The 72,089-nt window shown below is 42.3% G+C and overlaps 2 protein-coding genes, 1 long non-coding RNA gene and 1 pseudogene across 3 annotated transcripts; 2 read left to right on the forward strand and 2 right to left on the reverse strand.

The window, feature by feature from the left end:
• Nucleotides 1-23,763: 23,763 nt before the first annotated feature.
• Nucleotides 23,764-26,279, forward strand: trh (thyrotropin-releasing hormone). The gene is made up of 3 exons (XM_029663879.2): nt 23,764-23,852; nt 24,167-24,361; nt 24,961-26,279. Exons 2-3 carry the CDS (start codon nt 24,172-24,174, stop codon nt 25,503-25,505), a joined length of 735 nt encoding a protein of 244 aa, XP_029519739.1. The 5' UTR covers nt 23,764-23,852; nt 24,167-24,171; the 3' UTR covers nt 25,506-26,279.
• On the reverse strand, nt 23,789-46,636 carry LOC135572510 (uncharacterized). The gene is made up of 3 exons (XR_010464356.1): nt 46,489-46,636; nt 42,434-42,627; nt 23,789-24,327 (listed from the first exon to the last, which is right to left on the reverse strand). It is a non-coding gene; the product is annotated as an uncharacterized LOC135572510 (long non-coding RNA).
• LOC115132594 (WD repeat-containing protein 46-like) lies at nt 25,604-32,974 on the forward strand (annotated as a pseudogene).
• LOC115131850 (UDP-GalNAc:beta-1,3-N-acetylgalactosaminyltransferase 1-like) lies at nt 40,655-42,425 on the reverse strand. The gene has a single exon (XM_029663881.2). The coding sequence runs from the start codon at nt 42,391-42,393 to the stop codon at nt 41,734-41,736; it is 660 nt and encodes a 219-aa protein (XP_029519741.2). The 5' UTR covers nt 42,394-42,425; the 3' UTR covers nt 40,655-41,733.
• Nucleotides 46,637-72,089: the final 25,453 nt, after the last annotated feature.

Here is a 72,089-nt window from a genome sequence, read left to right on the forward strand (position 1 = left end):
ATTATTCTAATGACCTCTGCCCCCAAACAAGACCACATTTGGTTGGTCCGGACCAGACCAAATCTGAACCAATCATAGATGTCTACTGTTTTTTGACAAGTTTGGACATCACAGTACAGCACAGCACATCACAGTATAGTTCAGTACAGTACAGTAGAGTTCAGTACAGTACATTATACTGTCCTTTACTCTTGTGTGCTCTACTATACGGTACTGAACTCTACTCAACGTTTCTTTACTGTAATCTACTGTACATCTGTGGACGGTGAAATCAAGGCCAGGGTGGACTGACCAAATTTAAACTACTTTTCAATGTCCATGGACGTCACCTGTTGGTCGGGGATCAGTGATTGCGGATGCTGGTAAGAGTAAATGGAAGAGAGAAGGAAGAGAGAGGGAGAGATGCTGAGAGAGATAGGGAGAGGTTGTCCAGACTGTTTTCACAATATCTCTTTGACCACCAGACAACAGAAAAAGAAAGAAAACAGTTATTAGCTGAACATAACAGTATGCCAGTGGAACAGAGAGCAGTAGCAGGTGACCCAATTGTGGTTTGTGACTACTATGATTTCCCATTGTAGCCAATTCAATTGCAGTAATTCTGCTACAGATATTTTGTTAATTCTGTACCATTTGACAACTAATTTGATATTATCCTATGGACTTAATATGTTGGTGCTCATTATACATGGAAATTACCTGAAGTTAATTAAGCTTCTTTCTTTCTTTTGATGTGTTGATCAAATTAATTTAGCTTGTTTCTTTTCAATATAATGTCTACTGGCTACATTCATCAAAGTTCCACTTCTTTTCTGATTAATCCTTTTGGCTTTATCCCTTTACCCCTTATATTTTTACATATTCTTACTATTTCCAGCACTACATGATGAGGTCATTCACATTCTGACCCTTATAAACAACTGAGATAAATTCAAAATTAAATCCACCATCGACCCCAGAGTCAGAAGAACAAACCTTTTCTATTATACAGTATTATGTGATGTTACCTCAGCCATTTAGTAAGAACCAGTAGACCTAAATGTCTGAACGCTGACCGCCATCATCCATCCAAGTAGCCTTTTAAAAAATGAGTTACTGAACTTCTCACTTCAGCGGGCCCTCAACAAGGGGCGCTGTCTGGGTTTGACAGGGGCCCCCAAGAGTCCTTCTCTCTGGGGCTGTGGGGGGCGTCTCTCTGGTGATTGAGCATGGAGTACCATCTATCTGACTGGAGGTCTGCTCTTGGGCACTGGACCTGATCACAAAGACCATTATTTCTCCACTCTGAGTGAATCTCTGAGCATTGTGTGTGTGTACTCAGTCTCTACCTCTACCTACTATACCATCACAGATGCAATTTACAGTCCAACATGACTCAGACAGAGATGTCTCAGTTTAAATCTCAAAAATAATTCAATCACTAACTAGAGAAAGAGAAAGACAGAGTAATATAAGTAGAAGTAAATAAGGTAAAATTATTCTGTAAATGGAGTGAGAATTAAATATAAATGTAAAGAGAGAGAGAGAGAGTTTCAGCCCTCAATTGTACTGTCAGAGACAATCCTGAACCTTACCTCACTCCATCAGACCCGTAGGGTTCCCTTTGAGTAGAGACATCGCCAATGGGGGAGGAGAGAGATGGTAGAAAACGTATCCATCAAGCAGAGAGGGCTCTAATGTGATATTTGAACTTTTGGCATGTGGGAATAAACTGTATGATGCCAAGACAGGAGGAATATGTCACTCACAGGTAAATAAGTGTGTGTGTGTGTGTGTGTCTGTGTGTGTGTGTGTGTGTGTGTGTGTGTGTGTGTGTGTGTGTGTGTGTGTGTGTGTGTGTGTGAATTTGTGGACATTTCTACTGAGTGTACTTTATGAACAATGAGAAAGATATAGATGGGGCACCTCAACCCCTGCAATCTATATCTTATTGTCCATCCTCTGGTTGCCATTATACTGAAATCAGCTTACATTCTCTTTGGCTTGACACAGTCTGGCCAGCAACAAAAGGCCTGGGACTGCAGTAATGCTGTGATTCAGTTAGACACACAACCAGATGTGGAACCATCTGTCCTACTCTTTGACTCCCTGTTCTTTTCCCCTCACACCCCAGCCTCAGTTAGCCCCCCCAAAGGGCTCCATTTCAGGCAAGAGCACACACACAAAGACCCTGGATCAATCAGTGCCTCCACCAAAACAGGCTGTCTTCAAGAGAGAATCATTTAGGCTGAATGTAAATCATTGGGGTTCAAGCCTTAAGTAGATCGTCGCCTCAGGATTGAGAACATTACTTCCACAATGAGAACACTGATGATGACTGACAGCTCATTACTTTAAGGAAGCGCTGTATTTAGTGTGCACGTGTGCAGGTGGTAGAACTATTATAGTGTGCTTTCCTGAAATCTGAGAGATCTTTATTTTCCAGTAGTATTCACAGTAAAAGTTTAGCGGATGTTTTAATGAACAGACCCCCACACCTCTCCTCCTGACTCCACAGGCCAGACACTGAAGACCAAACCCAATACAAAATCCCACCAGAACAGTATTAACTTCTCTGTCTGACCGTTTAAACATTTCCAGGCAGTATATCTTCATTCAAAGACTGCGGTCTAAGGCAAGCTAAACTGACCACATTTTGACAGCCACGATAGCTTCAAGACATTACACCAAGCCATGATTGAATGCAACCGTATTAGGAACAATAGTGGCAACACAATGTGACATGGCTTTGTTTCATCCTTACTTAATGATAAGTTCATTAGTAGTGATACAGTACAGACATGTCTCTGGAGAGTAAGAGACACCATAGACAGACATGAGACATTCATCACAGACTGGACAGTTACTTTACATTAGTGGCAAGGCTCTAGGCAATTGTTTTCCACTGCCAATTAAGACTATTGAGATGTTAGCCTATGATTCAAAAAGCCAGCTATTTCATCTAACATATCCAGGAAATGCATGATTGATATTCAAAATATTGACAGGCTGATACCTTTTTAACAGGAATCAACATAATGCATTGGCTATTAGTGTTGACCAAATAATGTTTTTAGAACAATCTACAGGAACATTGTGAAGCAAAATCACCTAAAATTACAGATGGTAGAAAAATGCTTTCGTTAAAAGGAAGGCAATGTCGGTGTCTGTCATTTTTGGTTCATCATCCCAGCTCTAAGTCAGAGACAGTGGTACTGTACATTAGGTGTTCAAATGTGCTAAAAACTAGTGGGTACATCAGGTGCACAAAAATGTCAGGGTGGCTACACCTCCTCAGTACCGTCTTCCTTTCCCTAGAGCCAGTAATGAATGAGAGCTGGGAGTCTGGTTGGCATCTCATTTTACAACTTTGCCTTTTCCTGACAAAACACTTCATATGAAAACCGATCATATGATTTACTTGTGGAACCTTTTCCATGCCTCTAAGAGAAGTCCTAAAACTGACCAAGCACCCCTCAATTCAGCAATTGGTAAAGGCTTTTCCCATTCAGGCATAAAATTGAGTCACTTGAAACACTGCTGGTTTTAAGACATTACCTGTTGAGATTCATTTTCAACCATCATGATTTGAATCACATATGCTTCTCTGTCACCAGGAGCCCATATCTTTTTATTTCAGGCTGTTTCCTGTTCTGAAGCACACACACACACACACACACACACACACACACACACACACACACACACACACACACACACACACACACACACACACACACACACACACACACACACACACAGCTCCTGATAACTGATTGTTTCTCTCAGTCCGCAGCTCAATGAGCTGGTGTGTGATTTCTTCCTCCACAAGTGTGTGACGTAAAGCATGACCACATCTCCTTTTTCCCTGGTGGGAGCTCAGATCTCAGGCTCAGATCTGTGTCCCGCTTATCAGGCCCCCCAGGGGCTCTGTATCTCCCATCGATCACTGGGGCAGGCATAACTAGCCACTTGCGCTCTGGCCCACAAAGACACAATCAAGGAGCATAACTCCCCTCGGTCCAGCTTCTGATTGAGTAAACAACAAAAAGGCTGCAGATAGAGAGGTGTAGGTGTGTGTGTGTGTTTATTTAGTTTTACTATACTTGACAAGGTCTTCACAAGGATAGTAAAACAAGGAAAATTCTGAGATTATTTTAGGTTTAGGGGTTTTGGGCTATGCTTCCAACTAGGTTTAGAATGAGCAGTTAGGGTAGGGAGTTTGTCTTTAGGGTTAGGGTTAGGGTTAGGTTAAGGGCCGGGTCAGTTTTAGGGTTACTGGTTAGGGTTAGGGGTTAGGGTTAGTGTTAGTGGTTAGGGTTAGTGGTTAGGGTAAGGGCCAGGGTCAGTTTTAGGGTTAGTGGTTAGGGTTAGGGGTTAGGGTTAGTGTTAGTGGTTAGGGTTAGTGGTTAGGGTAAGGGCCAGGGTCAGTTTTAGGGTTAGTGGTTAGGGTTAGGGTTAGGGTAAGGGCCACTTAAGCCATGAATGATTACAAACATCAGGATCATTTTAATTAGAAAAATTAACCTTTAAAATTGATTGGGGAGATCTTTTAGAGGATTATACTATTGTGAATGGGATGTGAGCAGCTGGTAAAAATGCCCTTTGACACAAAAGTAAAAATTTAAAAATCCTTAAGTCCACAGGCATAAGAAGAATTGGTGACAATAGGTGACGTCAACCAAGGTCCAGTCATTTTTTTTTTACCCCCCAATTTCATGGTATCCAATTGGTAGTTACAGTCTTGTCTCATCACTGCAACTCCCGTACGGACTCGGGAGAGGCGTATGTTGAGAGCAGTGCATCCTCAGAAACACAACTCAACCAAGCCGCACTGCTTCTTGACACAGTGCCAACTTAACTGAGCGACTTGATTAGTGTAGTGTTAGCTAGCTACATAGTTGTCTTTGCTGTCTTCGTATCCAAGATAATTGTGTAGTTTAGAGTGTGTTTCAGAGCGATTATCTTAATTTACCGAGGTTAGCTAGCCAGCTATTCGTCGTCCTTAACGTAACAGAACTTCCGCACTCAACAATCCGGTCGCATTTCGCTTCGCTCCACAGGTAGTATCACATTTTTCATTTCATTACAGTACAACGGCTTGATTTGTTTGATCGTAGCTAGCTACATAGCTAGCTACATAGCCGTCTTTGTATCAAAGATAATTGTGTAGTCTTGAGCGATTTCCTAGGTTAGCTAGCCAGCTATTGTCGTTCTTTTAACGCAACGTAACGTAAATCAACACTGCTAGCTAGCCAGCTAGCCCCGAATAGCAGCACAGTAGCACAGTAGAAACCATTACACTCAACGGAACGACTTGATTAGTGTAGTGTCAACAACGCAGACACTGCCAGCTAGCCTACATAGTCAACAACGCAGCCTCTGCCAGCTAGCCTACTTCAGCAGTACTGTATCATTTTAATCATTTTAGTCAATAAGATTCTTGCTACGTAAGCTTAACTTTCTGAACACTCGAGACGTGTAGTCCACTTGTTATTCCAATCTCCTTTGCATTAGCGTAGCCTCTTGTGTAGCCTGTCAACTATGTGTCTGTCTATCCCTGTTCTCTCCTCTCTGCACAGACCATACAAACGCTCCACACCGCGTGGCCGCGGCCACCTAATCTGGTGGTCCCAGCGCGCACGACCCACGTGGAGTTCCAGGTCTCCGGTAGCCTCTGGAACTGCCGATCTGCGGCCAACAAGGCAGAGTTCATCTCAGCCTATGCCTCCCTCCAGTCCCTCGACTTCTTGGCACTGACGGAAACATGGATCACCACAGACAACACTGCTACTCCTACTGCTCTCTCTTCGTCTGCCCACGTGTTCTCGCACACCCCGAGAGCTTCTGGTCAGCGGGGTGGTGGCACCGGGATCCTCATCTCTCCCAAGTGGTCATTCTCTCTTTCTCCCCTTACCCATCTGTCTATCGCCTCCTTTGAATTCCATGCTGTCACAGTTACCAGCCCTTTCAAGCTTAACATCCTTATCATTTATCGCCCTCCAGGTTCCCTCGGAGAGTTCATCAATGAGCTTGATGCCTTGATAAGCTCCTTTCCTGAGGACGGCTCACCTCTCTCAGTTCTGGGCGACTTTAACCTCCCCACGTCTACCTTTGACTCATTCCTCTCTGCCTCCTTCTTTCCACTCCTCTCCTCTTTTGACCTCACCCTCTCACCTTCCCCCTACTCACAAGGCAGGAAATACGCTCGACCTCATCTTTACTAGATGCTGTTCTTCCACTAACCTCATTGCAACTCCCCTCCAAGTCTCCGACCACTACCTTGTATCCTTCTCCCTCTCGCTCTCATCCAACACTTCCCACACTGCCCCTACTCGGATGGTATCGCGCCGTCCCAACCTTCGCTCTCTCTCCCCCGCTACTCTCTCCTCTTCCATCCTATCATCTCTTCCCTCTGCTCAAACCTTCTCCAACCTATCTCCTGATTCTGCCTCCTCAACCCTCCTCTCCTCCCTTTCTGCATCCTTTGACTCTCTATGTCCCCTATCCTCCAGGCCGGCTCGGTCCTCCCTCCCGCTCCGTGGCTCAACGACTCATTGCGAGCTCACAGAACAGGGCTCCGGGCAGCCGAAATGGAAATGGAGGAAAACTCGCCTCCCTGCGGACCTGACATCCTTTCACTCCCTCCTCTCTACATTTTCCTCTTCTCTCTCTGCTGCTAAAGCCACTTTCTACCACTCTAAATTCCAAGCATCTGCCTCTAACCCTAGGAAGCTCTTTGCAACCTTCTCCTCCCTCCTGAATCCTCCTCCCCCTCCCCCTCCTCCCTCTCTGCAGATGACTTCGTCAACCATTTTGAAAAGAAGGTCGACGACATCCGATCCTCGTTTGCTAAGTCAAACGACACCGCTGGTTCTGCTCACACTGCCCTACCCTATGCTCTGACCTCTTTCTCCCCCCTCTCTCCAGATGAAATCTCGCGTCTTGTGACGGCCGGCCGCCCAACAACCTGCCCGCTTGACCCTATCCCCTCCTCTCTTCTCCAGACCATTTCCGGAGACCTTCTCCCTTACCTCACCTCGCTCATCAACTCATCCCTGACCGCTGGCTACGTCCCTTCCGTCTTCAAGAGAGCGAGAGTTGCACCCCTTCTGAAAAAACCTACACTCGATCCCTCCGATGTCAACAACTACAGACCAGTATCCCTTCTTTCTTTTCTCTCCAAAACTCTTGAACGTGCCGTCCTTGGCCAGCTCTCCCGCTATCTCTCTCAGAATGACCTTCTTGATCCAAATCAGTCAGGTTTCAAGACTAGTCATTCAACTGAGACTGCTCTGCTCTGTATCACGGAGGCGCTCCGCACTGCTAAAGCTAACTCTCTCTCCTCTGCTCTCATCCTTCTAGACCTATCGGCTGCCTTCGATACTGTGAACCATCAGATCCTCCTCTCCACCCTCTCCGAGTTGGGCATCTCCGGCGCGGCCCACGCTTGATTGCGTCCTACCTGACAGGTCGCTCCTACCAGGTGGCGTGGCGAGAATCCGTCTCCACACCACGTGCTCTCACCACTGGTGTCCCCAGGGCTCTGTTCTAGGCCCTCTCCTATTCTCGCTATACACCAAGTCACTTGGCTCTGTCATAACCTCACATGGTCTCTCCTATCATTGCTATGCAGACGACACACAATTAATCTTCTCCTTTCCCCCTTCTGATGATCAGGTGGCGAATCGCATCTCTGCATGTCTGGCAGACATATCAGTGTGGATGACGGATCACCACCTCAAGCTGAACCTCGGCAAGACGGAGCTGCTCTTCCTCCCGGGGAAGGACTGCCCGTTCCATGATCTCGCCATCACGGTTGACAACTCCATTGTGTCCTCCTCCCAGAGCGCTAAGAACCTTGGCGTGATCCTGGACAACACCCTGTCGTTCTCAACTAACATCAAGGCGGTGGCCCGTTCCTGTAGGTTCATGCTCTACAACATCCGCAGAGTACGACCCTGCCTCACACAGGAAGCGGCGCAGGTCCTAATCCAGGCACTCGTCATCTCCCGTCTGGATTACTGCAACTCGCTGTTGGCTGGGCTCCCTGCCTGTGCCATTAAACCCCTACAACTCATCCAGAACCCCGCAGCCCGTCTGGTGTTCAACCTTCCCAAGTTCTCTCACGTCACCCCGCTCCTCCGCTCTCTCCACTGGCTTCCAGTTGAAGCTCGCATCCGCTACAAGACCATGGTGCTTGCCTACGGAGCTGTGAGGGGAACGGCACCTCAGTACCTCCAGACTCTGATCAGGCCCTACACCCAAACAAGGGCACTGCGTTCATCCACCTCTGGCCTGCTCGCCTCCCTACCACTGAGGAAGTACAGTTCCCGCTCAGCCCAGTCAAAACTGTTCGCTGCTCTGGCCCCCCAATGGTGGAACAAACTCCCTCACGACGCCAGGACAGCGGAGTCAATCACCACCTTCCGGAGACACCTGAAACCCCACCTCTTTAAGGAATACCTAGGATAGGATAAAGTAATCCCTCTCACCCCCTTAAAAGATTTAGATGCACTACTGTTCCACTGGATGTCATAAGGTGAATGCACCAATTTGTAAGTCGCTCTGGATAAGAGCGTCTGCTAAATGACTTAAATGTAAATGTTAACCTGGAAGCCAGCCGCACCAATGTGTCGGAGGAAACACCATGCACCTGGCAACCATGTCAGCGTGCACTGCGCCCGGCCCGCCACAGGAGTCACGCGATGGGACAAGGACATCCCTGCCGGACAAACCCTCCCCTAACCCAGACACCACTGGGCCAATTGTGCACCACCCCATGAGTCTCCTGGTCGCAGCCAGCTGCGCCAGAACCTAGACTCGAACCAAGAATCTCTAGTGGCACAGCTAGCACCACGATGCAGTGCCTTAGACCACTGCGCCACTCAACCAAGGTCAAGTTAGACAGCTGACCATGACACTGTGAAGGCTCTAACAGACCTCTCTGACAGTCTGGGAACAAGGGAGGACATCTCCCTGACAACTGACAGATCAAAGGGTCACAGGGTCATGGCTATGGCTGACTGACCATTCCCTAAAGCCAAAATGATTCAGTACGCTGCATTTGGAAGTTGACCTTCGTCCCAGATCTAGGGTCAGCCTAATCATATTCTGACGCTTTGCAGTGGTTATGCGGAGAGACTTATGCCATATGCAGTGATGTCATGGCTTTGGGCATACCTGTGTGTGGCTGCTAGACTTACTTTGTGCCCAATCAACTCTCATTCATTCCTAGAATTTCTGCTCAAAAGAACCCTGTTACCCTGTACATATTGCATGCATACATCTGCATTTGATTCAGGCGTTGAGAGGGAAAGATCTGCTCAATCTTCTATTACACATGGTGTCAGACATTACCTGACTATGACAGAGGGAGGGAGAGACGGCGGGGGACAGAGATGGAGAGGAGGAGAGAGATAGTTTAGAGAGTGATGATCACTGAGCTGTAGCATGTGGTGGAGGATAGCTAATCATGGTCTCCATCTGGAGAAACATACAGCCGCCTCTCAGGTTATTGAGAGATAATGGGATTCTCAGAGTCCCGCCACACAGCTTAAGACAGCGATGAAATCTAAAGATAAATAATGCAAATTTAGGTTTGTCTCTCTCTGTGTGTTAGGATTCCAGTGCACCCTTGGGTGTGATGAAAGATTGAGAGAGACCCCCCCCATCCCTCACCCGTCACCTCGCAGGAGAGACACACCAGCAAACAAGTCCGATGAGGTCCTTTTAGAGCTCTGTCGATCTCCACATGACAGTCTGGGCAACCTTGTGTCCAGCCCCAATGGGGTTTCCTAATGGATGGGTGTGCTGTAACTCCCTACGGCTACACCAGGCATAACATACACCTGAGAGAGTACTGCTTTAATACACTACCCTCCTACCCGTTGGTGTGTGTGGACCCTGTTATTTCCTTGGTGATGTGGACACCGAGGAACTTCAAGCTCTCGGCCCTGTCAATGTGGTTGGGGGCGTGCTCGGCCATCCGTTTCCTGTAGTCCATGATCAGCTCCTTTCTGTTGTCTTGGCACCACACATCCAGGTCACTGACCTCCTCTCTATAGGTGGTCTCATTGTCGTCAGTGATCAGGCCTACCACTGTTGTGTCAGTCAGCAAAAGTAATGATGGTGTTGGAGTCATAACTACATAATAATCAAACACAAGCAGTAGTTTGAGTAGGCTACATCTGTTCATCCCCACCACAATCAATGGAAAATGCAAAACCTGTAATTAAAATATAACCTTTAAGGGCCTCCCGGGTGGCGCAGTGGTCTAGGGCACTGCATCGCAGTGCTAGCTATGCCACCATAGACTCTGGGTTCGTGCCCAGGCTCTGTCGCAGCCGGCCGTGACCAGGAGGTCCGTGGGGTGACGTACAATTGGCCTAGCGTCGTCTGGGTTAGGGAGGGTTTGGCCAGTAGGGATATCCTTGTCTCATCGCGCACAGCGACTCCTGTGGCGGGCCAGGATAACCAGGTCGCCAGGTGCACAGTGTTTCCTCCGACACATTGGTGCGGCTGGCTTCCGGGATGGATGCGCACTGTATTAAGAAGCAGTGCGGCTTGGTTGGTTGTGTTTCGGAGGATGCATTGCTTTCGACTTTCGTCTCTCCCAAGCCCGTACGGGAGTTGTAGCGATGAGACAAGATAGTAACTACTAACAATTGGATACCACGAAATTGGAGAGAAAAGGGGAGAAAAAGAAAAAAAACATAACCTTTAGCACATTTGATCATATCACCTCCACCTTACCGGCCACCCTAGACCCACTTCAGTTTGCATACCGCCCTAAACAGGTCCACAGACAATGCAATCACTGCACACTGCCCTATCCCATCTGGACAAGAGGAATAACTATGTAAGAATGCTGTTCATTGACTACAGCTCAGCATTCAACACCATAGCACCCTCCAAGCTCATCATCAAGTTGGAGGCCCTGGGCCTCAACCCTGTCCAATTGGGTTCTGGACTTTATGACGGGCCGCCCCCGGGTGGTGAAGGTAGAAAACAACATCTCCACCTCGCTGATCATCAACACTGGGGCCCCACAAGGGTGCATGCTCAGCCCCCTCCTGTACTGCCTTTTCACCCATGACTGAGTGACCATGCACACCTCCAACTCAATCAACAAGTTTGCAGACAACACAACAGTAGTGGGCTTGATTACCAACAACGACGAGTCAGCCTACAGGGAAGAGGTGAGGGCACTCAGAGTGTGGTGTCAGGAAAACAACCTCTCACTCAACGTCAACAAAACAAAGGAGTTGATTGTGGACTTCAGGAAACAGCAGAGGGAGCACCCCCCTATCCACATCGAGGAGGCTGAAGAAATTTGGCTTGTCACCAAAAACCCTGACTAACTTCTACAGATCCACAATCGAGAGCATCCTGTCGGGCTGTATCATAACCTGGTACGGCAATTGCCTCGCCCGCAAGGATCTACAGAGGGTAGTGAGGTCTGCACAACGCATCACCGGGGGCAAACTACCTGCCCTCCATGACACCTATAGCACCCAATGTCACAGGAAGGCAAAAAAGATAATCAAAGACAACAACCACCTGAAGGCGAGGTCAGTGCAGGTGCTACCATCCAGAAGGCGAGGTCAGTGCAGGTGCATCAAAGCTAGGACCGAGAGACTGAAGAATAGCTTCAATCTCAAGGCCATCAGACTGCTAAACAGGAAGCACTAACTCAGAGAGGCTGCTGCCTACATGGAGACCCAATCACTGGCCACTTTAACAAATGGATCACTAGTCACTTTAAACAATAACACTTTAAATAAAGCCACTTTAATAATGTTTACATATCTTACATTACTCATATCATATGTATATACTGTATTTTATACCATCTAGTGCACCTTGCCTATGCCGCCTGGCCATCGCTCATCCATACACTACCATTCAAAAGTTTGGGGTCACTTAGAAATGTCCATGTTTTTGAAAGAAAAACACATCTTTTGTCCATTAAAATAACATCAAATTTATCAGAAATACAGTGTAAACATGGTTAATGTTGTCAATGACTATTGTAGCTGGAAACGCCTGATTTTTAATGAATATCTACATAGGCGTACAAAGGCCCATTATCAGCAACCATCACTCATGTGTTCCAATGGCACGTTGTGTTAGCTAATTCAAGTTTATAATTTTAAAAGGCTAATTGATCATTAGAAAACCCTATTGCAATTATGTTAGCACAGCTGAAAACTGTTGTTGCTGATTAAAGAAGCAATAAAACTGGCCTTCTTTAGACTAGTTGAGTATCTGGAGCAGCAGCATTTGTGGGTTTGATTACAGGCTCAAAATGGCCAGAAACAAATAACTTTCTTCTGAAACTCATTAGGCTATTCCTGTTCTGAGAAAGGAAGGCTATTTCATGCAAGAAATTGCCAAGAAACTTGAGATCTCGTACAACGCTGTGTACTACTCCCTTGGCAGAACAGAACTGGCTCTAACCAGAATAGAATAGAAGGAGTGGGAGGCTCTAACCAGAATAGAAAGAGGAGTGGGAGGCCCCGATGCACAACTGAGCTAGACACATTAGAGTGTCTAGTTTGAGAAACAGATGCCTCACAAGTCCTCAACTGGCAGCTTCATTAAATAGTACCCGCAAAACACCAGTCTCAATGTCAACAGTGAAGAGGCGACTTGGGATGCTGGCCTTCTAGGCAGAGTTCCTCTGTCCAGTGTCTGTGTTCTTTAGCCCATCTTAATCTTTTCTTTTTAACGGCTAGATGTGGCTTTTTCATTGCAACTCTGCCTAGAAGGCAAGCATCCCAGAGTTGCCTCTCACTGTTGATGTTGAGACTGGTGTTTTACGGGTAAAATGTATTGAATTTCTAAGTGACCCCAAACTTTTGAACGGTAGTGTATATTTATATGTTCCATATTCTCATTCACCCCTTTTAGCTTTGTATGTATTAGGTATTTGTTGGGGAACTGTTAGATTACATGTTAGATATTACTGCACTGTCGGAACCAGAAGCACAAGTATTTCGCTACACTCGCATAAACATCTGCTAACTATGTGTATGTGACCAATAACACTTTATTTGATTGTAATAACAATACAGAGATAGCAATAAAGTCTTTCTCACAACCTTTGGTCTTAACAATTAATGGTCATGCATTTTAGTCATTTAGAAGAGCAACTTACAGGAGCAATTAAGTGTCTTGCTCAGGGGCACATCGACAGATTTTACACCTAGTCGGCTTGGGGATTCAAACCGGTGACCTTTAGTTTACTGGCCAAACACTCTTAACCACTAGCCTACTTGCTCCATTACCCTCTATCAGCCCAACAGTCCATATTTAGTTAACACTGGATGTCTTGGGTTTGACTCGAAGTCTGTAGTGTATTAGAAAACTACAAAGGCTACAGCGAACAACCAGCTTTCCAGACCCCCCCCCTGACCTCAGTGTCCAGAGACTGCCCAATCACCAGTCCCCTACTCCCAGTCACCGCCATGACCAGGGCATGTACCCATCACTCACACCCAGCCACAGGGACCCCTGTCAGGGCAGTGTCAGTGCCAGGGGAGAGGTGGGTGTCACATCAACACTCTATCCATAGCCGGCTCTTCTGTATGTTTGTTGACTTTCACTACCTTTGAATCTGTCTTCTTCCAGCCTGTCTATCTCTCTGCAGCTGGTAGAAACCACACAGTTAGCCTTCTGTCCTTGGCAGCTGTATGGTAATGTGTCTTTTTAGTCTTTCTTACCTCTGACTGCTTCATGTAGACTACTGTGTTCATTTTCCATCTCGCTCCCTCCCTCTTGGTTGGGTTCCACCTGTCTGCATCCCTGTTACACCCACAACTTAGGCTTCAGGAACTTTAGGGAAATTTGCCACCTCTCTTTCTGACTCACCTATCTTTGATGTGTGTTTCCCATACTCTGTTCGGTTCGCTTTCACATAACTTCTCCTTCTCCTCCTAAGTGTTGAGAGTACATTCACTTGTGCCATTCTCTCTTGTTTCTGGTTCTCCGTTGGAGGGAGAAATCTCTTGAAAACGATCAGATAATCCACCCATTATTGAAGCTGTGAGCAGTCTGGGGCTGTAGGATGTTCATTAAGTTTGGAAGAGGTGTGACGTTGTCTAGAACATTATCTGTCTACAAGATGATAGCCTACAGCCCCAGTTAGTTCAGAACAAATTCATATTTTACAATGACAGCCTGCCCCGGCCAAACCCTCCCCTAATCTGGGCCAAATGTGCGCCGCCCAATGGGACTCCAGATCATGGCCGGTTGTGATACAGGCTAGGAATGAACCAGGGTCTGTAGTGACACCTTTAGCACTGAGATGCAGTGCCTCAGACTGCTGCAAAACTTGAGAGCCCCGATATTGCTTGATTGTGTTCAACTTCCAATTTTAGCTAGATCAGTGGTCACCAAACTTTTGAAAATTATTATTATTATTATTATAAAAATTAATATATATTTCAAAACTCGAGCTTTGATAACAAAATAGATCAGTTGGTGTGGCACAGCTGAGCATGAACTGAAATTATTAGCTTTTTTATTTTACTTGACTGATGGTACCTGCATCTGATGGTAATGGTGCTTTCAAGACAACTGTGAACTCAGAAAAAACAAGTTCAAATCATGACGCCAGTGATCTTCTGTTCGGAAAGTCTGAGCTCTAAAAATATACCAAAGTTTCCGACTTGGAATTCTGAGTACAAAACTATTTTTTCCAGTCAAATCAAAAAAATGTTGTATTCCCAGTTGTCTTGAACACAATGAAGTCGGAGATTTCCGAGTTCCCAGTTGTTTTGAACACAGCATTAGTCTCACGAGCTGCTAATAATAATACAAACACAATTCTATCGATACACCTGGCTACTCATTCATTGCAGCGCCAGTGGAAGTATGTTTTGTAGGGCGATTAGTGTTGAATAAAAATAGTGTTGACAGTGCTGAATAAAGACATAGACATGAACTCACTCATAAAAACAGCAGCTATTTTCTGTATTTTTTGACAGTCTGTCAAAGAATACAGATTCATAAAAGTTATGAATCTCACATAGGCTAGTATCAAATTTAGCTGCGGCCGGGGTAGTGGAAACTGTAGGGACGGTGATTTGAGCTATCTGATTGGGCAGTGCAGTAAGCGCACTCAATTTAGACGGAGTTCGTTTTTTCAGTCAAATGAAATGGTTCAAATGGGAACACTTTGACTACCCTGTGAGCAGGGCTGCTGCATCAAGTGTACCTACCGCAAACAGCGCAACACAACAAAAAAAGGAGCGTAAGCCTTTATCGTTGATGACTACTTACTGTCCCCAGTCCACCTGGTCGCGCTGCTGCTCCAGTTTCAGCTGTTCTGCCTGCAGCTATGGAACCCTGACCTGTTCACCGGACGTGCTACCTGTCCCAGACCTGCTGTTTTCATCTCTCTAGAGACAGCAGGAGCGGTAGAGATACTCTGAATGATCGACGATGAAAAGCCAACTGTCATTTACTCCTGAGGTACTGACCTGTTGCACCCTCTTTAACCACTGTGACACTGTGACCCCTATTTGACCCTGCTGGTGATCTATGAACATTTGAACATCTTGGCCATGTTCTGTTATAAATCACCACCTGGCACAGCCAGAAGAGGACTGCCCACCCCTCATAGCCTGGTTCCTCTAGGTTTCTTCCTAGGTTCTTGCCTTTCTAGGGAGTTTTCCTAGCCACTGTGCTTTTACACCTGCATTGCTTGCTGTTTGGGGTTTTAGGCTGGGTTGATAAATAGACAAGTGTTATACATGGAATTAGAGATATACTTCTCCTTAATGCAACCGCTGTGCCAAATTTCAAAAAAACTTTACAGAAAAATCTAACCATGCTATAATCCGAGTACAGCGATCAGACAACAAAGCAGCCAAAAACATATCCTCCATATTGTGTAGTCAACATTAGTCAGAAATAGCATAATAAATATTCACTTTCCTTTGATGATCTTAATCAGAATGCACTCCCAGGAATTCCAGTTCCACAATAAATGTTAGATTTGTTCACTAAAGTTCTTCATTTATGTCCAAATAGCTTCTTTTTTTAGGGCGTTTGGTAAACAAATCCAAACGCGCGTTCAGGTCCAGCCGAACGTCGGACCAACAGTTCATAAAGTTCCGTTTACAGCCCGTAGAAACTTGTCAAAATAAGTATAGAATCAATCTTTAGGATGTTTTTATCATAATTATTCAATAATGTTCCAACCGGAGAATTCCTATGTCTGTAGAAAAGCAATGGAATGAGAGCTAACTCTCTCGTGACCGCGCGTCACGAGCCTGTGGCACTCTGCCAGACACCTGGCTCAATCCCCTCTCATTCGCCCCCACTTCACAGTAGAAGCCTCAAACAAAGTTCTAAAGATTGTTGACATCTAGTGGAAACCCTAGGAAGTGCAATATGACCCCATTTACACTGTATATTGGAATGGCAAAGAGTTGAAAAACTACAAACCTCAGATTTCCCACTTCCTGGTTGGATTTTTCTCAGGTTTTCGCCTGCCATATGAGTTATGTTATACTCACAGACATCATTCAAACAGTTTTAGAAACTTCAGAGTTTTTTCTAACCAATATTACTAATAACACTAATAACATGCATATATTAGCATCTATAGTAGCAGGCAGTTTACTCTGGGCGCCTTATTCATCCAAGCTACTCAATACTGCCCCCTGTCACCAAGAAGTTTTAAGATAATTAAGACAGGGGAAAAGTAAACAGTGGACATTGAGTAAGACGAGCATCATTACAGAGGGTATATTCATGATGTCCTCTTTGTCAGCACATACCGTAGAACCTGCTCTCTAATTGTTATGAATCCCCACTTTTAACAACCCTGCTGCCTCCTGGGTCTTATTGAGAGTTCAAAAGGCAGCGCTTGCCTTAATTATAGTCCAGTGCAGGGGTGTCAAATTCATTCCATGGAGGGCCTAGTGTCTGCTGGATTTATTTTTTTCCTTTCAATTAAGACCTAGAAAACCAGGTGCGGGGTTCCTCAATCAAGTACAAGGGAGGAGGGAAAATCTGCAGACACACGTGGTCTAGTGCCTATAAGCATAGCACAAGGGAACTCCACCAGGGACAGAGCGCAACTGCCAAAACGTATGACTGTCCAAAACAGCAACTCCCAACAAGTGCACGTAACATGTGGGGGAGATTAGTCTGGGCCTACAGTAACATAAGGGTACATTTGTCCCCTATAAGTGAGTTCTTGAGTATTTTTCTCAATGCATATATTTTAATATCTAAATCATAGAATTGTTATACAGAAAGAGTGTTAGAACTACATTACATATTGTTATTGAATTCCGCAGGTGGGTTAGATGAGACACCAAGTATTCTAGATTAGAATAATCCTGTTGTGTTACTAAACGCCTGCATATACAGTGCCTTCAGAACTTCTTCATACCCTTTGACTTATTCCACATTTTGTTGTTACACCCTGAATTCAAGCCTCTGCTTTTCCACATGCTTCAAATGATCACAGAATGAATCAAACTACCACTCCGCTTTCATCGTTTTACAGGGTTAGCGAGTGTTGGCCTTCCGCAGGCTAGAAACAACAACAAACACACAGTTTTTCTTCTGCTTGGGTGCCTAATTAATTGGTCCCTGTGCAGCTTGTAAGTCTTTACACACTGTAATTACCATATTTTTTAAAGCAGAGACCACTACAGCAGCGGAGGCCTTTCAGGTCAAACATGCTTTGGTGTTACAGTGCCTTCAGAAAGTGTTCATACCCATTGACTTGATCCACATTTAGCTGTTTTTCTCACACATCTACACACAAAACGAATTGAAAACATGTTTTAGACATTTTGCCAATCATTCATTTAAATAAGTATTCATGCCCTTTTGCTATGACACTTCAAATTGAACTCAGTTCCATCCACTTTCCTTGGACATTACAACTCGATTGGAGTCCGCCTGTGGCAAATTTCATTGTGTGGACATGATTTAGAAAGAAACACACCTGTCTATATACAGTAAGGTTCCACAGTTGACCGTGCATGTCAGAGCAGAAACTATACCATGTAGTCCAAGGAATTGTCCGTAGATCTCCCAGATAGAATTGTGATGAAGCATACATCTGGGGAAGGGTATAGAACAATTTCTAGAATGTTGAGCAAAAAATATGGAACTACCCAGACTCTGCTGGCCGTCTGACCAAACTGAGAACCGGGCAAGAAGGACCTTGGTCAGGGAGGTGACCAAGAACCCAACTGACATAACTACAGAGTTCCTTGGCTGAGATGGGAGAACATTCCAGAAGGACAACAGTCTCTATGGCACTTCACCAATCTGGGCTTTATGGGAGAGTGGCCAGACGGAAGCTACTTCTGAGAAAAAGACACATGAAATCACGCCTGGTTTGCAAGAAGGCATGTGATAGACTGAGCGCATAAGGCAAAACATTCTGTAGTCTCATATTTATGCAAAGTGCTATGTCTGGTGAACCAGGCACAGCTCATCACCTGTCTAACACCATCCCTACTGTGAAGCATGGTGGTGGCAGCATCATTCTATGGGGATGCTTTTCGGTGGCAGGGACTGGGAGACTGGTAAGGATAGAGGGAACAATGAATGGAGCCAAATACAGATAAATAATTGATGAGAACCTGTTTCAGAGTGCAACCTCAGACTGGGGTGAAGATTTAAGTTCCAACAGGACAATGACCCCAAGCATACAGCCAAAGCAACGCTGGAATGGCTTCAGAACAAGAATGTGAAAGTTATTGACTGGCCCAGCAAAAGCCCAAAAATGAAACCAAGTCTTCCACATCTAAGTTATCAGAGCATGAGAAAATCTGCAAGGAAAAATTTGAGAAGATGTTCAAAGCTGATACAGACGTACACAAGATGACTCAAATCTGTAGGTGCAAAAATGTCTAAAAACATGTTTCCAATTTCTTATTATGGGCTATTGTGTGCAGATGGGAGAGAATTTTTGATTTAACCAATTCTGAAATCACACTGTAACACAGTGTAATGTGGAATAAGATATGTGGATTTATCAATGTGGAATTTGAAAGCACTGAAATTGTGCTTGTCTCTAGCCGTGTTCTTCCACAGAATAATAGTCTGTTCTCTGGGTTAAATGGGGGGGTTTGACAAGATGTGCTCTCTTACATAAGGTGTGGAGGTTTAGCTAGAAATCATCAATATCTTGTTCTGTGCACTAAAGGTGCACTTTATAGCTTCTATTTCTGGCCAACAGTGTGGCCCTGTCACTTGTTTGTGTCTGTTTTGGAGGACTGGTGTGTAACGATGTACGCTGAGAGTCAGGAAGCAAGTTCAGGGACTGAATACGTTTAATAAATAAATGAACAAAACAAGAACCCCAAACAGTGCACCGACATGGAACAGAAACAATGACGACTGGGGAATAAAGCAATGGGAGTGACATATATAGGGCAGGTAATCAAGGAGGTCATGGAGTCCAGGTGAGTGTCATTATGCGCCTAACGCTGGTGACAGGTGTGCGCCAGCGTCCTGATAGGTCTAAATTGAATGACGTTTAGTTGCAGTGGAAAGAAGCTACGGAGTACTCCTTTAACTGGTTACAACTGCTGTAGTTTATCACATGGCAGTCTGGTTAGACATGTATTGGATGTCTGTCTGACTTCTGGATAATGAGAGAGTGTGTCTGAATGTCTGCTCAACATTATCGATACTGTCATGGATTAAGGTCAAACAAAATGTGGATCACTACATAGACCAATACACCTAATCACGAAAGCCTACAGCAGAGAGAAAATACCACGATTCCAACAGGAAAGAAGTGGGTGGCAATATATTCTTATTTAGGGCTTCAGAATGTATTCAAACCCCTTGACTTTTTCCACATTTTGTTGTTACAGCCTGAATTTAAAATGTATTAAATTGAGATTGTCTACAAACAATACTCATTTTAAAGTAGAATTATGTTTTAGACATTTTTACAAACTAATTAAACATGAAAAGCTGGAGTGTCTTAAGTCAATTATTCAACCCTTTTATTACAGCAGAACTAAATATGTTCAGGAGTAAAAATGTGCTTAACAAGTCACATAATAAGTTGCACTCTCTGTGCAAAAGTTGTTTAACATCATTTTGGAATAACAACCACATCTCTGTACCCCACACATACAAGGTCTATAAGGTCACTCAGTCAAGCAGTGAATTTCAAACACAGATTCAACCACAAACACAAGGAAGGTTTACCAATGCCTCTCAGAGAAGGGCGACTATTGGTAGATGAGAACAAAAAACAAAAAACAGGCATTAAATATCCCTTTGGTGAAGTTATTAATTACACTTTGGATGGTGTATCAAAGGAGTCAACCTTCCTAACTCAGTTGCCGGAGAGGAAGGAAACAGCTCAGGGATTTCACCAAGAGGCCAATGTTGACTTTACAACACTTAAATAGTTTAATGGCTGTGATAGAAAACTGAGGATGGATCAACAACATTGTAGTTACTCCACAATACTAACATAAATGACAGAATGAAAAGAAGGAAGCCTGTACAGAATAAAACATTCCAAAACATGCATCCTGTTTGCATGCATCCTGTTGCTAAGGCACTAAACTAAAACTGAGACAAAATGTGGCAAAGAAATTTCCTTCATGTCCCGAATATAAATGTCATGGATCCTTCCAGGAACTGTCATTACGCACATCTGTCCCCTATTCCCACTGATTAGTACTTGTATAAGTGTGCCCTTTGGTTTCCATTGGGCAGTCCATTATTGTTACTATGTCTTCTGGTGCGTGTGAGTACCTGTACTGTGTGTTTTGGGCTTTCGTGTCCTTGTGGATTGCACAGATGATTACGGGTCTTGTCCCGTGTGTTAATCATTGTGCGCGTGTGTTATTTATTCGAGGTCCTCCTCGCTCTTTCATTTTGGGTTTCTACCCTGTGTTTTGTTACGTGTTTGTTTGGTCTTCGTCCCCATGCCTCTACACGGCACGTCGTAATTTGGGCTTCATTTTTTAAAACTATTACGCATTCCTTGCGCCTGTCTCCCGAATCTCTTCATTACAACAAAGCATTATTTTGGGGGGAAATCCAACACAACACATCACTGACTACCACTCTTCATATTTACAAGCATGGTGGTGGCTGCATCATGTTATGGGTTTACTTGTCATCGGAAATAAATAAACATTTGGATAAAAATAAATGGAATACAGCTAAGCACAGGCAAAATCCTTGAGGAAATCCTGGTTCAGTCTGCTTTTCAACAGACACTGGGAGATAGATTCACCTTTCAGCAGGACTATAACCTAAAACATGAGGCCGAATATACGCTGGAGTTACTTACTAACATTACATTGAATGTTCCTGATTGGCCTAGTTACAGTTTTGACTTAAAATGGCTTGAAAATCTATGCAAAACTTAAAAATGGCTGTCTAGCAATGATCAACAAGCAACTTGACGGAGCTTGAATATTTTTTTATAGAATAATGTACAATATTGTACAATCCAGGTGTGAAAAGCTCTTAGAGACTTACCCAAAAAGACTCACAGCTGTAATCACTACCAAATGAGATTGACTCAGGGGGGTTGAATACTTGTGTAAATTAGATATTTCTGTATTTAATATTCAATACATTTGCAAACATTTCTAAAAACATGTTTTAACTTCGTATTTATGGGGTATTGTGTGTGGATGGTGTAGAAAACCCCCACAATTGAATCCATTTTCAATTCAGGCTGTAACTCAAAATGTGGAATAAGTCAAGGGGTATGAACACTTTCAGACAGCACTTTATGAGTTGTGTAGCTCATTTAGACAGCAGACAATGACTTAGCTAATGACATTGACAAACAGTGATAAAACATGATATAATCACTTCATGAGAATCAGTGGAAGCACAGCTAACAATTCTAGGGAGAGAGAACATTTTTGTAATGTTACCCATAATGTTCCCCAGATACAGTATTTGAGTGTCCACGTTGATGGAATATTCTTCTAACCCTCAGAAAACTGGACACAGGAATGTTCTTGAAACATGTCTAGAACATTAATATTGGATATTCTGAGAACATGATAACCATGTTCTCTGTAAGTTCTGTTTGATATTTAGGGATGTTCTCCTAACTCTAATGCCAAAACATGCTACGTAGGTTCTCAGGAGGTTCTTGCTAATTTACAGTGCATTCTAAACATTTTTTTTGGTACATTTCCCCAGATCTGTGCCTCGGCACAATCCTGTCAAAGCTCTACTGAAAATGTCTTTGACCTCATGGCTTGGTTTTTGCTCTGACATGCACTGTCAACTGTGGGACATTATATAGACAGGTGTGTGCCTTTCCAAATCATGTCCAATCAATTGAATTTACCACAGGTGGACTCCAATCAAGTTGTAGAAACATCTCAAGGATGATTAATGGAAACAGAATGCACCTGAGCTCAACTTAGAATCTCATAGCAAAGGGTATGAATACTTATGTAAATGAGGCATCTGTTTTTTATGTTTAATACATTTGAAAAAATGTCTAAAAACCGGTTTTTGCTTTGTCATTTTTGTAGATTGATGAGTTTAAAAAAAAATCAATTTTAGAATAAAGCTGTAACATAATAAAATGTGGAAAAAGTCAAGGGATCTAACTTCCTGATGACTGACATACAGGAAGGTTCTTGCAAGGTTCCCATGGAACGTGTCTAAAACAATATCTTCTATTTTGAGACAATGATTACCTTGTTCTGTGTAAATTTGGTAGGATGTTGATAGAATATTCTCCTAACCTTTAGAAAACTGGACACAGGAAGGTTCTTACAACGTTCCCATGGAACGTGTCTAAAACAATATCTTCTATTTTGAGACCATGACAACCTTGTTCTGTGTAAATTTGGTGGGATGTTGATAGAATATTCTCCTAATCTTTAGAAAACTGGACACAGTAATGTTCTTGCAACGTGCCAATGCAATGTGTATAGAACATTAATATTGAATACTCTGACAACATGTAACTATGTTCTGTGTAGATTTGGGGGGACATTGATAGAATTAGTCTTCTCCTAAACCCTTAGAAAATCTCTGTTTTGAAAAAGACAGTCTGTCTGTATGACCAAAAATATGATATTTACATGTTGTAGTTCATTTTGATACTATAATAAATGTTTGAATCATATCGATGCCACATATGCTTTCAAAATGAGAAGTAGCTTATTATGTTCAATTGAACTTCAGCAGTGGTGGAAAAAGTAGTTTATGAATGAATCCATACATTATCATCCTTTACATTTGGTGTTGCATAATCTTAACGAACGTCTTGAAAATGAATTAGCATAATGCATCAATTAATGTCTATAGTTGGAGGAAACATACAGATATCTGGGTGGCAGTAGTTTATGAATGAATCCATATATTATCATGATTTACATTTAGTGTAGCATATTCTTAACAAACGTCTTGAAAATGACAGCCCCAATGGCAAAACAAGTGAATACAATTACATTGGTCTTCTGCAAAATAAGCACCACCACTTTGCGATATGAGTAGAACATTTTTGAATGAATCCTCTCTCGCAGTCATCATATTTTACTCCTTCGGATTCGGCTGGTCGGCTCAGTTGACGCCCAAGAAAAGAACCAGACAGCGTCCTCTAGAGGTTAGAACCTACTTTAATCCAATTGCGCACGAATGTGAAATCAATGGAGACGAAGATTCTATGAAATTACTACAGCGTGGTTGGCGTGACGGGGGTAACCGCTGACTATAAATGGCGGGACGCGTTCTATCCGAACAAACCGATAAACTTTGCCTCAACGGGTTTCCAACCGCTGCAAGAGGCAAATAACATCCTTTCTAGTTGGTTTGCTATAATTGAAGGTTATCAGAGGTGTTGCGAGTGACAATAGCCAGAACACAAATCTAAGGTAAGTTTGGATCACCTCAAATATATATATATATATATATATATATTTTTTTTTTACATTAGATAATATCTCTGTACCTTCAGTTTGTGCATTGCAAAATAGTTTGCAAATATCTATTCATAAAGGATTTTCCAGTTTTACGGACCAATAGGCTATTGAAACGTACTATGTGCGTAAAACAGACAGAGAACTCCAAATTAGTTATACAATGCCAATGTCAACCAAATATCATATAGGATGCATGTTTTTTTAAGTAATCAAGTATATTTTCAATAATAATGATATCTTCTCTTGTTTTCGAACGAATGGCCAAGTTACCATGAAGTCCACCTGCCTGATCATTCTGGCATCTCTGGCAGTCTGCAACCTGACCGTGGCTCGAGGACAGAGCATCCCCGATCAAGAGAAAACGGGAGACCGGCAGATAGACGACATCATCCTACAGAGGGCCGAGGGCATCCTGCTCCGCTCCATTCTAAAAATGACAGAGGATGAGGATGGTGTGAATGGTGCGTAATAGCTTTTGGATCGATGTTGTGTTTTGGCAAACTGGCCGAGTTTGACACGAACCGGGGGTGTTTTACATTGAATTGAAAAGCAAAGAATTTAACACAATTGAAGACATTCATTCTAGTTATGCTTTTGTATACCTGTTTTGAAGTTACCTAGTTGCACGAAAGAAACATTTCTATTCGTTTCAGAAAGACCAGATTAACTCAATAATTTCGATTGTTTGTAATTTTTTTCATTATCAAATAACCCAACATTTCCAAGATCTTTCATTTATGTTGTGCAACATTAACGTGAATTACATTACTATATTGTGTTATTTGTTAGGATGCAAATCTATTTGGAGAGGGCAACCGGCAAAGCACCCGTGAAACGCATCCAATATTTTCCAGGAGTTAATACTGGCATCAAAGCACAAATGCCTATATTTTAATGGTGAAATAATGAAAACAGAATAGAATACATATGTTTGACATAACCTACGTTTTCATGTTCATGTATGTTCAATGGAAATACATGTACACATGGCATAACAAGCGGTGGCAGATTTATATTTTCCCGTCAGTAAACTAATCATGTTGTCATTTTAATTTTACAGAGGCATTGTCCTCTCAGCCAGAGTGGCTAGTGAAGCGGCAACACCCTGGTAAACGAGAGGAGGACGAGGACGAAGACTCAGGGGAGGTCCAGAAAAGACAGCACCCAGGAAAACGTGAAGACGAAGTTGACTCTTTTGTGGAGCTCCAGAAAACGCAGAATCCAGGCAAGCGCTCAATGGTGGAGCAGATTACAGAGAACTCCGCATTTCTAAGTGAACTCTCCAAACGACAGCACCCGGGCAAGCGCTACCTGATGATGTACAGCAAGCGCCAGCATCCTGGCAGGCGAGATGTGGACGACGAGTCAGACGCAGGGGACCTCCAGGAGTTGGAGAAGCGCCAACATCCCGGCAAACGTTACTGGTATGACATGAGTCCGGATTTGGGCGCCAACAGTCCCCGTGACGTGCTGGACCCTGGCTGCAGTAAAGCCAACCTGTTGCTCGAGCTGTTAGACAACGTGACAAAGAGTCGCGCCGCGGAGAAGAGACAGCACCCGGGCAAAAGGTCCGCACCTGAGGAGGATTTGACTGAACGGGAGTGACGAGTGGGCTGGCGCCTGCGAAATACTGTGTTGTAAAAAAAAATCTATGTGTAAATTGATACAATTAATAATTTCAAGTGGTTTATTATGAATATAATATGGACCCCTCTGCCATGGGTAGTCTATAGTTTATTTGGCAAGCTGCTTTTATGACGAATATTCAGAAAACGTCCCCAGAAAGTATACTGAGAAATGTTTAAATGAGATATTATTATTATTCTTTTTTTTTGGGGGGGGGCTTGTGTGTAATTAAACACACTTGGATTGCCAGAATCAGTAACGCTCAAAGGGATTTCAAGTTAATGAATAGCTGTGTTGTTTGCTGGACCAATATTGTTGTCATGAGATGCTCAGAAATGTATTCGTTTTACAGATTAAGCCTACGTGGCAAAGAAAAATAATAATAAAGCGAAGCATCTCAGGGAAATAGCATTTGGCTCAGCAGGCAGGCAGCCTGCATCCAACAGAGGACGCAGGCTTTAAATCTGCTCTTTTCGGTCTGGCGTTGAATTGCATGATTCTAAGTGTCAGAGTTACGTAGACCAAATTGACCTGTAGTTAGGTTTATGATTTAATGCGTTCAAGTTGTAAACCACAAGTGATTGTTCCCCGGACATATATAGTGGGTCTCTGGATTATTTTCTACTTGAATATATTGCATGGTATAAAAACGGATTATTATTGTACATTTTCTGTTACTATTGCCTTCAAGTTTATTAGGGTATGTATCTACAACGCTGTTATAGGCCTACAATAAAACGCATTGGTACAGATCACGGAGCGTTGGTCTACAGTATGTTTTTCGTTTGAAATTCAGATCTATTCAGAGAAAGCCTCTATCCTTAGCCTTGAAACTAACATGGAATAGGTTAATTATGCTTTTACCTTCCCCTACTGTGATTTCTAGTGGAAGAGATGGACACCAATTCGTTCCCACTAACACAACAATTACAGCGCCATTAGCTAAGTAAAACGCACCCACGTTCAGAGACGCACTACAAGTCAAAAGTTTGGGGTCACTTTTCAATGAAAACATACATGAAAGGAGTTGCAAAATGAATAGGAAATATTGTCAAGATGTTGACAAGGTTATAAATAATGATTTTTTAAATGTTGAAATCAGCAAACCGCTTATCCACATGACGCCATACACGTGGTCTGCGGGTGTGAGGCCGGTTGGGCAAATTGCCAAATTCTCTAAAATTACATTGGAGGCGGCTCATGGTAGAGAAATTAACATTAAATTCTCTGGCAACAGCTCTGGTGGACATTCCTGCAGTCACCATGCCAATTCCACGCTCCCTCAACTTGAGAGAGCTGTGGCATTGCGTTGGGTGACAAAACTGCACATTTTAGTACCATTTTATTGTCCCCAACATGAGGTGTCCCTATATAATTATCATGCTGTTTAATCAGCTTCTTGATATACCACACCTGTCAGGTGGATTGATTATCTTGGCAAAGGAAAAATGCTCATTAACAGGGATGTAAACTTATTTGTGCATAACATTTTGAGAAATAAGCATTTTGTGCATATTGAACATCAGCTCATGAAACATGGGACCAATACTTTACATGTTTATATTTTTGTTCAGTGTAGGATTTCCCAGCATTTTTGCAGGAGCTAGTCATTTCTATGCGATGTGGCCACAGGCACGTGAAGTACCATAATGACACACACAGTGCGACCAAAACAAAACTCTACACACATGCAATAGCATTTCTCACTCGATACAAAACATGGAATGAATATCTTGGTATCTCTGTTTTCTGTAGATCCACCTGCAACTGGACTCTTTATAAGACAACCTACTCTTGGAAATACTTTCCTCGTTCTCGATTCGGGAAAAGGGTTAACACACTGTAGCTACTTGTGCCGATGCTCTCCCTCATGCGCGGCTAGCAAGCTAGGGCTAAAACTTGTGAAAAAGTGAAATAGGTAGCTAGTTATCTGGTAGCTAGTTAAAGTTCATATTATCATGCAAAAATCTTGTAATGTTAATTTGTATTGACATTCATTTGAACTTAGTCTACCTGTTGTCTGCTGTTTTCATCTTTTCGTTTTGTGGGTAGAAATTTGGGACAAAATATCCACAGGAAAGTATTACTAAACCGACTTCAAAACGCAGGTCTCTGTGTGGCGATCTTGATTTGTTTGCTCATCACCTAAAGCACACACATAAGACAGAAGTGCATGCATACTAAACAAAACCATTCGAGCCCTCCCAGAAATGTGGTTGTTTGTTCAGGGGCTTACTCAGACCTAGCTCCGAAGCAGAATGCACAATACGACCTCCTGCTCCCAGAGGATGCTGGGTAACAACCCCCCCACCCCCATTCGTCTCGGTGTAACTGACTTTCTCTCTGGTCTTTAGGTTCCTGGAGGGAGACGAGGATGAGGACACATGCACCATCTCACAGGATGACATCGCTGATGCTGTGGGAATAGACACATTACCTCCGGGGCAAATTTGAGTCTTTCAGGGGCAATGTGTCATTTAAGTTGCCACAAGCAGAAGATTTTAAATGATCTGGGTTCTCTGTCAGTCTTTTTTTATAACAATGTGTTTGTCTCGAACTCGCTCTCACTCCACAGTACTTTAACCTGACCCTGTCTCAGTTTGGGCCCTACCAACTGGATTACAACAAGACTAGATGGTCAGTTTCACCTGCTGTTGTTTGAGTGTTCTGTGCAAGTGGGCCAGATATTCTTTGCTTTATTGTTAGACCTGCATTTACTGGATAAATTAACTGTGAGTGTGTGTTTTGGTCTTGAGAAGATGTCTGTTTAGTATGTGTGTGTGTTTCCTCTATTCCAGCCACCTGCTGCTTAGTGGAAGTAGAGGTCATGTGACTTGCCTAGACTGGCAGTCCAAACAGCTGATGTGTGAGATGAATGTGATGAAGATGGGGACTCAAAACACACCTCCATGCTGTAAGGGCTATTTGACTAAGAAGGAGAGTGATGGAGTGCTGCATCAGATGACCTTGCCTCCACAATCACCTGACCTCAACCCAATTGAGATGGTTTGGGATGAGTTGGACCACAGAGTGAATGAAAACCAGCGAACAAGTGCTCAGCATTTGTGTGAACTCCTTCAAGACTGTTGGAAAAGCATTTCTCATGAAGCTGGTTGAGAGTGCCAAGAGCGTTCAAAGCTGTCATAAAGGCAAAGGGGCTACTTGTAATGAGTAGGTGTGTCCAAACGTGGACTGGTACTGTATGTGTATATATAAAAAAGAAACTTCCTCTCACTGTCAACTGTTTATTTTCAGCAAACTTAACATGTGTAAATATTTGTATGAACATAATATTCTACAACTAAGACATAAACTGAACAAGTTCCACAGATGTGACTAACAGAAAGGGGGGGATCGGAATAAAAAATAACAGTCAGTATCTGGTGTGGCCACCAGCTGCATATCCCTGGGATATGTGGGACGCTAGTGTCCCACCTGGCCAAAAGACAGGGAAAATGCAGAGCGCCAAATTCAAATAAATTACTATAAAAATCAAACTTTCATTAAATCACACATGCAAGATAGCAAATTAAAGCTACACTTGTTGTGAATCCAGCCAACATGTCAGATTTCAAAAAGGCTTTTCGGCGAAAGCAAACAATGCTATTATCTGAGGATAGCACCTCCCTAAACAAAGAGAAACCATAATTCAACCCTGCAGGTGCGACACAAAACCCAGAAAATATAATTCATGCCTTACCTTTGACGAGCTTCTTTTGTTGGCACTCCAATATGTCCCATAAACATCACAAAGGGCCATTTTTGTTCGATTTAATTCCGTCTATATATATATCAAAAATGTCCATTTATTTGGCGCGTTTGATCCAGAAAAACACTGGTTCCAACTTGCTCAACGTGACTACAAAATATCTCAAAAGTTACCTGTAAACTTTGCCAAAACATTTCAAACTACTTTTGTAATACAACTTTAGGTATTTTTTTAAAAGTAAAATAATCGATAAAATTGAAGACAGGATGATCTGTGTTCAATACAGGAAGAAAACAAACAAGCATGCTTTCTGGTCACGCGCCTCTATCTAACAGTACGCTTCAAGTGACCCTCGTTCAAGATGGCCGTACTTCTTCATTACACAAAGGAATAACCTCAACCATTCTAAAGACTGTTGACATCCAGTGGAAGCGATAGGAACTGCAAGAAGGTCCTTTAGAAATCTGTATTCCCAATGAAAACCCATTGAAAAGAGTGACCTCAAAACAAAACAAAAATAATCTGAGTGGTTTGTCCTCAGGGTTTCGCCTGCTAAATAAGTTCTGTTATACTCACAGACATGATTCAAACAGTTTTCTATCCCAATATACAAATAATATGCATATCTTATCTTCTGGGGATGAGTAGCAGGCAGTTGAATTTGGGCATGCATTTAATCCGAACGTGAAAATACTGCCCTGTCACCAAGAAGTTAAGTACTGCAGTGCATCTCCTCATGGACTGCACCAGATTTGCCGGTTCTTGCTGTGAGATGTTTAAAGGCAACTTCCACCTTGTCAGCTCGGGGATTTGAACTTGCAACCTTCGGGTTACTAGCCCAACGCTCTAACCACTAGGCTACCCTGTCAGGATAAGCCTGCAGGAAGGGTACCACATGAGGGAGGAGGATGTCTTACCTGTAATGCAAAGCGTTGAGATTTCCTGCAATGACAACAAGCTCAGTCCGATGATGCTGTGACACACTGCCCCTGACCATGACAGACCCTCCACCTCCAAATCGGTCCCGCTCCAGAGTACAGGCCTCGGTGTAACGCTCAATCCTTCAACGATAAACACGAATCCGACCATCACCCCTGGTGAGACAAAACCGCGACTTGTCAGGGAAGAGCACTTTTTGCCAGTCCTGTCTGGTCCAGCGATGGTGGGTTTGTGCCCATAGTCGACGTTGTTGCCGGTGATGTCTGGTGAGGACCTGCCTTACAACAGGCCTACAAGCCCTCAGTCCAGCCCCTCTCAGCCTATTGCGGACAGTCTGAAAACTGATGGGGGGAATTGTGCGTTCCTGGTGTAACTCAGGCAGTTGTTGTTGCCATCCTGTACCTGTCCCTCAGGTGTGATGTTCAGATGTACCGATCCTGTGCAGGCGTTTTTACACGTGGTCTGCCACTGCAAGGACGATCATCTGTCCGTCCTGTCTCCCTGTAGCGCTGTCTTAGGTGTCTCACAGTACAGACATTGCAATTTATTGCTGTGGCCACATCTGCAGTCCTCATGCCTCCTTGCAGCATGCCTAAGGCACGTTCACGCAGATGAGCAGGGGACCCTGGGCATCTTTCTTCTGGTGTTTTTCAGAGTCAGTAGAAAGGCCTTTTTAGTGTCCTAAGTTTTCATAACTGTGACCTTAATTGCCTACAGTCTGTAAGCTGTTAGTGTCTTAACGACCGTTCCACAGGTGCATGTTCATTAATGGTTTATGGTTCATTGAACAAGCATGGGAAAGTGTTTAAACTCTTTACAATGAAGATCTGTGAAGTTATTTGGATTTTTACAATTTATCTTTGAAAGACAGGGTCCTGAAAAAGGGACGTTTCTTTTTTTGCTGTGTGTGTGCGTGTATACTTTTTTACCACTTCCATTGATTTAGTCACCCTAATTCTGGCCATCCTATAAGGGTAAAAACTCCAAACTTTTGAATGGATTATGATGGCGATATGAGATTTGGACCATTGGTTTTCTACACAATTAACATTGACCCATTGGTCAAAAGATACGTTTTTGTTTGGAAACCCTACACACTCATTTACATGCACATTTTAAGCATTATTTCCTCTCCCATTGAATCATCCTAATCTGTACCCCTTTCTGTGTCCTTTAGGTGGCTCCACTGTGAAGCCATGTTCACAGTGGCTCAGAAGAAGTGGCTCTATATCTATGACAACAAGGGCATTGAGCTCAAAGATGGTTTCCGCATGCAGTTTCTCCCCTACCACTTCCTGCTGGCCACAGCGGTGTGTTAATTTATACTAGCTTTGTAATGTTTGTGTCATGTCAGGGGAATTTATTGTGTAATGTGCTTGTTGAGAATATGAATGTGAAACTGACTGAAGACATAGGTAAGCTCTGGGGGGCTAACACAAATCTTCAGCTCTCAAAAGCAAGGTTACTCACACAACATGCGAGCGTAGTCAGGTGAACCACCACCAAGACTCACCTGTGAACTCCTGTCCCTCTACCCCTCCTCCAGAGTGCGACAGGTTCCCTGCAGTACCTGGATGTGTCGGTAGATAAGGAGGCGGCGGCCATCTGCACCAAGGCTGGATGTGATGGCCCATAACCCACACAACGCTATCATCTACCTGGGCCACTCCAACGGCACCGTTACCCTCTGGACGCCCAACCAGAGAGAGCCGCTCGTCAAGATGTTCTGCCACCAGGGAGGCGTGCGCTCGGTCACCATCGACAAGACTGGCACGTGAGTCTCAATCAAAAACATAACATCGTTCTAGTTTTGGTCTCTTAGCTATTGCAAGGTGGTTATAATGTTATGTAATGTAGCTGTTGTTGTCAATATGAAATCCACACATTTGGGTCATTTTATTTATGCAGGTACATGGTGACCTCGGGTATGGACAAGAGGCTGAAGGTATATGACATCAGATCCTACTGGCCCCTGCTGTCCTACTTCTTGCCTGCGGGAGCTTCCTGTCTGTCTCTAAGTCAGAGGAGCCTGCTGTCCGCCGCTACGGGAGACATAGTCCAGGTCATACACTGTAGTCATACATACTGCTTAAAATGTTTGTGTGCCATGCCTTTTGTATTTCCCTGTGATCCTCAATATGAACTCAATGTTTCCTGCCATTCCATTCCACCAAGCCACGGTATAGCCTCAAACTATATTAACCTATATGGCCCACTGAATCTAGAACCAAGCATACTTATGAAATTGACAGAACTGGAACCTAAATACTCATTAAAAGTGAGAGAATGGATTGCTCTGGGACAGCAACATGGCACCCAGCTCTGTTGTCCAAACTCTGTACTGTTTCTGACTCTTAAAAAAAAAAAAAAAACTCAGTATCTGTTAATGACCGAGTCTGTGTCTCTGTGCTCAAGTTGTGTCTGCTTATCTGTGTGTGTTCTGTAGGTATACAGAGATGTGTGGGGAACCCCAGTGACTAAGCCCTACATGGCCCACAGGGCTCAGTGTGAGTGGTCGACTTCTGTCCCTTTTGAAGATGTGATTGTTGTAGGCAATGGAGAGGGCTTCACCAGCATGGCCATACCAGGTCCGAATGAAATTCTGATTCAAATTCTCCTTTGTGCCATGTTCTATTACCACTCATACATAATACAATTACATGAAATGTCTTCATTATTTCATATTTTACTAGCACACATCTCTCTTGCTCTTCTTTCTGATCCCTAACCTCTGTTGGCAGCTTTCCACCCCTCCGGAAGTGATCAGGAAAACAGTGGAAGTCAGGATGAAGACAGATAAAGAGAGAAAAAAGAAGAGGTGGCAGCAGCTGGACAGAGGGACCAGTGGATGTGTCAACTCCCATTGGTCCTCTGTGGGGATGAATTTTGACCTTTCAGATACACGTTCTTGGACATTCTTCCAAAAGCCCAGACAGCAGGCTCCAACAGCCACTGCAGACACACAAAACATAGTGTATTCAGACTCCTTGACTTTTTCCACATTTTGTTACGTTACAGCCTTATTCTAAAATTTCAGAGAAAAACAACGATTTAATCAATCTACACACATTACCCCATAATGACAAAGCAAAAACAGGTTTTTAGACCTGTTTGCAAATTTATAAATAAAATAAATAAAATGTACTTTACTCAGTACTTTGTTGAAGCACCTTTGGCAGCGATTATATCCTCAAGTCTTCTTGGGTATGACGCTACAAGCTTGGCACAACTGAGTTTCTCCCATTCGTCTCTGCAGATTCTCTCAAGTTCTGTCAAGTTTGATGGGGAACATCGCTGCACAGCTATTTTCAGGTCTCTCCAGAGATGTTTGATCGGGTTCAGCTCTGGCTGGGCCACTCCAGGACATTGAGACTAGCCCCAAAGCCACTCCTGCATTGTCTTGGCTGTGTGCTTAGGGTGGTTGTCCAGTTGGAAGGTGAACCTTTGCTACAGTTTGAGGTTTTGAGTAAAAGGCACGACAGCCAGCTTCGAGTTGGCCAAAAGGCACCTAAAGGACTCTCAGGCCATGAGAAACCAGATTCTCTGGTCTGGCACCATCCCTACGGTGAAGCATGCTGGTGGCAGCATCATGCTGTGGGGATGTTTTTCAGACGTTGGGACTGGGAGACTTGTCAACATCAAGGAAAAGTTGAACGGAGCAAAGTACATAGAGATCCTTGATGACAACTTTCTCCATAGCGCTCAAAACGTCAAACTGTGGCAAAGGTTCACCTTCCAACTGGACAACCACCCTAAGCACACAGCCAAGACAATGCAGGAGTGGCTTCGGAACAAGTCTCCATGTCCTTGAGAGGCCTGGACTTGAACCTGAAAATAGCTGTGCAGCAACAGATCCACAGATGATGCACTCTATTTCACTCCACAATGCCCTTTCCCACCTGGACAAAAGGAACGCCTATGTGAGAATGCTATTAATTGACTACAGCTCAGCGTTCAACACCTTAGTTCCCTCAAAGCTCATCACTAAGCTCAGGATCCTGGGACTAAACACCTCCCTCTGCAACTTAATCCTGGACTTCATGACGGACCGCCCCCCAGGTGGTAAGGGTAGGTAACAACACGGGGGCCCCTCGGGTGCATGCTCAAGCCATAAGATTCCTGAACATCTAATCAAATGGCTACCCACACTATTTTCATTGCCCCCCCTCTTTTTACATGTACATATTACCTCAATTACATTAACTAACCAGTGCCCCCGGACATTAACTCTGCTGCTCTTGAATTATTTTTTAGTTTTATTTCTTATTCATATTTTTGTTACTGCATTGTTGGTTAAGGCTCATAAGTAAGCATTTCACTGTAAGGTCGACACCTGTTGAATTCGGCGCATGTGACAAATAAAATTTGATTTCTGTTTTTAAAATTTGCCCCCAAAAATAAATCTAACCCTGTTTTTGCTTTTTCATTATGGGGTATTGTGTGTAAATTGATGAGAGAAACTTTATTTCATTTTAGAATACAGTTGTAACGTAACAAAATGAAGGGATCTGAATACTTTCCGAATGCACTGTCTCTCCCTGAAGGCCAGGGACTCATTGATAATCAAAGCAACTACAACATATTTACTGCCGTCTTGCTCTTCTGTATGTGAGGGTAACGCCACCAATGTATTGTGCTTCTATAATCCTAACACCTCTGAATTATACAATTGCTAAATAATTATGTATGAAATATGAGTTTTATCAAGATTACACAATTTTTAAATGTATAAGCCTTGAACTGGGAAAGGGGAGATACCTAGTCAGTTGTTCAACTGAATGCATTCAACCGAAATGTGTCTTCCGCATTTAACCCAACCCCTCTGAATCAGAGAGGTGCGGAAGGCTACCTTAATCGACATCCACATCGTCAGCGCCCGGGGATCAAAATACCTTGGTAACTGGCCCAACACTCCTACCCGCAAGGCTACCTGCCGGCCCTCACCGCCTTCGTTTAGGACAATACATGTTATTCTATTTAGTTATGTGGACGTCAAGGAAGTGGACATTGTTGATTCATTTCTCAGCAGACCATTCTATGGGTGTGCAATAACCAGAAAATCAAGTTTGGTTCATCTCATGCAAGAGTGTTTCTATCAATGCTCATTGACATTGGCTGATTAATTGCACGCAGGTCTGGTTTCAAGACTTGTCAAGACATGTTATAACCTGCTTTGCACGTGACTACTTATAATCAGCACACACTGGTTGAATAAACATTGTTTCTATGTCATTTCAATGAAACAACATTGAACCAAAGTGGCATAGACGTTGAACCCAGGGGGGCAGTGTTTGGCACGAATGAGAGTGAAAATTACTAGAACTGGTTAAGCATAGAATGGGCAAAATAGCTTTGTGTGGACAGACAAACATTCAGGATATGATTCACCTGCCCCCTAGTTGCTAGGCAACTGCGGGAAGGTTTGGGTAAAAAACAAAATTGCCTCGCTTTGCCTTCCTGTTGTCATCATCTATATTAAGGAAGAACTTACATGCAACCCGGATCCACCCTTTGTTCATACAATGTCACTTCAATGTTCCAGTTCGCTTCTGACCACATTAGTATTGAAAGGTTATTGTAAACAATAATATATTAGATAGTTATTCTATTTATCCTGCACACAGTAGCAAAGAGATGAGTGGTGTCAAATTATGTCCCCGCGTCTGAAAAATCCAAGAGATGTACTTTTGTCAACAACATTTTGTAAACTGCATTTGACTCTGTATTGGATCTCAACTGATTGCAGAAAAGCCATCTGCAGCAGTGGACAAAATCCCTCTCTGGGTCAGACAAATCATTACTCCCAGCCCAGAAAAATCCATACATGTCCACTATTCACACTCTACTTGCTAAACATCCCAGTTACATACTTCAATGGAATGGGGATAAAAAATGCTTTCGGCATTTCGCTCCCGAAAGTCAATTGAAAAGGCAAATGGACAAAAATGATAAATCAATATGTTTGTAATTCCTTTTCCTAAATGGGTATGCATTTGTTGTGACAAAATTCAAATTAAAGTTCAAAGTAATATATAGCATTATCACTTTCATGATTGAGCATGCATAATACCTGCCAAATAGTAAAGTTTGAAATAGCAAAGTTTGTTTAATATGTGACCATCAGGCTCGATTTGATCTTATGTAACAAAATGTTTTTACATTGGATAAAAGTAGAGTCTCAGAGGTAGAAAATGGTATATCATTACATTACAGTTGAGGAACATTGAGAAAGTAAATCTCCTTTGAAAGTTGACAAACTTGTAACCCCACTTTTGGCCTGTGAATGTTTTGGTACAACTACTGGAGAGCTCTTTCTCTACACCCATTCAGCATAGTTCACACACTCTTAAGCCTTAGCCCCACCCATCTCTTTAAGGATTCACATGTGAGACCATGTGCTGAACCAGTAGTTCCCAACCTTTTGTGGTTACTGTACCACCAACAGTATTTTGCTCTGCCTGGAGTACCCCCCGAATTACCCACTCTTGTATTTTACCAGTAAGCCTATGGTCTCATGAGTCTTCTCAAGTACCCCCTGTGGATAGGCAATGTACCCCCGGGGTCCTCGTACCCCTGGTTGGGAACCACTGTGCTAAACGGTGAGTACGGTAGTGTACTAAACAACCAAAGAGTTCAAGACTAAAGGCTGGTTTATACTACATCTATCGACATGTCTATATACAGTTGTCGTAGTGGCATCATGAACATTCTATTGTCGTCTGACATCAAACTTGTCGTTGTCGTTATGAAAAGTATTAACACAAAAACGACAGGCTGCATGACATCAGCAGCCTGGTGGTCCAAAATGTTATAACTAGTGTATTTTAACACAAATAAACCCATCTGTTTAAAGATTAATGTAGTATGTCACTCTAGCAAACCAGGCAACTAAAAGCATCTTTCTAAATAATGTTTTGGTTCGTTTGTAGTTTGCTAGTCACCGTTGAGTTACCTGGCTAGGCAGTTCAAATAATGACTATATCATATAGCTGACCGTCTTAACTTTAGCTAATTTGTTAATATTATTACAGGAAAATAAACGCACAACTAGATAATTATTTACAAGATAATGGCAAGCTAATTTCAGAAAATAGCTTACGGTTGTGAGTGTGACAAAATAAAAGCAGGGCATTCTACCAGAAAATTTTAGAACTTGGAAGCTGACTTGTTGGCCTAACATTATATCCAAATTTGACTTTTGTGCAGTTGATGTTCTTCACATTAGCGTCTCTGGTAACACACACTATATAAAATAAAATAAAAGTTTATTTGTCACATCTGCACAGCATGCAGAAGTTGTAAACGGTACAGTGAAATGGTTACTTGCCCAGTGGAGTACTTTGTTTAAACATATAGCTAGATAGCTAGCTAAACAATTAACCATAATCCCAAATCATAGCATTACTACCCTGCATAAATCTACAGATTGTTAAAGCTAACCAACTAGCTGGGCTCAATGTTAGCTAGCATGGAATGCAAATCGCAATGAGATACGCATATTACTACACAGATCATACATGTAACATTAGCTAGCGAGCCAGTCAGTCAGCTAACATTAGCTAGTTAGCTAACAGTAAGCTTTAACTTGCAATGAAAACGACTTTCTGACTAAATTAGAAATGTATCATATCTGAAAATGTAGCTAGCTAGACTCTCTTACCCGTATAGATGGATGAACGCTTCTCCCTCTCTGTCACAGATGCCACGGTTGCCCTTAGTTTGAAGATGTAATCTGGAGACAGGTGTTTTATACAACAGCCTTATGTGTTCTCTTTTTGACTCCCTCCTCATTTGCAATCAAATGCTTGAATTTTCTCCATCTCCTTAGCTATCACACTCTGCTTCCACCAGGCATTACATTGATTTCAAAACAACTTTCAAAACCATTTCAAAAGCCTTAGAAACACTTTAGTCATTTAAAAAAAATGCCGCTTTAGAAAAGGATTACCTACAAATACTAAGCAGCTCATGTTATAGACAGAAGCGGGCTACATGGCAGACCAATCCTAACTCATCTCTCGGCATGTGCAGCACATCCATTATCTCAGCCAATAATGGCTAGCGGGAAGGTTCCGGTCTTTTTCCATGGCTAAATCAACTAGGCTCGTAATGTAATTTTTTTATTCATATTTACAGATGGCATACACATTAACGATTAAGGCACATGAAAGTTCACATGTTCCAGAAGACATTTCTGCCCCCCCCAATTTTTTTTCTTCTTTTTATTATATTGAAATGCCTCTCCTGTGAAGTAGTTTCCTGAAACTAGTCACATATTTAAATTCCATGGTACTATCCAGTACAACACTGACATATTTAAAAACAACATTTAAATGCTTAAATGACAAACTATTTCTCATGTTTTTGCTTGTTGTGACTGCATTTTCTTTTTGTCACAATTCATGCTTTCTCAGTTACAATTGACAATTATTTTCCAAACTCTGAGGTTTAAGACTGTCAAAATTCAAATGTTATATAGTTTCCTCATTGCTCCTTTGCCTTTTCAATGTGTTAGACCTGTCAATCAAACACGGTTGGCGGTGTTTTGGTAATGTGAGGCGGAAGAGGTTGCCTGGGCATGCTAGCAATACCAAATATTATAGATACCGTATACTGACAAGATACATGTCTTTCCACCCTAACAATGGAGTCGTTGCCCACAAAGCGACATGGCGGGCTGTCTAGCTCCCGCCTATCCTTTCCTTGGATTGGTGGATACAGCTCATTATTGTAATCCTTTTTTGAATATCCGATGAGGGATGTTGCCAACCGCCCGCAACCGCCTATATTCAGTGGAGAGAGGCTATGGTACTAGCCGCATGCCATGAATATACATAGCCATCTAGAGACAACTCCGATTTAACGTGTTTTTTCTCAAAGTTGCCGGGATGTCATGTGTCCTACTTATATCAGTAGACTCGTATCAACATAATCATTACGAAACTTCTATTTGATCAAATAAACCTCATGCAGCAAATAATCCATAAATGTTTTTGTTAACCAAATTCGACACCCTCTCATTGACCTCCATAGAAAAACTCCTTGCTTGTTGGGCGAAATAATGAAAAAATGTCACATGCTGGAGGGAGTATGGAAAAGCATTGTCAATTGCCAATTGATGTAATTTGTCACAATTCATGCTATCACAACAAGCAAATGAAATGACAAACGTGAGAAATTATTTGTCATTTAAGCATTTACATTTGATTTTTATACGTTTCATTGTTGTAAAGGAAATATCAAACACTGCGAAATTAATATAGGTGAAACACTGACATTAGGATATCCTGTATGTTATGTTTCCTGGTCAGTAATATTTTCATATCTACAGTTAATGTCTGTTTAGTGTGTGTTTTAACAGTCTTAAAAATATATTCACACTAATAAACACAGTATCCCTTCTTTCTTTTCTCTCCAAAACTCTTGAACGTGCCGTCCTTGGCCAGCTCTCCCGCTATCTCTCTCAGAATGACCTTCTTGATCCAAATCAGTCAGGTTTCAAGACTAGTCATTCAACTGAGACTGCTCTTCTCTGTATCACGGAGGCCCTCCGCACTGCTAAAGCTAACTCTCTCTCCTCTGCTCTCATCCTTCTAGACCTATCGGCTGCCTTCGATACTGTGAACCATCAGATCCTCCTCTCCACCCTCTCCGAGTTGGGCATCTCCGGCGCGGCCCACGCTTGGATTGCGTCCTACCTGACAGGTCGCTCCTACCAGGTGGCGTGGCGAGAATCTGTCTCCTCACCACGCGCTCTCACCACTGGCGTCCCCCAGGGCTCTGTTCTAGGCCCTCTCCTATTCTCGCTATACACCAAGTCACTTGGCTCTGTCATAACCTCACATGGTCTCTCCTATCATTGCTATGCAGACGACACACAATTAATCTTCTCCTTTCCCCCTTCTGATGACCAGGTGGCGAATCGCATCTCTGCATGTCTGGCAGACATATCAGTGTGGATGACGGATCACCACCTCAAGCTGAACCTCGGCAAGACGGAGCTGCTCTTCCTCCCGGGGAAGGACTGCCCGTTCCATGATCTCGCCATCACGGTTGACAACTCCATTGTGTCCTCCTCCCAGAGCGCTAAGAACCTTGGCGTGATCCTGGACAACACCCTGTCGTTCTCAACTAACATCAAGGCGGTGGCCCGTTCTTGTAGGTTCATGCTCTACAACATCCGCAGAGTACGACCCTGCCTCACACAGGAAGCAGCGCAGGTCCTAATCCAGGCACTTGTCATCTCCCGTCTGGATTACTGCAACTCGCTGTTGGCTGGGCTCCCTGCCTGTGCCATTAAACCCCTACAACTCATCCAGAACGCCGCAGCCCGTCTGGTGTTCAACCTTCCCAAGTTCTCTCACGTCACCCCGCTCCTCCGCTCTCTCCACTGGCTTCCAGTTGAAGCTCGCATCCGCTACAAGACCATGGTGCTTGCCTACGGAGCTGTGAGGGGAACGGCACCTCAGTACCTCCAGGCTCTGATCAGGCCCTACACCCAAACAAGGGCACTGCGTTCATCCACCTCTGGCCTGCTCGCCTCCCTACCACTGAGGAAGTACAGTTCCCGCGCAGCCCAGTCAAAACTGTTCGCTGCTCTGGCCCCCCAATGGTGGAACAAACTCCCTCACGACGCCAGGACAGCGGAGTCAATCACCACCTTCCGGAGACACCTGAAACCCCACCTCTTTCAGGAATACCTAGGATAGGATAAAGTAATCCTTCTCACCCCCCCCTTAAAAGATTTAGATGCACTATTGTAAAGTGGCTGTTCCACTGGATGTCTTAAGGTGAACGCACCAATTTGTAAGTCGCTCTGGATAAGAGCGTCTGCTAAATTACTTAAATGTAAATGTAAATAAATCAACAGATTCATATAGCTTCAGCTTTTACAAAATGCTAGCGTAATAATCGTCACCATAAAATACATTTAAAGTGTTCCAAAAAGTCTATAAAAATAAAAGTACATTTTCACACTGCACAGTGATTCCTCATCGTAGCTAATGAAATAGAGTGCTTGCCGCTTGTGCTATTCACAGTATTGAAATACTGGCAGAGAAACAGCCCCCCATAACGCAATAGTATTTTCTATCCACAATGGCAATAACGCTCTCATAGCCCCTGCTCCACCCCCAGAAAGGTCCCCAGCATGGCCCGGACTTTACAGACCCCCAGGGAGGCACGCATATCCAACCAGGAGCAGGAGGGAGGGGAGTGGATGTCAGCCCAGAACCGGAGCATCTCGCTGGGGGAGATGTGATGGATGGACACCATGGCCTGGTAGCAGCAGCGCCCGTAGGGCACCACAGGCCCACCAGAGAACAGTGGGCAGTGGGAGGGCAGCATTCCAGCCTCACGGGCACACAGTCCCACAAACATGTCCTCGGGGGGCAGAGGAGTGGACGGACGCGAGGCAGTGGCCATCAGGGAGATCTTGAGCAAGGCGGAGCGGGACAGGATGTAGGCAGTGCCGCTGCAGTAGCCGGGGAAGACAGAGGCAGGGTACGCCCCTCTAGGGAGGTAGTGCTTACTGCCTGGGTCTCGGTCTGGAGCCACGTTTTAGTGGAGCCGGCCCAGGTACAGGTCCCCGTGCTCGTAGGTGCTGTTCAGGTAGAGCAGAAGGGCCCCAGGGTTGAACAGGACGTCATCGTCCACCTTGGCCAGGAAGTGGGCCTGGGGGCAGAACCGTTGGGCCCAGCTCAGCATCGATAGCGTCTTCAGGGTCAGGTTGGAGTAGGACTCCCAGAAAGGCCCTTGGATCAGATCCCCTCTTTCCCAGGACTCATCTATCAGCAGTTTGGTTAGCCCGGGGTCAGAGGCCACCCCGAGCATGAACAAGGTCATGACCCTATGACCCCTGACCTCCACCTCCCCACCCCACGTGTCCCGGATGGCCTGGCGGGCCCTCTGATTGGCTGGGGCGGAGGTCACCATGGTGATGAGGTAGGGCTTGGCATGCTGGCAGACATGAGGGCTGGGCATAAGGAGGTACTCCTCGGGTCTGGTTGGGGGGACACTCTGAGGGGGTATGATCCCCCCCTGTGCCTCTACCATTGTGTTCATATTCATGTATGTGGCCCATGACTCAATGGAGTAAATGAAGAGTAGAGCTAGCAGGGCAGCACTGACTATCAGCACACAGAGAGCAGGCACCACTACGAACCGGCCCCCACGCTTCCCAAAGCGGGGCTTAAACACCCACAGCCCCTGCCACACCATGACCTCCCTCCAACCTCCACACTGCAACTCAAAAACTCACCCCTTCTCTCTCTCTTTATCCTCTGGTCTTCTCTCAGTCCAGCTTTATAAATGTGAATGGTTTGCTTTTCTCATGTTTTACTTCCTCGTTGTCTCTTGCATCTCTTGCTTGAACCTCAGTTGATCTGCTAGCGGATAACTATCCAGGTTGTTGGTGGGTGTTGTGTAATGCTTTCACTCTGCAGACCGGTAAAACTGTGCATTAAAAGAGGCAAATACAAATTGGGGTTAACAGACAGACATTTACCTGGAGCTGTCAATGACCTTACTTCCCACAACACTCTACATGCATCAAAATGGTGTCGCTATTCTCAGGGCAAATAAAAACGAAAGAGAGAAAGTCTTTCCACCTAGAGGCCCTTGGCAAAGCTCCTGAATGAGCGTTATCACACAAACTGATCCTATAAAAGATAAAAGATGTGTAGCAGTTGATTCGCTGCTATATAAATAACCTGATGATAAATATCAGACTAACACATACAGTACCAGTCAAAGGTTTGGACACTCATTCAAGGGTTTTTCTTTATTTTTCACTACTTTCTTTGGAATCATGTAATAACCAACATTTTATTAAACAAATCCAAATATATTTTATATTTGAGATTCTTCAAAGTAGCCACACTTTGCCTTGACAGCTTTGCACACTCTTGGAATTCTCTCAACCAGCTTCCTGAGATAGTCACCTGGAATGCATTTCAATTAACAGGTATACCTAGTTAAAAGTTGATTTGACAATTTTTTTTCTGCATTTGAGCCAATCAGTTGGGTTGTGACAAGGTGGGGGTAGTATAACTCAAATACATACATATATGTCAATTGAGCATGTTTCTTGGCCCAAGCAAGTCTCCTCTTATTATTGGTGTCCTTTAGTAGTGGTTTCTTTGCAGCAATTTGACCATGACGGCCTGATTCACACAGTCTCCTCTGACCAGTTGATGTTGAGATGTGTCTGCTACTTGAACTCTGTGAAGCATTTATTTGGGCTGCAATTTCTGAGGCTGGTAACTCTAATGAACTTATCCTCAGCAGCAGAGGTAACCCTGGGTCTTCCTTTCCTGTGGCGGTCCTCACGAGACCCAGGTTCATCATAGCGCTTGATGGTTTTTGCGACTGCGTTTGAAGAAACGTTCAAAGTTCTTGACATTTTCCGTATTGACTGACCTTTGTGTCTTAAAGTAATAATGGACTGTCGTTTCTCTTTGCTTATTTGAGCTGTTCTTGCCATAATATGGACTTGGTCTTTTACCAAATAGGGCTACCTTCTGTATACCACAGCTACCTTGCCACAACACAAAACTGATTGGCTCAAATGCATTAACCTCTTCAACCTATGGGGGCGCTATGTCATTATTGGATAAAAAGACGTGCCCGTTTTAAGCGCAATATTTTGTCACGAAAAGATGCTCGACTATGCATGGAATTGACAGCCTTGGAAAGACAAAACTCTGACGTTTCCAAAACTGCAAAGATATTATCTGTGAGTGCCCCAGAACTAATGCTACAGGCGAAACCAAGATGAAGTTTCATACTGGAAATGCCCCAGATTCTGAAGGCGCTGTGTTCCAATGTCTCCTTATATGGCTGTCAATGCGCCAGGAATGAGCCTGCCCTTTGTGTCGTTTCTCCAAGGTGTCTGCAGCATTGTGACGTGTTTGTAGGCATATCATTGGAAGATTGACCATAAGAGACTACATTTACCTGGTGTCCCGCCCGGTGTCCTGTGTCGAAATTATTGCGTAATCTGTAGGTCCATGCGCGTTCCATTTCTTCAGAAGAGAAAGTCAACTGCCACGAAGGATTTTATCATCGATAGATATGTGAAAAACACCTTGAGGATTGATTCTAAACATCGGTTTGCCATGTTTCTGTCGATATTATGGAGTTAATTTGGAAAAAAGTTCGCGTTTTAATGACTTTTTTTTTTCTTACCAAAACGTAATGAACAAAACGGAGCGATTAGTCGACACAAATAATATTTTTTTGTAAAAACGGAACATTTGCTATCTAACTGAGAGTCTCCTCATTGAAAACATCTGAAGTTCTTCAAAGGTAAATGATTTTATTTGTATCCTTTTCTGTTTTTTGTGAAAATGTTGCATGCTAGGATATCAATACTGTTACACAAATGCTTGTTTAGCTATGGTTCAAAAGCATATTTTGAAAATCTGAGATGACAGTGTTGTTAACAAAAGGCTAAGCTTGAGAGCAAATAGATTAATTTCATTTCATTTGCGATTTTCATGAATAGTTAACGTTGTGTTATGCTAATGAGCTTGCGGATAGATTTACACAATCCTGGATACAGGTTTTTTTTCGTGGCTAAACGTGACGCAGAAAACGGAGCGATTTGTCCTAAACAAATAATCTTTCAGGAAAAACTGAACATTTGCTATCTGAGAGTCTCCTCATTGAAAACATCCAAAGTTCTTCAAAGGTAAATTATTTTATTTGAATGCTTTTCTGGTTTTTGTGAAAATGTTGCCTGCTGAATGCTAACGTTAAATGCTACACTAAATGCTACGCTAGCTATCAATACTGTTACACAAATGCTTTTTTTGCAATGGTTGAGAAGCATATTTTGAAAATCTGAGATGACAGTGTTGTTAACAAAAGGCTAAGCTTGAGAGCAAATAGATTAATTTCATTTCGTTTTCGATTTTCATGAATAGTTAACGTTGCGTTATGGTAATGAGCTTGAGGCTGTAGCCACGATACCGGATCCGGGATGGCTCGACGCAAGAAGTTAAGGAGGAAAGAAATACCACAACTTTACTATTTATATTTTTGCCAACTTTTACTTTACTATATTCCTAAAGAAAATGATGTACTTTTTACTCCATACATTTACTTACTCCCTGACACCCAAAAGTACCGGTTACATTTTGCTGGGATATTGTCCAATTCACACACTTATGATGAGAACATCCCTGGTGATCCGTACTGCCTCTGATCTGGCGGACTAAACACAAATGCTTTGTTTGTAAATTATGTCTGAGTGTTGGAGTGTGCCCCTGGCTATCCAACAACAACAACAAAATAAAGAAAATTGTACCATCTGAATTTGAAAAGGTTTATACTTTTACTTTTTATACTTAAAGTATATTTTAGCAATTCCATTTACTTTTGATACATAAGTATATTTAAAAACAAATACTTTTACTCAAGTAGTATTTTACTGGGTGACTTTCACTTGAGTCATTTTCTACTAAGGTATCTTTACATTTAGTCAGGTATGACAATTGAGTACCTTTTCCACCATTGATTGAGATTATATATATATATATATATATATATATACGTATAGGCTACACACCCACCGAGATATCGTTAACTCCTCCCTTCCACTTACAGGGAAGGCAATAACACCTGCAGAACTTCCCCTCTATAGAAAAATGCCGTTTAACAGCACAACATTCCAGGGATTGGCTTGACTAGGCTACAGTTGTGCGGTGCGCGTTTTGGCACTATTGAAGGTTATGCTCTCGACATTGACAAGTATTAAATTTATTTGACTGCTTCAAATAGGATGCATTAGTGCCTTACGGGCAATTCAGATACAATTATTTACCAAGGAATGTGGTTGTTCTTTTATGATAGTTTTTTGTTTTTCTTTGTGTATTTCCTGTACTCATGTTGCTTGCTCGTGTATTTGTTTGTGATTGAAAATCGAATACTTTTGCTCTGTATTTCTGATCTTTATGTAATATGTTATCTCTTTGAGCTTTTTGAATTGTTGTTTGTTGTAATACAGGAAACAGTTGCAAAATAGACCATAGTGTCTATTTAGATTCTCTGCATAAATAAAGGTAAAAAACGGTTGCTTATCATCGTGTATAGCACGTGTCAAACTCATTCCGACGAAGGCCAAGTCTCTGCATGTTCACTCGTCCGTTGTACTTGATTAATGAATTAACTGGTTGTCTAGGTCTTAATTGAAAGGGGAAAAAACTAAACCCAGCAGACACTAGGCCCATGGATTGAGTTTGACACCCCTGCTGTATAGCCTAACAATCAAATGCTGATATCATCTGAGCATGCTAATAAATAACATCAAACCTTGAATCCAATGAAGACGACAGTGTCAACACATTCTGTCCATGGTTCCGTTTTGGTCCGCAATATTGTACGGCTTCAAATTCATTCCCGCCGAGCAGAAACAATTTGCTTGAATGTTAAATGACGAGACCGAGGCATTGATGCGAGTAACCAGTCTTGTTCAAGTACTTCACAAACATCCGGGTATCTCAAGCACTCCGGTGAAACACAAGAGTTGCAGTAATGAACATTTACCAACAGATGGCATCACTGTGCCATCTTACACCCATAACATCTTCCATTTAATAAAATAGGACAGGAGGTGTCAATTCACTAACAAAACAAACCTAGTTACAATTTCCAACATGAACAGTTCAGTATTTTTTTTTCTTTTTTTTTTTCTCCGGTAACAACACATTTTGATATTCTCTTCACTTTTATCTCTGTCTGTCAACAATCCCTGATGGGAAACCTACAGATTAAGTATTTTTGGTGGCTGGGACAGACGCCCGCAGCGTGAAAAGACAGGGGGATTGTCTGCGAGGACTGCGGGTTCCCGAAAAAGCGTGTCACCTGACTGTCTAAGGGGCGAATTAATGGGCGAGGGAGCGGCCGACCTGTGATCCCCTGGCTCTTCGCCCAGTGCCTCAGTCCCCATGTGACTTGCTGGGGTTCTGTCTTTTGTCATGCGACCCCTTTGGCCATATAAGGGTTCTGAGTAGGTGCTGGCTCAGCAATCCGAAGGTCAACCCTGTTACGACGGTACAGTGATCCATTCACTTCGACCAAGTAGGAGCGTGGTGCCACTTTCTGTACACAGGATCCGAGTCTCCAGAGGCCTGTCCGGTCCCCTGGTAGTGGCTTCATTCACACCGTTTCACCCACCCTGAGCTCAGGTAAGGCTTTTGCTGATTTGTCGTAGATGAACTTGGAGACCTGTTTTCTGTGACGTAGCTTCACCAGCATGTCTGTCACCACACATGGCTCCAGGAGAGTGCTGGCTACTGGCAGAGCTGCTTTTAAGCGCCGTGCCATGAGGCGCTGTGCCGGGCTATCCATGCCTTCTGTCAGGGTATTGCGCCACTGCAGGATTGCTTTCCAGGCATCTTTGCCCTCTCGCAGAGCCTTTTTGCAGAGGTTCTTTGCGATTTTTACTGCAGACTCCGCCTTCCCATGAGCTTTTGGGTGTCTTGGTGATGAAGTGATGTGCTCGAATTCCCATCCCGCAGCAAATTCTCGGAACTCAACTTCGGAGAATTGGGGTCCATTGTCTGAAATTACCCTATCTGGCTGGCCATAGCGGGCAAACTGAGCCTTGCAGCGTTTGATCGTTGTCTCTGCTGAGAGGTCGGGGAGGAGGTCAATCTCCCAAAAGTCTGAGTAATGATCGACTACCAGCAAAAAGTATTTGCCACTGTGCTGGAAGAGATCTAGACTTACTATCTGCCAGGGTTGCATCGGTAGCTCGTGGGACATCATCGTCTATCTCTGTTGCTCAATGGCATATTCATTGCAGATTGTGCATTTACTGACATAGTCTTTGATTTCACTCTGCATTCCTGGCCAATACAGTGTGTCACGTGCTTGTCTGTAACAGGCCTCGCCTCCTATGTGACTTGAGTGCACGTGCGCCAACATCTCAGGGCGCAGAGACCGGGGAACAACAACTCTCTGACACTCCGTTTTGAACCTTGAGCTCATCTTTGACTGGCCAATATTCTCTGACGGCTAAAGCAGTTTCTTCCTTGCAGTCGGGCCAGCCCATCAGAATCATAGACCTCAATGCCTGGAGTTGCTCGTCCCTGTCTGTGTGCTGTCTGATTTGTATAAGGCGCTGGTCCGTAACATTGGGGTAGTCAGCCTGGTTGATGTGTTCAACATCCACTTGCTCTGTTTGTAAGCAGCACACTGCGTGTTGTTCATGCATGGAGCGTTTGTGAGACTCGGATCCCTGCCGAGCGTGTCACTCACATACATCTCTGGCCCTGGCTTATACACCACCTTGAGGTTGTAGTTTTGTAGGGCCAGTAGCATGCTCTGCAGTCGCTTTGGGGCATTCAGAAGAGGCTTGCTGAATATAACAATAAGGGGCTTGTGATCTGTCTCTGCTGTAATATTGTCGCGGCCGTACAGGTAGTGGTGGAAGCGTTGGCATGCAAACACAATGCTTGAGGCACTCCTTCTCTATCTGGGCATAGTTCTGCTCTGTTGGGGTGAGTGCCCTAGAGGTGAATGCCACAGGCTGGCCCTCCTGCATGAGGCAACTGCCAAGTCCATACTGGCTTGAGTCACTCTGAATCGTGATAGGTTTTGACACAGGTAGGTGACGAATCCGACGAAGCGCTTGCACTCCCTCCACATCAGATGGGTGGGGCATTTCCAAGACAGCCTTCACTTTTTCAGGATCCGCCTTCAATCCGGTGGAGGACAAGATTTGCCCATGAAAGCAGACCTCTGGCACTTTAAACTGAAGCTTTTTTTATGCTTAGCCTTAGCTTGACCTGTCTGCATCTGACCATCAGGGCCAGCAGCTTGGCGTCATGGTCACATTCTGCCTCCTCATCACTGTCCCCACAGCCCACTACGAGGATGTCATCTGCTATGGGTTCCACGCCACTGAGTCCCATCAACAGCTCATGCTGTTTCTGCTGATACACCTCTGGAGCCACAGAGACACCAAACGGAAGCTTCAACCACCTCTTCCTGCCCCAGGGTGTCCAAAAGGTGGTCATGTAGCTGCTGGGCTCGTCGAGCTTGCACTGCAGGAAGGCATCTCTGGCATCCACGAGTGTGAAGACTCGGGCCTTTGGGAGCTTGTAAAGAACATCCTCCAACGTGGGCATAATGTATTGTGAACGTCGCAGAGCCTGGTTGAAGTGTTTAGGATCAATGCATATCCGTAGCTTGTCTGGTTTCTTGACGATAACCATATTACTTATCCAGTCTGTAGGCTCGGTGACGGATATTATGTGGCCATCTGCTTCGTATTTGTCAAGCTGAGCCTTCGTTGCTGCTTCCATGGCCACTGGTACATTGCAGGGTGCACACTGGACAGGCTGGATTGCTGCGTCCAACTCAAAGTGGACTTCCCAAGGCGCTCGCATGTAGAACCTGACAATAATGGCTGTTGACTAGCCTCAACTATTTCAAACTCAGGGGTGTGTTTCTGGCCACGTAAAACACACTCTGTCACAAACAGGCCTAAAGAGGTCATGAACTGGCCTGAATACAGTTTCAGCTTGGTGCTACTCTGTGTGAGTTTGTCTCTGGGCGCGAGCCTCCTTTTGTCTTTAAGGCTCATAACGTAGGCAAGTTGAGAACAAGTTATCATTTACAATTGCGACCTGGCCAAGATAAAACAAAACAGTTCGACACATACAACGACACAGAGTTACACACGGAGTAAAACAGACATACAGTCAATAATACAGTATAAACAAGTCTATATACGATGTGAGCAAATGAGGTGAGATAAGGGAGGTAAAGGCAAAAAAAGGCCATGGTGGCAAAGTAAATACAATATAGCAAGTAAAACACTGGAATGGTAGATTTGCAGTGGAAGAATGTGCAAAGTAGAAATAAAAATAATGGGGTGCAAAGGAGCAAAATAAATAAATAAAATAAATTAATACAGTAGGGAAAGAGGTAGTTGTTTGGGCTAAATTATAGGTGGGCTATGTACAGGTGCAGTAATATGTGAGTTGCTCTGACAGTTGGTGCTTAAAGCTAGTGAGAGAGATAAGTGTTTCCAGTTTCAGAGATTTTTGTAGTTCGTTCCAGTCATTGGCAGCAGAGAACTGGAAGGAGAGAAAGAATTGGTTTTGGGGGTGACCAGAGAGATATTGTCACGCCCTGGCCTTAGTTATCTGTGTTTTCTTTATTGTTTTGGTTAGGACAGGGTGTGACATTTATTGTGTTTCGTCTTGTCTAGGGGTTTATTAGATTTATGGGGTTGTGTTCGGTGTAGTTGTCTAGGGAAGTATATGGTTGCCTAGAGTGGTTCTCAATCAGAGGCAGGTGTTTATCTCTGATTGGGAACCATATTTAGGCGGCCATATTCTTTGGGTATTTTGTGGGTGGTTGTCTCCTGTGTCAGTGTTTGTGCCACACGGGACTGGTTTCGGGTTTTCACGGTTCTTGTTTTGTATTCTGTTCATGTATAGTTTTTCTAATTAAAGAACCATGAACTTTAACAACGCTGCATTTTGGTCCTCCGATCCTTCCCAGGAAGAAAACCGTTACAGATATACCTGCTGGAGCGCGTGCTACAGGTGGGTGATGCTATGGTGACCAGCGAGCTGAGATAAGGGGGGGACTTTACCTAGCAGGGTCTTGTAGATGACATGGAGCCAGTGGGTTTGGCGACGAGTATGAAGCGAGGGCCAGCCAACGATGGTGGGTAGTATATGGGGCTTTGGTGACAAAACGGATTGCACTGTGATAGACTGCATCCAATTTGTTGAGTAGGGTATTGGAGGCTATTTTGTAAATGACATCGCCGAAGTCGAGGATGGTCATTTTTACAACGTTATGTTTGGCAGCATGAAGGATGCTTTGTTGTGAAATAGGAAGCCAATTTTAGATTTAACTTTGTATTGGAGATGTTTGATGTGGTTCTGGAAGGAGAGTTTACAGTCTAACCAGACACCTAGGTATTTGTAGTTGTCAATCATAATGAGTTTTTCCCCATAATAGGGCTTTATTACAGACAGAAGTACTCCTCAATGTTGGATGAGGCAAATGGTAGAGAAATTAACATTCAATTACCTGACAACAGCTCTGGTGGACATTCCTACAGTCAGCATGCCAATTGCATACTCCCTCAACTTGAGACACCTGTGGCATTGTGTTGTGAAAAAACTGCACATTTTAGAGGGTTAGGGGGCCTTTAGCCTAATGGTTAGAATGTTAGGCCAGTAAACAAAAGGTTGCTAGATCAAATCCCCAAGCTGACAAGGTAAAAATCTGTAATTCTGCCGCTGGACAAGGCAGTTAACCCAACTGTTCCTAGGCCATCATTGTAAATAAGAATTTGTTATTTACTGACTTGTCTAGTTAAAGGTAAAAAATAATCTATATATTTGTTCTTAACTGACTTGTCTAGTTAACTAAAGCTTAAAAAAAAATATATATATATATATATCTATTGTCCACAGCACAAGGTATACCTGTGCAATAATCATGCTGTTTAATCACACTTTTCAGGTGGATGGATTATCTTGACAATGGATACAATGCTCACTGTGTAAAATGCTCAATGTTTTAGAGAAATAAGCAGTGAATATACAGTACCAGTAAAACATGTTTTTTATATTTTTATTCAGACAGACAGACTACTCATTCTAGAGTTTTTCTTTATTTTTACTATTTTATACATTGTAGAATAATAGCGAAGACATCAAAACTGTGACATTTTTTATTTAACCAAGCAAGTCAGTTAAGGACAAATTCTTATTTACAATGACGGCGCCACCCTATGGGTCTCCCATTCACGGCCGGTTGTGATACATCCTGGAATCAAACCAGTGTCTCTAGTGACGCCTCTAGCACTGAGATGCAGTGCCTTAGTAGACCCCTGCGCCACCTGGGAGGGCTATAACACATATGGAATCATGTAGTAACCAAAAAAGTGTTAAACAAAAGATTTTTCAAAAGTAGCCACCCTTTGCCTTGATGACAGGTTTGCACACTCTTGGCATTTTCTCAAACAGCTTCATAAGGTAGTCTCCTGGAATGCATTTCAATTAACAAGTGTACCTTGTTAAATGTTCATTTGTGGAATTTCTTAAGAAGAGATTTGCTTGGGCCAAGAAACATGAGCAATGGACATTAGACTGGTGGAAATCTGTCCTTTGGTCTGATGAGTCCAAATGTGTGACTTTTTCCAACCGCCGTGTCTTTGTGAGACGCAGAGTAGGTGAACGGATGATCTCCGCATGTGTGGTTCCCAACGTGAAGCACGGAGAAGGTCGTGTGTTGGTGTGTGGTGCTTTGCTGGTGACATTGTCCGTGATTTTTTTTTTTTTTCACAATTCAAGGCACACTGGCTACCACAGCATTCCACAGCAAAATGCCATCCCATCTGGTTTGCGCTTAGTGGGACTATCATTTCTTTTTCAACAGGACAATGACTCAACACACCTCCAGGCTGTGTAAGGGCTAGGAGAGTTGGAGTGCTGCATCAGCTGACCTGGCCTCCACAATCACATTACCTCAACCCAATTGAGATGGTTTGGAATGAGTTGGACCACAGAGTGAAGGAAAAGCAGCCAACAAGTGCTCCGTGTATGTGGGAACTTCTTCAAGACTGTTAAACCATTACAGGTGAAGCTGGTTGAGAGAATTCAAAGTGTGAAAAGCTGTTATCGAGGCAAAGGGTGGCTACTTTGAAGAGTCTATAATATATTTTGTTTTGTTTAAAGAAAAATTGGTTACTACATGATTCCATATGTGTTCTTTCATAGTTTTGAGGTCTTCACTGTTATTCTACAATGTAGAAAATAACAAAAAAAATTAAGAAAAACCCTTGAATGTAGGTGCCAACTTTTGACTGGAACTGTATATGTACAAATGAACTAGGGCCTATAACAAGAACTAGGCTTTTTACTAAAGCTCGACCGATTAATCGGAATGGACGATTATGTAGGGCCTATTTCAAGTTTTCATAACAATCGTTAATTGGCATTTTTGGACACCGATCATGGCAGGCTGACTACCTGTTACGTGAGTGTAGCAAGGAGCCAAAGTAAGTTACTAGCTAGCATTAAACTTATCTTATAAACTATCAATCTTAAAATAATCACTAGTTAACTACACATGGTTGATGATATTACTAGTTTATCTAGCATGTCCTGCGTTGCATATAATCGATGCAGTGCCTGTTAATTTATCATCGAATCACAGCCTACTTCGCCAAACGGGTGATTTGCACCAATGTGTAGCTAACCATAAACATCAATGCCTTTTCTTAAAATCAATACACAAGTATATATTTTTAAACCTGCATATTTGGATAATATTGCCTACTAACATGAATTTCTTTAACTAGGGAAATTGTGTGAATTCTCTTGCGTTCTGTGTAAGCAGAGTCAGGGTATATGCAGTAGTTTGGGCTGCCTGGCTCGTTGCGAACTGTGTGAAGACCATTTCTTCCTAACAAAGACCATAATTAATTTGACAGAATTGTACATAATTATGACATAACATTGAAGGTTGTGCAATGTAACAGGAATATTTAGATTTAGGGATGCCACCCATTAGATTAAATACGGAACTGTTCCGTATTTCACTGAAAGAATAAATGTTTTGTTTTTGAAATGATAGTTTCCGGATTTGATCATATTAAAACCTGTTTGGGTTAGGGGGCAGCATTTTCACGTTCAGATGAAAAGCGTGCCCAGAGTAAACTGCCTGCTACTCGGGGCCAGTTGCTAATATATGCATGTTATTAGTAGTATTGGATAGAAAACACTCTGAAGTTTCTAAAGCTGTTTGAATGATGTCTGTGGCTATAACAGAACTCATATGGGGGAAAACCTGAGAAAAATCCAACCAGGAAGTGGGAAATCTGAAGTTTGTAGTTTTTTCAACTCATTGCCTATCAAATGTACAGTGTCTATGGGATCATAATGCATTTCTTAAGGCTTCCACTAGATGTCAACAGTCTTTAGAACATTGTTTGAGGCTTCTACTGTCAATGAGAGGGGAAAGAGCTGATTGAGTAAGAGCTCTGCCAGAGTAACCTGCATCCATTGCATACCTAAAGACAAATGAATTCTCAGATTGAAACATTATTGAAGATGTATGATAAAAACATCCTAAAGATTGATTCTATACTTCGTTTGACATGTTTCTACGAACTGTAATATGACTTTTCATCTGAACTTAGTGAGTTTGGATTGTGTACTAAACGTGTGAACAAAAAGGAGTTATTTGGACAAATGATGCACTTTATCTAACAAATCAAACATTTATTGTGGAACTGGGATTCCTGGGAGTGCATTCTGATGATCATCAAAGGTAAGTGAATATTTATAATGCTATTTCTGACTTCTGTTGACTCCACAACATGGCGGATATCTGTTTGGCTTGTTTTGTTGTCTGAGCGCTGTACTCAGAAGGTGTTTTTTTTTTAATCTGATGCAGCGGTTGCATTAAGAAGTATATCTATAATTCTGTGCATAATACTTGTATCTCTTATCAAAGTTTAGTATGAGTATTTCTGTTGATGTATTGATGTAGCTCTCTGAAAATTCGCCGGATGTTTTCGAGGCACAACATTACTGACCATAAAGAGCCAATGTAAACTGAGATTTTTGGATATAAATAAGAACTTAATCAAACAAAACATACATGTATTGTGTAACATGATGTCACGGCCATCGAAAGAAGCGGACCAAAGTGCAGCGTGCTGAGCGTACATTGTCTTTTATTTTGTAAAATGTCTCCAACAAAACAAGAAATAACAAAAACGACCGTGAAGCTTAGAAGGGTTATAGTGCCCCTAACAAAGACAACTACCCACACTGAAGGAGGGGAAAGGGCTACCTAAGTATGATACCCAATCAGAGACAACGATAGACAGCTGTCCCTGATTGAGAACCATATCAAAACATAGAAATAAAGAAACAGAATGCCAACCCAAATCACACGCTGACCAAACCAAAATAGGGACATAAAGTCTCTCTCAGGTCAGGGCGTGACACATGAAGTCCTAGGAGTGTCATCTGATGAAGATCATCAAAGGTCAGTGATTCATTTCATCTCTATTTCTGCTTTTTGTGACTCCTCTCTTTGGCTGGAAAATGGCTGTATGTGTTTTTGTGACTAGGCTCTGACCTAACATAATCATATGGTGTGTTTCGTTGTAAAGCATTTTTTAAATCAAGCACGATGGGTAGATTAACAAGAAGTTAAGCTTTAATTTGGTGTATTGCATTTGTGAACGTTTTGAAAGTTAAACATTTCAAATATCTGCCTTTTCAGCGGATGTTCCGCTAGTGGAACCCCTAGCCCTAACATGTTTAAGTTCCTTGCTCAGAACATGAGAACACATTAAATCTGGTGGTTCCGGTTAACATGAGTCTTCAATATTCCCAGGTAAGAAGTTTTAGGTTGTAGTTATTATAGAACTATTTCTCTGTACCATTTGTATTTTATATACCTTTGACTATTGGATGTTCTTAACAAACAGATCACCGACCATTTCGAATCCCACCGTACCTTCTCCGCTATGCAATCTGGTTTCAGAGCTGGTCATGGGTGCATCTCAGCCACGCTCAAAGTCCTAAACGATATCATAACCGCCATCGATAAGAGACATTGCTGTGCAGCTGTATTCATAGACCTGGCCAAGGCTTTTGACTCTTGTCAAGCACTGCTTTCTTATCGGCAGACTCAATAGTCTTGGTTTCTCAAATGATTGCCTCGCCTGGTTCACCAACTACATCTCTGATAGAGTTCATTGTGTCAAATCGGAGGGCCTGTTGTCCGGACCTCTGGCAGACTTTCTTCTCTGTATACATCAATGATGTCGCTCTTGCTGTTTGTGATTCTCTGATCCACCTCTACGCAGACAACACCATTCTGTATACATCTGGCCCTTCTTTGGATACTGTGTTAACTAACCTCCAGACGAGCTTCAATGCGATACAATTCCCCTTCCGTGGCATCCAACTGCTCTTAAATGCTAGTAAAACTAAATGCATGCTCTTCAACCGATCGCTGCCCGCACCCACCCGCCCGTCCAGCATCACTACTCTGGACGGTTCTGCGTTAGAATATGTGGACAACTACGAATACCTAGGCGTCTGGTTAGACTATAAACTCTCCTTCCAGACCTACATTAAGCATCTCCAATCCAAAATTTTAATCTAGAATTAGCTTCCTATTTCGCAACAAACCATCCTTCACTCATGCTGCCAAACATACCCTCGTAAAACTGACCATACCCTACCGCTCCTCGACGATGTCATTTACAAAATAGCCTCCAACACTCTACTCAACAAATTGGATGCAGTCAATTACAGTGCCATCCGTTTGGTCACCAAAGCCCCATATACTACCCACCACTGTGACCTGTATGCTCTCGTTGGCTGGCCCTCGCTTCATACTCATTGCCAAACCCATTGGCTCCAGGTCATCTACAAGTCTCTGCTAGGTAAAGCCCCACCTTATCTCAGCTCACTGGCCACCATAGCAGCACCCACCTGTAGCGAACGCTCCAGCAGGTATATCTCATTGGTCACCCCCAAAGCCAATTCTTCCTTTGGCCGCTTTCATTCTCTGCTGCCAATGACTGGAACGAACTGCGAAAATCACTGAAGCTGGAGACTCATATCTCCCTCACTAGCTTTAAGCACCAGCTGTCAGAGCAGCTCACAGATCACTGCAACTGTACATAGCCCATTTGTAAATAGCCCATCCAACTACCTCATCCCCATGCTGTATTTATTTATTTATCTTGCTCCTTTGCACCCCAGTATCTCTACTTGCACACTCCTCTTCTGCACATCTACCATTCCACTGTTTAATTGCTATATTGTAATTACATCGCCACCATGGCCTATTTATTGCCTTACCTCCCTTACCTTACCTCATTGGCACATGCTGTATAAATACTTTTTCTACTGTATTATTGACTGTAGTATGTTTGTTTATTCCATGTGTATGTGTCGAACTGCTTTGCTTTATCTTGGCCAGGCCGCAGTTGCAAATGAGAACTTGTTCTCAACTAGCCTACCTGGTTAAATAAAGGTGAAATAAAAATAAAATAAATTATTTAAACCAAATTGAAAATGGTTTAGTTTATTTGAGACTAAATTGATTTTATTGATGTATTATATTAAGTTAAAATAAGTGTTCATTCAGTGTTGTTGTAATTGTCATTATTACAAATATATATATAAAAAATCGGCAGATTTATCGGTATCGGCTTTTTTTTTGGTCCTCCAATCAGTATCGGCGTGGAAAAAATCATCGGTCGACCTCTACTTTTTACAGTCAGATTCAATAAATGCATACAGGTTAGATTTACACACTCATAAATATCCTAATCAGCTCTCTCCTTCTTTTAAGGAATGTTCTATTATAAAGAATGTATGAAAGGTTTACAAGATTGACAACAAAATCTACCAATCAGCTCCCCTTTGAAGAAGGCAGACAGGCTAAAGTCAGTGCTGTCAGGCTCGCGCTGCGCACTAGAAGGGAGAAAAGAGCAAGGGGCTTGAGGAACGGAGTCACGAACTATGAACTTTCAATGAATAAAAACAACATATTAAAAACACATTCAATTAAATCCCTAAATCTTCCAACTTTGATCCCGGGGGTAAGTCGTCATCCAAAATATTTACGCTGTTTAATTTTTTATTTAACCTTTATTTAACCAGGAAGGGCTCATTGAGATTAAAATCTCTTTTTCAAGAGCGCCCTGGCCAAGAGGCAGCACCAGTCATTACAAAAAATTAGACAGACAACATGAAAAACTACAAGTAATCTAGTAAAAACCATTGCATCCACAAGAGTATAAAAAAAGCAAATTAAAAACATTGACAGGTGTCACGAATCCCGCCGAAGATGGTGCCTCTTCCTGTTCAGGCGGCGGTCGTCGTCGGCCTACTAGCTGCCATCGATTCCCTTTTTTGTTTCTGTTAATTTGGTCTGATTTGGTTACACCTTTTTTGAGTTTAGTTTTGTTTGTTTGGACTGGTTATTTAATGCGCCCTTGTGTTTGGCATGTCCGTTTTCACTGTCTTTGGAATAAAGATCTACGTTCGGAACTAAACCTGCTCTCTGCGCCTGACTCCTCCACCCACTACTCCTAGAAGCCTTCACAACAGGTCAGGGAATCAGCCTCAATCTTTCATCAGTGACTTAAACACCAATCGGGGCAAGTTCTTCCAGTTTAAAAGTAGTTTGTAAGGTGTTCCAAGACGATGGCGCAGAGTACATAAAAGCCCTTTTAACAAATTCAGTTCGGACATTTGGAACAGTTAGCAGTCCAGCGAATGAAGAGGGTACCCACCACATTTCTGAACAATAAAAATGCCCAAATAAAAAGGTAGTAAACCCAAAATGGCTTTGTAAATAAAAGTATACCAGTGACAGCCTATGAGTGACTAGAGAAGGCCAGCCAACCCTGGTATAGAAAGTGCAGTGGTGCTAAGGGTTTTGCAGTTTAAAATAAATCTCAGTGTCAATTGATCTCAAACACTGAGCGGAAGCATTCATATATAAAATATCCCCATAGTCTAGTAAAGGCATAAATGTAGCCTCCTTCAAAAATACTAGCCTCCTTCTGGCTTCAAAAGAAAAACGGGCCTTATTCCTAAAATAAAATCCTAATTTCAGCTTCAATTTTTTTGTAAATTGAGTATGCAATTTAAAAGAGGCCGTCATCAATTAAATTTCCAAGATTATTTATGAGGTTACAACTTCAATCTCCTTGCCCTGACAGGTTGTAATAGGTGAAAGGTTCAGAGGTCTATTTCTTGCATTAGAAAACCCTATTAGTTTAGTTTTGTCAGTATTGAGGATAAGCTTCAATTGAACAGTATAAAAAGCAGTTTGCATGTTCTGGAAAGCTTTTGTAAGAGACGAGGCACAACAGTATCAGCATAAAATGAAGTTGTGCATTTTGGACATTTTTGTCTAAATCATTTATATAAATAGTGAATCAGAGGACCAAGTACAGAGCCTTGGGGCACACCATTCAAGACAGACAATTTAACAGACATAAGCCCATCAAATTGAGTGCACTGAGTTCTATCAGACAGTTAGAAAACCATGCAACTGCATGCTCCGAAAGACCTACACTCGACCTACACTGCCTTAGTATAGCATAATCAACTGTATCAAAAGCTTTAGAGGTCAATAAAAAGTGAGAGACGGTGCTGTTTTTTGTCAATGGCTTCAGTGATATCATTTAAAACCTTCATGGCTGCTGTAATTGTGCTATGCTCCTTCCTGAAGACCGATTGGTACATTGATAAAATAGAGTTAGTAAAACTATTTTTAGCTGTTCACTTACAGGGGTGACAGCTTTGAGATTGGCCTATAATTATTTAAAAGAGTTGGATCTCCCCCTTTTAAAAGTGGTAGGACAAATGCTGATTTCCAGATCTTTGGAATGTCATACATTTCAGGGTTATATTGAACAGATGTAAGTGGTTCAGCTATGAAATCAGCTGCCAGATTTAAAAAGCAGGGATCCAAAAGATCAGGACCTACCGGCTTTCTCTGATCTAAGGATTTCAGGGCTTTATGTACCACCTGCACTGAGAATGGCAAAAAGCTAAAAGTTTTACCAGCTCTCACTGGTTCATCCACACAGGGTTGTACAGAGACAGAGGACACTGAATCAAACAGCCTACCAGATGATACAAAGTGCTCATTGAAACAATTCATTATTTCAGTTTTGTCATATATAGCAACAGAGTCCTTCAAAACACATGACGGTAATTCATTAACATTACTGTTACCAGACATAGACTTAATAGCCTTCCAAAATTTTCTAGGGTCATTCAGGTTCAGTGGTAACAGACATAAAATATTCAGACTTGGCCTTTCTGAAAAGAAACTGCCTAAAAATAAGAATCAGCATCAGAACATGATTTCCTTGCTTTAGCCCAGGCTAGATTACGGTCGTGAATAATACAAGACAGCTCAGAAAACCATGGATTATCCCGCCCTTTAACCCTGAACCTGCAGAATGGGGCATGTTTGTTTACTATTTGGGAAAAACCATCATGAAAGAATTTCCAGGCAGTTTTCACATCAGGGATAAGCTCAATCTTGCTCCAGTCAAAATAAAACAAATCATGAAAGAAAAGCTGCTCAGTATTTTAATACTTCAAATTTCTCTTACAAATAAAACGTGGGTTTGTCTTAGGAACCTTCTAACCGCAACAACAGCACAATGGTCACTTACATCATTACAAAAAACACCAACCGCAGAATATTTATGTGGAACATTTGTCAATATCAAATCAATCAGGGTAGATTTATCTGGGCATTTAAGATTTGGGCGAGTGGGTGAGTTAATCAACTGGGTAAGATTCATAGAATTACAAAACATTTTTAAATCATCAGACAACACCAGTTGAGAGAACCAATCAAGATCATTTCACTGTAAAGAAGTTTAGACGTAAGGTGCGTCAAAGAAGAAATTACATCACCGAGAGCAGGGGGGGGGGTCTAACAGCCAATCACAGCCAATCACAGTTTTATAGAGAGGCCATTTGAAACCTCCAATATTCAAAGTAAGAAACTGTTTACAAATAGTTTCAGACTTTGCCACACTTACATGGAATTTAGATTTTACATATAGCCACACCCCCACCTTTCTTAACCCGATCAGTGCGATAAACATTGTAACATTTAAAGCTAGTATTGAAAGGCACAAGTATTGAAAGAACAATTTAGCTCGGTTAGACTGCTGCTGCTGTGATTTTCGAGGGAGAACTCTTCCCTGTGGGCTGGAGGATGGTTGTCAAAACTGGGCGGTGCTGTCATCCCTTCTTTCAACGCTATTAAAATATCTATTCATTGACAACGTCGTTGAATACCCTGTCTCCCATGTCAAACCTTTGATAGATCTTTAATGTAGCAAGTTTATAACGGAGGACAAAAGATGAGCTGTAGCTGTCAATGCAGCCAATCACGTTGATAGCCGGCTAGTACCACGCAGATAAACCCGACCGACCCTTTTACCTTTGCCATCTCATGGACAAGGGTTGTTTTGGGGGGTTGTACGTGTAAATATACGCGGGTTCTTAGATTTTTGTTGTCAGGGTTTTCTCATTCAAATAAAATGTTAAATAACGGGTATCTCATAGATAAAAATATGTTGACGAATTGCCAGGTTCTTCATTTTGTTCCGTTTGAATGTCAATGGAAATTAGTTTTTGAAAGACTCGTAATTTGGCCAGTGAGTGAACGAACACATGGCCATCCTTTAGCCAATGACAGTCCTCACTGAGCTTTAAATCAAAGTGACGCATACCAGATCTTACAACGCCTGATGGGTATTTCAGTATTGGTAACCACGCCAAGATGGCTCACTGTGAGAGGGAGTGTTTTCTCGCTCGTCAAAGCAACATTGAGGGTTAGGTGGTTAACAGTCTAATATTGGCTATCAATGTTGAAAGAAACTAACTTGTTTTAGGGACATAGGATAAGTTTAGAGGTCGTTTTTGTCAAGTTGAATGGGAAGAATACAGTGTCGGCATCGAGTAATTGTCTCTGGCCCCCTCCCAGTTAGGGGGAGTGATAAGCTCCACAGCAGAGTAGAGCTCATCACAACTCAATCCCTGGTTAAACTGTTTTCTACACCTCCCAAAATATATAATTTGTAGATAATTGGCCCAATTTCATGGACTCACCAAGCCTGGCCTGTTGAGGAGTGACTGACTCCATCCTAGCTGGAGGGGTGCTCTCATCTTATCTACGAACATAGACAGGGCTCTAACTCCCCTAGCTCCACAATGAGAGAGGGTGCAGGCCATCTTAGTGGAGTCTGCCACTAGCACAGTCAGTGTAGTCAGCTCAGCTATCCCCATTGAGACCGTGTTTGTGCCTCAACCTAGGTTGGGCAAAACTAAACATGGCGGTGTTCGCCTTAGCAATCTCACTGGAATAAAGACCTCCTTCATTCCTGCCATTATTGACAGAGATTGTGATATATTTCAGTAAGGTAAATTGTTAATATTCATCTATGCATGTGATGTCATCTAGTAACATCCCTATGATATTGATGTGTACAAGTCCATACCATACTCCTTTCCTACCTCACTTCCAAGGCAGTTATAGTCAATTAACTAATCACTGATCATAATCTTGATGTGATTGGCCTGACTGAAACATGGCTTGGCCTGATGAATTTACTGTGTTAAATGAGGCCTCACCTCCTGATTACACTAGTGATCATATCCCCGCGCATCCCGCAAAGGCGAAATCATAAAACACGGGACGAGATGTTAAAAACTGTCCATTGTGCCAATAGATGGTATGCACTCACATGAGATTTGCCGTGATGTTGACAGTGGAATGGGAGGTTTATTTCTTAGACTGGGTTAAGATGTCAATTTTGGGACATCCTCAGTAGTGTGCCTTCAAATCAGTGGGTGTTTCGGCCTTTAATCACCAAACACCCTCATCAAAGGTGGCCAGGTAAAGGGTGATCAAGCCTTAGCTTGTGTCCCATGCCCAATTAAGATTTCCCACGGGACTATGCAAGACAGGGGCGTCCTCTTCCCTGAGCCAGCCCTACAGCTGACCGCATACCTCATATGCCCTCAAGTTGGAGGGATCTGAATTGGGTTCTCAGGTGGTGGTGGGGGGTCATGAAGTTATAGCCTAGCAAGGGTCCTTCCGATTGATCCAGATCCACTGGCTGCCTCTTTCAGCTGCTTGAGAAACTGCTCTGACGGTCTGCCACAGAGTCTGTCCATGGATTCCAAGTTCTTTCAGCAACCTGATGGTGGAAGAAGCCACGAATCCTCGCGCTCCCAATACCTACAAAAACCCCAAGACAAAACACACCACATAATAAACCCATGTCACACCCTGGCCTGACCAAAATAATAAAGAAAACACAAAATACTAAGACCAGGGCGTGACACCGCATCAAAGAAGCTCTGATACTGCAGAATCAGACTGCCAGGGAGAAACTGTGGCTGCTCATACAGAAGGCACGACAAGAGGGAAAGAAGTAGGGGTTCAAGGGTCCACATACGTTTATCGAAGGAAGAATGATTACTCGGTAACTCTGACATTAACCTCTTGGAACACTAGGGGCAGTATTTCATTTTTGGATGAAAAAACGTTCCCGTTTTAAACAAGATATTTTGTCACGAAAACATGCTCGACTATGCATATAATTGACAGCTTTGGAAAGAAAACACTGTGACGTTTCCAAAACTGCAAAGATATTATCTGTGAGTGCCACAGAACTGATGCTACAGGCGAAACCAAGATGAAACTTCAAACAGGAAATGAGCAACATTTTTGAGGCGCTGTTTTCCATTGTCTCCTTATATGGCTGTGAATGCGCCCTGAACGAGCCTACACGTTCTGCTGTTTCCCCAAGGTGTCTGCAGCATTGTGACGTGTTTGTAGGCATATCATTGGAAGATTGGCCATAAGAGACTACATTTACCAGGTGTCCGCCCGGTGTCCTTTGTCGAAATTGGTGCGTAATCTCCAGCTGCACGCATTCATACATGTGATTCAGAGGAGAGAGGAGACTTCCACGAACGATATATCATCGAAGAGATATGTGAGAAACACCTTGAGGATTGATTCTAAACAACGTTTACCATGTTTCAGTCGATATTATGGAGTTAATTTGGAAAAAAGATGACTGAATTTTCGTTTTTTTTTTGGTAGCCAAACGTGACGAACAAAACGGAGCGATTTCTCCTACACAAAGAATCTTTCAGGAAAAACTGAACATTTGCTATCTAACTGAGAGTCTCCTCATTGAAAACATCCGATGTTCTTCAAAGGAAAATTATTTTATTTGAATGCTTTTCTTGTTTTTGTGAAAATGTTGCCCGCTGAATGCTAATGCTAAATGCTACGCTAGCTATCAATACTGTTACACAAATGCTTGTTTTGCTATGGTTGAAAAGCATATTTTGAAAATCTGAGATGACAGTGTTGTTAACAAAAGGCTAAGCTTGAGAGCTAATATATTTATTTCATTTCATTTGCGATTTTCATGAATAGTTAACGTTGTGTTATGCTAATGAGCTTGCGGGATAATTACACTCCTGGATACACGTTTTTTTCGTAGCTAAACGTGATGAACAAAACGGAGCGATTTGTCCTAAACCAATAATATTTTTGGAAAAACTGAACATTTGCTATCTAACTGAGAGTCTCCTCATTGAAAACATCTGAAGTTCTTCAAAGGTAAATTATTTTATTTGAATGCTTTTCTTGTTTTTGTGAAAATGTTGCCCGCTAAATGCTACGCTAGCTATCAATACTGTTACACAAATGCTTGTTTTGCTATGGTTGAAAAGCATATTTTGAAAATCTGAGATGACAGTGTTGTTAACAAAAGTCTAAGCTTGAGAGCTAGCATATTTATTTAATTTAATTTGCGATTTTCATGAATAGTTAACGTTGCGTTATGGTAATGAGCTTGAGGCTGTATTCACGATCCCGGATCCGGGATGGCTAGAATCAAGAGGTTAACCAAACTGCAACTGTGAGTATTACCATGAGTACAGTTAATGTTCTGCCACGAATAAATGTACCGTTTGAACTACAACTGATGAACACTTGCCAACTAAAAGAAAAGGAAGTAAATAGATTTGTTATACTGTTAACCACCACTACCTCAGCTGAGCGTAGTTTTTCATCAGAGTAATCCTTTCAAGGTTCACTGTTTTGTTTTATTGTTCACAATAATACTTCTGAGTAATTTGTTTTTTCTCTTTTTAATGCAGTAGTTCATTTTCAACTCACTCAATATTGTTAGTGTCACACTGACCATTATTTGAGTTGTTTGTTTCTATGTTTTGTTTGGTCAGGGTGCGATATGAGTGGGCATTCTATGTTGCATGTCTAGTTAGTCTGTTTCTATGTGTTTTGGCCTGATATGGTGGCAGGTGTTTGTCTCTCATTGGGAACCATATTTAGGTAGCCTGTTTTGTATTGTGGTTGGTGGGTGGGTTATTGTCTATGTGATGTTGCATGTTAGCACTCAGCTTCGATAGCGGTCGTTTTGTTATTTTGTTTGTTTAGTGTAATTGGTGGGGTTTTTTGTCATTCATTAAAAGTATGTATTCACACCACGCTGCACTTTGGTCTCCTCACTACGACAATCGTGACAGTCTGAATGCTAGGGGTTTGAGAGAGCCTTGTTTTTATATTGTAAATGCAGTAACGCAGATTTTGTCCTTCAGGAAACTCATTCAGGTGAAAGTGATTTGAAATTTTCACAATGGGGAGACATGGCCTATTTCAGTCATGGATCAAAACATTCTGCTGGTGTTTTGACACTTATTCACAAGTTGAAAGGAGACATTCTAGAATCGACATCTTCACAAGATGGGAGATGTGTCATACTGTTAAACTTGACAATGCTATTTTCATTTGTAATGTATATGGACATTACTCGGGTTATACCTGGAACAACAACTATGTCACGTAAATCTAGAATAGATTAATTCCTCATTTCCACCTTTTTGTTACAATTTGTTATAGATGTAGATCATCAGTTGGCTCTCTTGTCTGATCATCACTTGATTTTCCTGAATTTACAAGCTACTTGGAAATTGGAAATTAAACAACACACTTCTTAAAGATCCTACTCTCATTGGAAACATCAAATCGTTAGCCAAAGATATTTTTGCAACAAAAGACTTGGGTCATGTAAGTAGATGGGAATTTTTCAAATATGAAGTCAGAGTTCTAGCCATTAAATGTGTCAAAGAGCTGATGCACTTAAAGAACCTTAGAGAAAAATAGTTGATGAGCAAGCTTGACAGTTTTCTAAAGAAAGTCTATCTGAAGAAGAGTCTGTATTTACACGGATCAGCTTTACACGGATCTGGCAAAGTGTGCCTCGTAAGGTTAAAAGCAAAATGGATTGAAGAGGGGGAAAGAAACACTTACTTTTTTGCACTTGAAAAGAGAAACTACAAAAGAAAATCTATAACTGCACTCAAAATGTAACAATGTTTTACAATAACATCCTTTGTCAATTCCTTTAATGAAAACCTTTACAGCTCTCAATTTCAGGAAGATGGTTGTGAAAGTTACATTTGCCACATTCGGAATTATGTCCCTGTAATTGAGGATGATTTCCACTCCGTTTGCAATTCACCTGTGTCAATTGAAGAAATTAGAGGCTATGAATTCAATGAAAAAAAGGGAAATCACCTGGCCCTGATGGCCTGACAGTTGAATTCTATAGACAGTTTTGGGAGTTACTAGAAGACCCGATTTTTAATGTTTCAAGATTGCATCAAAAGTGGAAATGAAACAGGGCCTTCATTGATTCCGAAGCCCAATAAAGACTTCTCTCATTGACAATTGGAGACCAATTACTTTATTAAATATTGATTACAAATTGATTGCTCTGGTTTATGTCAAGATTAAAGAAAGGAATAGATACCATTATATGAGACTCAAACAGGATTTATGAAGGGCCGTCACATAAGCTTTAACATTCTTTTAGTCTTGGACCTTATGGATTATTCAGATGCACTTGACTCAGATGCGGTTGTCTTATTTTTGGACTTCTGTAAAAGCCTTTGACACAATTTAACATGAATTTCTCTTTGGGTCACTTAAACTTTTTGGATTCTGTGAAAATTTTATCAAAGTCATTTGCATGTATTACAAAGATATAAATAGTTCTGTGTTACTAAACCTTAATACTTCCAAAAGATTCAGGGACAGGGATGCCCAATTTCGCAATTTTTATTCATTTTGGTTGTGGAACTTCTTTCTCTAGATATTCTGAATTTCTCTCCTAAAATGAAGAACCAAAAATACATTTAATAATTGGCTACAAAGAGATCTTTCTATACTTGGTAGAGTGCTTCTGTCCAAGGCAGAGGGACTGTCATTTTGTGTACACCTCATTATCGTTATTTGTAAATCCAGCTACTTGTAAAGTGATCAATAAGACTTTTCTTGACTTCATCTGGAAAAAATAAGTCTCACAAACTAAAAAGGTCAGTCCTCTCTGAAGGAGGTCTGGAAGTGTTGGATTTTGTTGACATAAATAATACTTTCAAGATCAACTGGTTGAAAAGATGTTTGATCAACACTGATTCAATATGGTATTTCATTCCAAATAATGTGTTTAGTAAGTTGGGAGGTCTTCAATTTGTACTGAAATGTAATTATATTCCTGAAAGATTACCCACTAAATTGTCTAGGTTTCACCAACAAGCTTTAATGGCCTGTAAAATAGGTTTCCTGCACAATTTTTCCACACATAAAGCTCTTTTGTGGAATAATTCAGACATAACTGTAAGGAATAAGTCATTGTTCTACCCCAGCTGGCATGAGAAGAATATTGACTTTGTTCTTGATGTTTTTGACAACAAGGGTAATATTCTCACATATGAACAATTTATAACATTGAAAGAGTTTCCAGTACCTTTCAGAGTTTTTATTTCTGTGATCAACGCCATTCCCAGTGGTCCAACTACACTAATGAAAACTCATCTTAGCTTTGGTAATGATCACAAAGTTTATCCAGAACTCAGATTGGAAGGCGTGGACTTACTTGAGAAATCTTGTTGTAATAAATATATAAGACCAATTCTTCATTCACAAAACCAACTTACACCGTGAGGAAAGTTTTTCTGGAACATGCTTATTCCTGACATTGTCTGGAAAAATGCATGGTTAAGGCCTTACAAATATTGTATACCTAACAAAGTTAAGGAAGTGCACTTCCTTTATATCCATGTAATTCCATGATATTCAAATTTGTGGATATTGATATCTGCGTTTTCTGTGAAAAAGGTGAGAATCTGTCTCACTTGGTCTTTGAATGTAAATTTGTGTCAGAATTTTGGGAAAACCTTGCAAAATACTTATTTTCCATTATGAACACAGCCCATGTTTTTGACATGAAGGATATAATATGTTACTATTGCAATGAAAACAAAACCATTGAAATGATTGATGTTTTTAATTATTGTTGCCAAATACTTTATACACAAACAAAAATTCCAAAATTCTATACCAAAATTACATTTGTTTTATTGAATTCAAATATCTTATTAAAACATTAACTCTAGTGAATAATAACAAGAATAACATCTTCCTGAATCATTATAATAAGATGTTTTCATAGTGAATACAATTGCAGTAGAATTGTTTATTTTTTAATTACTTGATATTTTTTGTATGTTTTAGAATTCTCGTTAATACCTGCATTCTGTTTTGTATGATGTAACAATGTATATTGTTCATCTGTATTTTGAATAAAATAAATATACAGTGGGGCAAAAAATATTTAGTCAGCCACCAATTGCACAAGTTCTCCCACTTAAAAAGATGAGAGAGGCCTGTAATTTTCATCATAGGTACACTTCAACTATGACAGACAAAATTAGAAAAAGAAATCCAGAAAATCACATTGTAGGATTTTTTTATGAATTTATTTGCAAATGATGGTGGAACATAAGTATTTGGTCAGTATATCCATACTCTTTGCTGCAGTCGACTGTACGTTTCTGCAGTTGCTCTTTACCGACTTCATCCTGCAGCCATTGACTGCAATGTGGGAGGCTCTATCGTCAACTAATCATTATAGAGTTTTTGTTTGATCTACATGAAGGTGACTAAAGACGTGACTGAAACAGGAACCAACTTTGCCGCCACTCATTAATTCATACAGGTTAGTCGAGGTAGTTGAGGTCATTTGTACTGTACATGTAGGTATGGGTAAAGTTACTATGCATATATAGTAAACAGTGAGTAGCAGCAATGTATCACGTGCAAGCAAATCAAACATTTTAATATGTTTATAAGCTGGAGAACCTGTTTAAATTTAAATGGTTGCTTATGTTCGCAAGTATGGACCCTTGCTCACCAATTTATTTTACAATGTACACATTTTGTGAGTGTGTGTGATATGGGGATTGGAGGAATGTTTATTTTGGCATTATAAAGATAAACCTTTAGGCTATAAACAATGGCAACCCTGCAATTGTGATCTGCGCAAAGATTATGGATATACTGACAAGATACATGTCTCTCCGCCCTAGCAATGGGAGTCATTGTCCACAAAGCGGCAAGGCTCCTGCCTATACTTTCTTTGGATTGGTGGATACATCTCATTATTGTAATCTTTTTTGAATATTCGATGAGGGTTGTTGACGTCAACCACCAGTATTCTATGGAGAGAATGCTATGGTACTAGCCTCATGTCATGAATATGCATAGCCAACTTGAGACAACTCCGATACTCCAACTTTTTTCTCAAAGTTGCCGGAATGTCATGTGTCGTATTACTTATAGCAGTACACTCGTAACCACTTTACAAACGCTTTACAAAACTTCTATTAGATCAAATAAACCTCACTTAGCAAATAAGCCAAGTTTTGTTAACCAAATTTGTGCCTCTCTCTTTTCCTCTCTGTCTGAAACTTGCTGTTGAAAAACCACATTAGTGTCGGACTTTCGGCTGTCACAGATGCACCTCCCCGACTTCACTCCTCAAATTTTTCGTCTAGAGTCAGTTGCTTCAGACTTACCAGTCAAATGAGCCCCCTGATTTTGAGAAGGGATTGCGCGACGATTAGCAACCGTGTGACCCAGTATGCCACTGTGAACATGATTGGTTGACAGTATACTGAATGGGTGGTTATATATTCCTCCAATGGCAATGTAGTGCCTGACAGCACAGTTGATAACGTGTCACGCAATTATTGGTTGATGCATGCAATGTCTGCGCAGGACATCACGACACATTCTTCCTTGAATGTGACGCGCACACAGAGACAGACAGAAAGTTAGACTCTCTCGCTCTCTGAAACACACACAAAATCATTGGTAAAATCCATAACTGGAAAGTGAGGTGTAGTGTCTGAGGTAGGGATGCACCGGTATGACATTTTTGGCCATTACCAATATCCAATATTTTCCTTGCCAAAAAAATAGAAACAATATCGATATTTACAATTTTTGCGGAAGCGTTCTAGTACAGTTAAATAGTTAACACACAGACACACACACACACACACACATGGACACAGCGGTCTAAGGCATTGCATCTCCGTGCAAGAGGCGTCACTCCAGTCCCTGGTTCGAATCCAGGCTGTATCACATCCGGCCATAATTGGGAGTCACATTGTGCGGCACACAACTGGTCTAGCGTTGTCCGGGTTTGGCCGTCATTGTAAATAAAAATTTGTTCTTAACCGACTTGCCTAGTTAAATAACATTTACGTATGTCCCCATTACCATTAAAACATAATCAAATCAAATCAAATTTTATTTGTCACATACACATGGTTAGCAGATGTTAATGCGAGTGTAGCGAAATGCTTGTGCTTATTATTCACTTACTTGCTGTGCTGATTCGTTGTTCAGTCGTTTCATTCTCAACCAGGATTTCATCATACATGTCAAGCAGTGAAGTTTCAGCTCTGTCTGTCTGTGGCCTCTCTTCCTCAGTGGAAACTGTCACTGTGTCCATTTCCATCTTGTCCAGCTGTGTATGTAACATTTCACGTTAACCCTGTTTCTTGTCTGCATCGAAGTAGCGGTCCTTGTACATAGCATCGAGCATGGTGGAGACACAGTAAAGAGGCTCAGAGAGAATGCCACCGACTCGCTTGTTCACAGCCTTGAGTACTTTTGTAAGTTTTAACCCCATGGTCTGTGTCGGCAGTTTAGTTGAGCAGGCATTTCAATGCCATGACAGAAGGTATCACGTCTGAAGGTATCACGCAGTTGATGAGCTTATTTCTCCAGTCAGTTGTTCGAATGGTGCAAAGTAGTGTGTTCATGTTTCCAAGTTTCAAACATGTTCTCAAATGCCATTGAAATGGCAGCAGCGGTATGAGAACCAGCACATTCTTGAGCATGCAATACGGCTTTCCTCAGTGAGAAATCCTGGTTGACCCACTGTGCTGTCAGACTCAGCATGCTCATGGGGCTGACATCGCTGGTCCAAATGTCAGTCTTGAGTCTAATAGCAGTGACTCATGGATGTGTTTCAACAATACTGTGTAACTCCGGTAGGGCAGCGTCTGAAAAATAGCGCATACTTGGTAGTGCGTACCGGTGCTCGACCAGTCGGCGAAAGCCAACATCATCCACGACAGAGACCGGTTGATTGTCAAGGGCAATCTTGGCAATCTCGTTAATGGATTTTGCCTTTGAGTTGTCTCGCTGAAATGTTCTTACTCTTTCAAATGACTGATTGACTTCAACTTATTTAGTTGTTGGAAGTGTGCACTTAGTATTTTTCTGCTTTTGTTCTGTGTAGCGCTGTATTTTTCATGGCGTCATCTACCTACGTTATATAGGTATGCACATCAGCTTTGACATCGGCTTTGCACATCGGTGTTAAACTAGACATCTGGCCGATGTTGGCATTTTCAGCTGATATCATCCGATTCCGATATGCTCAGTGATATATCGTGCATCCCTAGTCTGAGGTGTAATTTCAGCCTTTTTGAGGTGTACACTTACAGCCTTATGCCCTCCAATCCTTAGTCAAATCCAGTGTAGGCTGGTGGGAAGAGATATAGGAGGACGGGCTCATTGTAATTGCTGAAATGGAATAAATGAAACTGAGTCAAACGTGGTTTCAATATATTTGATACTGTTCAATTTATTCCATTCCAGCCATTACATTGAGCCCGTCCTCCTATAGCTCCTCCCGCCAGTCGCCACTGGTTGAATCACTAAACAAGATGCCTTCCCCCGGAAGGATTGTCCCCAGACACAGTACATGTCCTCTGTTTTTTTGCACAGGGAGTTGTTCACCTTAGTTGTTATATTTTGTGGCTGGCTGTAGATGCATACTCTTGTTACGACGCAAATTATGTACGAAGCAAATTAGGTAGTACTACCTTGGTCAGTGACAATGTTCATGTCTTTTTACTCTTTCAAAACATTTCCTTGGGTTTGTT

Source organism: Oncorhynchus nerka, linkage group LG7 (assembly GCF_034236695.1).
Source record: "Oncorhynchus nerka isolate Pitt River linkage group LG7, Oner_Uvic_2.0, whole genome shotgun sequence".
Taxonomy (NCBI): domain Eukaryota; kingdom Metazoa; phylum Chordata; class Actinopteri; order Salmoniformes; family Salmonidae; genus Oncorhynchus; species Oncorhynchus nerka.

Coding starts and splice junctions, on each gene's coding strand:
- trh (XM_029663879.2), top strand. CDS start 24,172: ATGAAGTCCACCTGCCTGATCATTCTGGCATCTCTGGCAGTCTGCAAC. Junction 24,362..24,960: donor GGATGAGGATGGTGTGAATG/GTGCGTAATAGC, acceptor TTAATTTTACAG/AGGCATTGTCCTCTCAGCCA.
- LOC115131850 (XM_029663881.2), bottom strand. CDS start 42,393: ATGGTGTGGCAGGGGCTGTGGGTGTTTAAGCCCCGCTTTGGGAAGCGT.